The sequence below is a fragment of the Stegostoma tigrinum genome, chromosome 42, assembly GCF_030684315.1.
Source record: "Stegostoma tigrinum isolate sSteTig4 chromosome 42, sSteTig4.hap1, whole genome shotgun sequence".
NCBI classification, from domain to species: domain Eukaryota; kingdom Metazoa; phylum Chordata; class Chondrichthyes; order Orectolobiformes; family Stegostomatidae; genus Stegostoma; species Stegostoma tigrinum.
In genome coordinates this window covers 2,954,997-3,015,944 of record NC_081395.1, presented here as the reverse complement: position 1 = coordinate 3,015,944, position 60,948 = coordinate 2,954,997, and the positions used below count along the sequence as shown (strand labels likewise).

The 60,948-nt window shown below is 51.4% G+C and overlaps 1 protein-coding gene across 1 annotated transcript; it reads left to right on the top strand.

Annotated features, from left to right (window-relative positions):
- The first annotated feature begins 9,351 nt into the window (after window positions 1-9,351).
- On the top strand, window positions 9,352-19,658 carry LOC125449383 (RDS/peripherin-like protein xRDS35). The gene is made up of 3 exons (XM_048525145.1): window positions 9,352-10,129; window positions 14,190-14,436; window positions 18,611-19,658. Exons 1-3 carry the CDS (start codon window positions 9,549-9,551, stop codon window positions 18,821-18,823), a joined length of 1,041 nt encoding a protein of 346 aa, XP_048381102.1. The 5' UTR covers window positions 9,352-9,548; the 3' UTR covers window positions 18,824-19,658.
- The last annotated feature ends 41,290 nt before the right edge of the window (window positions 19,659-60,948 follow it).

Below are 60,948 nucleotides of genomic sequence, written 5' to 3'. Positions count from 1 at the left end.
GGAGGGTCAGTGCTGAGGGAGTGCCGCACTGTCGGAGGGTCAGTGCTGAGGGAGCGCCGCACTGTCAGAGGGTCAGTGCTGAGGGAGCGCCGCACTGTCAGAGGGTCAGTGCTGAGGGAGTGCCGCACTGTCGGAGGGTCAGTGCTGAGGGAGTGCCGCACTGTCAGAGGGTCAGTGCTGAGGGAGCGCCGCACTGTCGGAGGGTCAGTGCTGAGGGAGTGCTGCACTGTCGGAGGGTCAGTCCTGAGGGAGTGCCACACTGTCAGAGGGTCAGTGCTGAGGGAGTGCCGCACTGTCGGAGGGTCAGTGCTGAGGGAGCGCCGCACTGTCACAAGGTCAGTGCTGAGGGAGTGCCACACTGTCAGAGGGTCAGTGCTGAGGGAGCGCCGCACTGTCGGAGGGTCAGTGCTGAGGGAGCACCGCACTGTCGGAGGGTCAGTGGTGAGGGAGTGCCGCACTGTCGGAGGGTCAGTGGTGAGGGAGTGCCGCACTGTCGGAGGGTCAGTGCTGAGGGAGCGCCGCACTGTCAGAGGGTCAGTGCTGAGGGAGCGCCGCACTGTCGGAGGGTCAGTGCTGAGGGAGCGCCGCACTGTCGGAGGGTCAGTCCTGAGGGAGTGCCGCACTGTCGGAGGGTCAGTGCTGAGGGAGTGCCGCACTGTCGGAGGGTCAGTGCTGAGGGAGTGCCGCACTGTCGGACGGTCAGTGCTGAGGGAGCGCCGCACTGTCGGAGGGTCAGTGCTGAGGGTGCGCCGCACTGTCAGAGGGTCAGTGCTGAGGGAGTGCCGCACTGTCGGAGGGTCAGTGCTGAGGGAGTGCTGCACTGTCGGAGGGTCAGTCCTGAGGGAGTGCCACACTGTCAGAGGGTCAGTGCTGAGGGAGTGCCGCACTGTCAGAGGGTCAGTGCTGAGGGAGTGCCGCACTGTCGGAGGGTCAGTGCTGAGGGAGTGCTGCACTGTCGGAGGGTCAGTCCTGAGGGAGTGCCACACTGTCAGAGGGTCAGTGCTGAGGAAGTGCCGCACTGTCAGAGGGTCAGTGCTGAGGGAGCGCCGCACTGTCAGAGGGTCAGTGCTGAGGGAGTGCCGCACTGTCGGAGGGTCAGTGCTGAGGGAGCACCGCACTGTCGGAGGGTCAGTCCTGAGGGAGTGCTGCACTGTCGGAGGGTCAGTCCTGAGGGAGTGCCACACTGTCAGAGGGTCAGTGCTGAGGGAGTGCTACACTGTCGGAGGGTCAGTCCTGAGGGAGTGCCGCACTGTTGGAGGGTCAGTGCTGAGGGAGTGCTGCACTGTCGGAGGGTCAGTCCTGAGGGAGCGCCGCACTGTCAGAGGGTCAGTGCTGAGGGTGCGCCGCACTGTCAGAGGGTCAGTCCTGAGGGAGTGCTGCACTGTCGGAGGGTCAGTCCTGAGGGAGTGCTACACTGTCAGAGGGTCAGTCCTGAGGGAGCGCCACACTGTCAGAGGCTCAGTGCTGAGGGAGTGCCGCACTGTCAGAGGCTCAGTGCTGAGGGAGTGCCGCACTGTCGGAGGGTCAGTGCTGAGGGAGTGGGCACTGTCGGAGGGTCAGTGCTGAGGGAGCAGGTACCGTTGGAGGGTCAGTGCTGAGGGAGCAGGTACTGTTGGAGGGTCAGTGCTGAGGGAGCACCGCACTGTTGGAGGGTCAGTGCTGAGGGAGTTCACACTTCCAGAAGGTCAGTGCTGAGGGAGTGCCGCACTGTCGGAGGGTCAGTGCTGAGGGAGTGCCGCACTGTCAGAGGCTCAGTGCTGAGGGAGTGCCGCACTGTCGGAGGGTCAGTGCTGAGGGAGTGGGCACTGTCGGAGGGTCAGTGCTGAGGGAGCAGGTACCGTTGGAGGGTCAGTGCTGAGGGAGCAGGTACTGTTGGAGGGTCAGTGCTGAGGGAGCACCGCACTGTTGGAGGGTCAGTGCTGAGGGAGTGCACACTGCCAGAGGGTCAGTGCTGAGGGAGTGCTGCACTGTCGGAGGGTCAGTGCTGAGGGAGCACTGCACTGTTGGAGGGTCAGTGCTGAGGGAGCAGGCACTGTTGGAGGGTCAGTGCTGAGGGAGTGCACACTGCCAGAGGGTCAGTGCTGAGGGAGTGCCGCCCTGTCGGAGGGTCAGTGCTGAGGGAGCGCCGCACTGTCGGAGGGTCAGTGCTGAGGGAGCAGGCACTGTTGTAGGGTCAGTGCTGAGGGAGCGCCGCACTGTCGGAGGGTCAGTGCTGTGGGAGTGCCTCACTGTCGGAGGGTCAGTGCTGAGGGAGCAGGTACTGTTGGCGGGTCAGTGCTGAGGGAGTGCCACACTGTCGGAGGGTCAGCACTGAGGGAGCGCCGCACTGTTGGAGGTTCAGTGCTGAGGGAGTGCCACACTGCCAGAGGGTCAGTGCTGAGGGAGTGCCGCACTGTCGGAGGGTCAGTGCTGAGGGAGCAGGCACTGTTGGAGGGTCAGTGCTGAGGGAGTTCACACTTCCAGAAGGTCAGTGCTGAGGGAGTGCCGCACTGTCGGAGGGTCAGTGCTGAGGGAGTGCCGCACTGTTGGAGGGTCAGTGCTGAGGGAGCGCTGCACTGTCGGAGGGTCAGTGCTGAGGATGCGCTGCACTGTAGGAGGGTCAGTGCTGAGGGAGCAGGCACTGTCAGAGGGACAGTGCTGATGAAGTGCTGCACTGTCGGACGGTCAGTGCTGCGGGAGCGCCGCACTGTCGGAGGGTCAGTGCTGAGGGAGCAGGCACTGCCAGAGGGTCAGTGCTGAGGGAGTGCACACTGCCAGAGGGTCAGTGCTGAGGGAGTGCCGCACTGTCGGAGGGTCAGTGCTGAGGGAGCAGGCACTGCCAGAGGGTCAGTGCTGAGGGAGCGCCACACTGTCGGAGGGTCAGTGCTGAGGGAGCAGGCACTGTTGGAGGGTCAGTGCTGAGGGAGCAGGCAATGTTGGAGGGTCAGTGCTGAGGGAGTGCACACTGCCGGAGGGTCAGTGCTGAGGGAGTGCTGCACTGTCGGAAGGCCAGTGCTGAGGGAGTGCCACACTGCCAGAGGGTCAGTGCTGAGTGCCGCACTGTTGGAGGGTCAGTGCTGAGGGAGTGCCCCACTGTCGGAGGGTCAGTGCTGAGGGAGCAGGCACTGTCGGAGATTCAGTGCTGAGGGAGCGGGCACTGTCGGGGGATCAGTGCTGAGGGAGTGCCGCACTGTCGGAGGGTCAATGGTGAAGGAGTGCTGCACTGTCGGAAGGTCAGTGCTGAGGGAGCGCCGCACTCTCAGAGGGTCAGTGCTGAGGGAGCGCCACACTGTCGGAGGGTCAGTCCTGAGGAAGCGCCGCACTGTCAGACGGTCTGTCCTAAGGGAGCGCCGGATTATGGGATGGTCAGTGCTGAGGGAGCGCCGCACTGTCGGAGGGTCAGCACTGAGGGAGCGCCGCACTGTCGGAGGGTCAGTGCTGAGGGAGCGCCGCACTGCCAGAGGGTCAGTGCTGAGGGAGTGCCGCACTGTCGGAGGGTCAGTGCTGAGGGAGCAGGTACTGTTGGAGGGTCAGTGCTGAGGGAGCGCCGCACTGTTGGAGGGTCAGTGCTGAGGGAGTGCCACACTGTCAGAGGGTCAGTGCTGAGGGAATGCCACACTGTCGGAGAGTCAGTGCTGAGGGAGTGCCGCACTGCCGGAGGGTCAGTGCTGAGGGAGTGCCACACTGTCGGAGGGTCAGTGCTGATGGAGTGGACACCGTCAGAGGGTCAGTGCTGAGGGAGTGCCACACTGTCGGAGGGTCAGTGCTGAGGGAGCGCTGCACTGTAGGAGGGTCAGTGCTGAGGGAGCGGGCACTGTCGGAGGGTCAGTGCTGATGGAGTGCCACACTGTCGGAGGGTCAGTGCTGAGGGAGCGCTGCACTGTCGGAGGGTCAGTGCTGAGGGAGTGCCGCACTGTCGGAGAGTCAGTGCTGAGGGAGCGCTGCACTGTAGGAGGGTCAGTGCTGAGGGAGCGGGCACTGTCGGAGGGTCAGTGCTGAGGGAGTGCCGCACTGTCGGAGGGTCAGTGCTGAGGGAGTGCCGCACTGTCGGAGGGTCAGTGCTGAGGGAGTGCCGCACTGTTGGTTGTGTCATCTTTCAGATCTCGGTCTTTGTAACATTGCTTTGCATGGGAGGGTGCAATCTGTAAATTAGCTGTCGTATCTCCTGTCAGCAACTGCCTTTGTTTTAAGGCACTTTGGACTAGACTGAAGTGTGAGCACTTATGTTCCCACGTTGTTGGCAGGTTCTCATTTGCAATCGGAGAAGGAGCTCGGGAGTCTTGCCACTGCCATAAATTCTGTGAGACTCAAAATGTTTGAAAGGAAGTAGGCACGCAGTCTCTCTGAGACTGACACTTTGTAATGTTCTCAGCCTGGCTCTTCTTACTGTCACGCAGCTCAGCTTGGCTCAGACAAACAGGCAAATGATTCTCGACAAAGTGCAGCAGTGACTCCTACAGTTTGTGCAAATACAACAGGAACCAAAGATCAGAGAGAAAAACACAGGAGTTCACTTTCAATATTTGTCCGTCTTTGGATGAGAAAGACTTGCATATCTCTTGAGCTGTTTGCAATCCCAGGACAAATTGTAGGCCTCAACTGCCAAGGAAGTAACTGTTGTTGAAGTGAGGCTACTATTGTGGTGTGGGGAACATGAAAATTCAACTGGCAGCACAGCAAGATCCCAAATGCTGCCATGTGCTAATGACCTAGAGCATATGGCATTCTCTGTGAATGTGTCATGGGATTGAAATCAGCACAAAGTCACTGGATAGGACTCACCCCTGCTGTTCTCTGAAACAGGGGGCATGGGATCATTTGCTGTTACCTTCAGAGGGTCCTCAACCTGGATATGTATTCTCCCGCTGCATGTGGGATCTTGCTGTGCATCATGTTTCTGATTTACATTACAACAGTGATGACATTTCAATGAAAAGCTTATGTTTCTTGATTTGTTGACTGGACATGGGCATCACAGGCTGGGTCAGCAGTTATTGCCTGTCCTGAGCTAGCCTGGGGAAGGTGGTGCCTTCTCAAACCTGGGAGTTCCAGGATTTTGATCCAGTGACAGTGAAGGAACAGTGATATGTTTCCAAGTCAGGGTGGTGAGTTGTTCAGAGGGGCTTGTGTTCTCAATGAATCTATTGCCCTTGACCTTCTGGATGGTAGCTGTAATACCTCAGGAAGCTCCCTGGAAAGTAACATCATTTATTGGTCACCACCAAAACAGAGCTATTACATGTGACATAGTTCCAACTCAGGACTCACCATTCCGCACACCCAGCCTCGCATTTGGGGTTTATAAATATTTTCCTAATCAAACTGCTCAGAGATGTTTTACACACCCCTAGAGGAGGTAGGACTTGAGCCTGGGCCTCCTGGCTGAGGGGTAGGGGCATTACCACTGCACCATTACAACCCTCCTGGGTCTGCTTAATTTTTTTCTGTTTTATATCCTGCCACAAAACTGAGTGACTTCACCACCAACAAAGGCATTGGGACTTCTTTTTAAATTACTTCAACTACCCCCAGTAATCATCTATGTAATCAGTCAAATATTTCCCAGCAAAGGCCTTTGTGGGCAATGCGAACTATCAAAAATGTAGGGACAGAGGGAAGGGAGTAAATCCATCTGGAATTGTAGAGGAAAATAAAACACTGTATTCCCACAGCACCCCCACTGCTTTCTGAAGGCATGAGACTGAAGGATGGACTTGGACCATTGTCCCTCCAGCATTCTGTATGTCTCTGGATTATAACACTATCAACTCCCCTGTAAAAGCAGCTAAAAGCTGGGGTGGCACGGTGGCTCAGTAGTTAGCACTGCAGCCTCACAGTACCCGAGACCTGGGTTCAATTCCAGCCTCGGGCGACTGCTGTGTGGAGTTTGTATATTGTTCCCGTGTCTGTGTGGGTGCTCCGGTTTCCTCCCACAGTCCAAAGATGTGTGGACTAGGTGGATTGGCCAAGCTAAATTGCCCGTAGTGTTCAGGGGTGTGTGGGCTATAGGGGGATGGGTCTGGGTGGGATGCTTCAAGGGGCAGTGTGGACTTGTTGGGCTGAAGGGCCTGTTTCCACACTGTAGGTGATCTAATCCAATCTAATCAAGCTGGAGTTTCAAGAGGACAGGCCAAGCCTGTTACCAAGGGAACTCATACTCAACTCGCTCCCTGAGGAGCTCCATGAGCCTTGCAGGGGCTGTCATGTTCGTGGTTGTGGGTTTGGAAGGTGATTTCTAAGGAAGCCATTGTGAATTTCTGCAGTGTATCTTGTAAATGGTACACAGTGCTGCTGCTGAGTGTTGGTGGTGGAGAGACTAGATGTAGTGCCAGTCAAGTAGGATGCATCATCCTGGATGATGTAAAACTTCTGCAGGGTTGTTGGAGCTGCACTCTGTGAGGAAAGACAGAGGTATTCCATCATACTCCTGACTTGGGACTTGTGCTCCTGACAGGTTCTGGGAAGTCAGGAGATGTGTTACTCACTGCTGGGTTCCTAGTTTCTGACCCACTCTTGTTGAGACTGTCTATGCATAACCAGTGCCATTCAACTTTTTGGCAATAGTAACCTCCAGGATATTGCTCGTGGGGGATTCAGTGGTGGTAATGCCAATGAATTTCAGAGGGTGATGGATAGATTGCCTAGTGCCAGCAGTTGTGTGGCACAAATGTTACTTGCTACTTATTATCCCAAGTCTCAATATTGTCCAAGTCCATTCCCCACTCTGACCCTATGATGGAGGGAAGGCCATCGATGAAGCAGCTGAAGATGGTTGGGCCAAGGACATTACCCTGAGGGACTCCTGCAGAGGTGTCCTGGAGCTGAGATAATTGACCTCCAACAACCACGACCATTTTCTTATGTGTCAGGTGTGACTCCAACCACCAGAGAGTTTGCCCCTTGATACCCATTGACTCCAGTTTTGCCAGGGCTCCTTGATGTGCTGAGTGGCCCTGGTGGAACCCAAACTGGGCATCACTGAGCAGGTTATTCCTGAGTAGGTGCTGCTTGATAGCACTGTTACTGACACCTTCCATCATTTTACTGACGATCGAGAGGAGACTGATGGGCCGGTAATGGGTGGGTTGGATTTTTGTGTACAGGACATACATGAGCAATTTTCCACATTGTCGGGTAGATACCAATGTTGTAACTGTACTGGAACAGCTTGGCTAGGGGAGCAACAAGCTCTGAACCACAAGTCTTAAGTACAATTTCTGGAATGTTGTCAGGGCCCACAGCCTTTGTAGTATCCAGTGTCACCAACCGTTTCTGGATATAACAAGGAATTAACTGAATTGGCTGAAGGCTGGTATCTGTAATGCAGAGGATCACTGGAAGAGGCCGAGATGGAACATCCACTCAGCACTTCTGGCTGAAGATCGCTGTGAATACTTCAGCCTTATCTTTGGCGTTGATGTGCTGGGCTCTTCCATCATTGAGGATGGGGCTATTTGTGGAGCCTCCTCCTCCAGTGAGTTGTTTAATTGCCCCCCACCATTCACCACTGGATGTGGCAGGACTGCGGGTGAAATTAGTGGGGTGTGTTTTAGAGGGGCTGAGCTGATGCAAGGTGTAATTATTTCATTTATTTAATTGTTTTGTTCATTACTGTCTGGATGTGGGCCCTGCTGAAAATGGTGATATTCATTGCCTGTCTTTAATTGGTCATTTTCTTTTCACCAATTATCACCTCCTTGGCTGCTGGAGAGGACATGAGAAATTGTCTCCCTTGGTCTGGTACTGGGGTCACCCAGAAACAGAGACCAGCTCAGAGAGGCAAGCTGTCCTACTTGTATCAGTCTGTAAGTTGGGTTTTCAATTGTCAGAATTTAATAAATGCCAATTCATTGATTTGAGTCTCACACCATGGTGGGAAAGAAATCAAACCCATGTTCTTAGGGTTACATAAGAAGCTGGTTGGAGCATCAGGCCTGGTCCATCATTCAGTAAGATCACTGGCTGAACATAAGAACATAAGAACTAGGAGCAAGAGTACGCCGCCCGGCCCTTTGAGCCTGTTCTACCATTCAGTAAGATCATGGCTGATTTTGTGTGGATTCAGATCCACTTACCCGTGCTCTCACCGTATCTCTTAATTCCTTTATTGTTCAAAAAAAATCTACCTTAGCTTTAAAAACATTTACTGGAGTAGTGTCAACTACTTCACTGCACAAGGAATTCCATAGATTAACAATCTTCTGGGTGAAGAAGTTTCTTCTCAATTCAGTCCCAAATCTGCTCCCTCTAATCTTGAGGCTATGCCCTCTTGTCCTAGCTTCACCTGCCAGTGGGAACATCCTCTCTACTTCTCTCTTATCTTTTCCCTTCATAATTTTATATGTTACTATAAGACCCCCCTTCAATCTTCTGAATTCCAATGAGTATAATCCCAAACAACTCAGTCTCTCCTCATAAGCCAACGCCCTCAACTCCGAAATCTATCTACTGAACCTCTGGCTGATGTGCTGATAGTATTAACTCCACCCACTCCTGCCTGATCTCCCCTCCCTCCTCACCCCAAAACACTCCACCACACTCTTGTCAATCAAAAATCTCTCTATTTCAGCCCTAAACACACTGCTTCCGCTGCTTGGGGTGGAGCAAGAGAAACAAAGACAGAGAAAGAGAGAGACGGAGAGAGAGAATTCCACAGACTCACTACCCTCTGTGAAGAAATTCCTGCTCATTTCCCTTAAATGGGAGACCATTCATTTATAAACCATGGCCCCTAGTTCCAGAACCCTCAAACAGGGGAGTCACCCTCTCTGTATCCACCCTGCTTAGTCCTATCAGGACTCTAAACAAAAAAAAACAACTGTGGATGCTGGAAATCTGAAACAAAAACATGAATAGCTGGAGAAACTCAGCAGGTTTGGCAGCAACTGTGCAGAGAAAGCAGAGTTAATGTTTTAGGCCCGGTGACCCTTCTTTAGAATGGCATTAACTCTGTTTTCTCTTCTGAGATGCTGCCAGACCTGCTGAGTTTCTCCAGGGATTTCTGTTTTTCCTTCAGGATCTCATGTTTCAATAAGATCACCTCTCATGCTTTGAAACTTTGATGAGGAGAGGCTCAATGTGCTAACCTTTTTTCACAAGCTTGCTGGTCTCATCAGTCAAAGCACCACATTCCCGTAGCGTTTAACACAATACTTTCCCATAGGAAACTGAGACAAGGACAGAGATGAGTGGGTTATAGCAGCACATTGCAGAGCTGTAACTGAGGTATTAAAGACTATAAGTACTGATAAAGCTCACAGGTGACATTGAAACTGAACTTGCTGACTTGGACAAATATCTCTCTGTTCTTATTGGTAGGACACTGGTTTTAAGTTAGAGCTTATCACCTGGTGTTTGGGAGATTAGGTCAAAGCTTTTCTCTCGATTTGCCCTCATCTCTGTGCAGTGAGCTATCCAGCTCCACAATGGATGAACAGGTTAGTACTCCCACACTCAAGCCTATCTGATTGGGCTGCATTGTGAATCTCCCCGGTCCCAGCAGCGCTCCCCTCTCTGTGCAGTGAAAGAGAGAGTGTGGCACACGGTTTGTGTGAGAAACCAGCACAGACATGGTCCTGCTCAAAGTGAAATTCACCTTTCAAAAACGCGTACACTTGGCACAAACTCTATGGATGCTCTGCTGGTTTTCGGTCCTGACTGGAATCTTGACTTTCGCTTTGGGAATCTACCTCAAATGTGAGCTGAAGAGACGGAATGAGGTGATGGACAATACTGACATCCACCTTGTCCCCAACACCCTGATTGCTGTGGGCCTCCTGTCGATGCTCCTTAACTTCATCGGGGTGAGGATCTGCAGTGACTCGCTGCACCTGGCCAAGTTTCCTCGGTGGAAGGGTTACATAGAGCCCTACCTCGTCTTCTCTTTCCTCTTCACCTTCCTCATGCTGTTTGCTTCGCTGCTGAGCTACTTCATGAGAGGGAACCTGGACACATCGCTGAAGATTGGCCTGAGAAACGGAATCCGTTTCTACAAGGACACAGACACCCCAGGAAGGTGCTATCAGAAGAGGACCATAGACCACATCCAGACGGAATTCCAGTGCTGTGGGAACAACAACTACAAGGACTGGTTTGAGGTGCAGTGGATCAGTAACCGATTCCTAGACTTTAACAACAAGGACATAAGGGAGTAAGTTCTGACAAAATGTCACAAGCCTGAAATGTTAACTCTGTCTCTCTCTCCCTCCCCTTATAAATGCTTCTGAGAGTGTCCTGTGTTTCCTGTTTCTATGCCAGTATCTCTTTCAGCCTCATCTCCTTGAGAAGTGTTGATCCTTTCTGTGCTCTCTCATCCGCTCCTTGTCCCCTGTAAGCTCTCTGCTTGGACTCCCTCAATAGGGCGGCCTAACTGAGGCAGCCTGAGGTCAGCAGGGAGAGATTCAGCCTGAGTGAGGGGCAGAACCTTCAGAATGGAGCTGGGGTGATTTTCATTACATCAAATCGACAGCTCAGCCAGGCCATTGGAGCCAAGGCACACTGTTACGCAGAGTCTGCCATTCCTTTCTCGTTTGTGTGCTTTAATAACTCCTACATTTCATCCCCAGCTAAGACTGTTCCGAGATGACAGGACAAGGGGGGATGGATTTAAGGCGTGATCTGATTGAATGGTACAGTAGGGCTGAGGAGCTCAATTGCCTGCTGCTGTGCTGGTGTTGAATGTGAATCGAATTTCTGTAACTGAAAGTTCAGGGAGTTACATGCAGGTGTGCAATCTGGAGCAGGAGTTGGCCACTCTGTCCTTTCAACTTGCTCCGCCTTTACAAAAGATCCTGGCGGATCCTGGCCTCACCCCCATAATCCCACCGACGCACCCCCACCCCATCCAGTACTGTTTGGTTAGTCAAGACCCAATCTACCTCCACCTTCAAAACGTACACTGAGGCCACTATCAGAATACTGTGTACAATTCTGGTCTCCCTGCTATAGGAAGGATATTGTGAAACTTGAAGGGGCTCAGAAAAGATTCACTGGGATGTTTCCAGGGTTGGAGGGTTTGAGCTACAGGGAGAGGCTGAATAGGCTGGGGATATGTTCCCTGGGGTGTCAGAGGCTGAGGGGGACCTTATAGAGGTTTATAAAATCATGAGGGGCATGGATAGGGTGAATAGCCAAGGTCTTTTCCGCCAGGGTGGGGGGGGAGTCCGAACCTAGAGGGTCATGGGTTTAAGGTGAGAGGGAAAAGATATAAAAGGGGCAATGTTTTCACGCAGAGGGTGGTGCGTGTCTGGAATGAGCTGCCAGAGGAAGTGGTGGAGGCTGGCACAGTTACAGCATTTAAAAGGCATCTGGATGGGTATATGGATAGGAAGGGTTCTGAGGGATATGGGCCAAATGCTGGCAAATGGGACTGGATTGATCTAGGATATCTGGTCAGCATGGCTGAGTGGGACTGAGGGCTCTGATCCGTGCTGTATATCTCTGTGACTCTACGACTGGCCAGGAGAGTCCCACAGCCTTCTAAGAGAGTCAGACTCCTCCTCAGCTCCATTATATTGGTCAGAGCACACAGAGGGTACTGCATGTGGTTCCAGTCACCTGTTACTGCAGGAGGTGGAGGCACTGGAGAGAGAATGTACATATTTACGCAAGGAAAGGTTGGGGGGCTTCTCTCAGGACCATGCACTGGAGGTAATTTAGTAGAGTTGACTTCTCAAGAATGGCTGAACACATTAGGCCTTTATTCATTAGAGTTTAGAAGAATGAAGGCTGGTCTTATTGAACATATAAGACTCTGAAAGGTCTTGACAGAATAGATTTTGAGATGTTTTCATGAGTAGGAGAATTTCAAACTAGGGAACAAAGTTAAGGGGACAACGCTGATTAAAAACTGGAGTTTATGAATGTGTGGTGTTCTCTAGCCCAGAGACTAGTGCAGGCTACATCACTGATATTATGTAAAGAGGAGATAGATACATTTATGAAATATAAGGGAGTTGAGGGTAATGACGACTGGGCATAGAACAGGACTTGAGTCCTGGGGCAGGACTGATGGATCAAATGGGCTGGACTTGTTCCCATTTCTTACGCTCTGAAGCTGGGCAGTGACCTAATTGAGGTCACTACCATGATGAAAGGTTCGGGTAGAGTGGATACAGAGACAATGTTTCTTCTGTCAGGGAAAAGCACACCTAAGGGACATACCCAGTCACCAAGGGATGTGAGCAGAAATTCAGGAGAAACATTCTCCTTCCCCGCCATTCCCCCAATCAGAGTGGGGAAAATGTGAGACATACTCCTTCAGGGAGGGCAATCGTGTCTACACAGTGAAGAGAAAGCTCAACAAATGGTTGAGGGAGAAGGGAAGTCAGGGCTCTATGGTAAGTGAGGGAGATGGGAGAACGGGGCTCTATGGTAAGTGAGGGAGACGGGAGGACGGGGCTCTATGGTAAGTGAGGGAGAAGGGAGGACGGGGCTGTATGGTAAGTGAGGGAGAAAGGAGGAGGGGGCTCTGTAGTAAGTGAGGGAGAAGGGAGGATGGGCTTTATGGTAAGTGAGGGAGAAGGGAGGAGGGGGCTCTGTAGTAAGTGAGGGAGAAGGGAGGATGGGCTCTATGGAAAGTGAGGGAGAAGGGAGGACGGGGCTCTACGGTAAGTGAGGGAGAAGGGAGAACGGGGTTCTATGGTAAGTGAGGGAGAAGGGAGGACAGGGCTCTCTGGTATGTGAGGGAGAAGGGAGGACAGGGCTCTATGGTAAGTGAGGGAGAAGGGAGGACGGGGCTCTATGGTATGTGAGGGAGAAGGGAGGACAGGGCTGTATGGAAAGTGAAGGAGAAGGGAGGACGGGGCTGTATGGTATGTGAGGGAGAAGGGAGGACGAGGCTCTACGGTAAGTGAGGGAGAAGGGAGGACGGGGTTCTACGGTAAGTGAGGGAGAAGGGAGGACGGGGTTCTATGGTAAGTGAGGGAGAAGGGAGGACAGGGCTCTATGGTAAGTGAGGGAGACGGGAGGACGGGGCTGTACGGTAAGTGAGGGAGAAGGGAGGACAGGGCTCTATGGTATGTGAGGGAGAAGGGAGGATGGGGCTCTATGGTAAGTGAGGGAGACGGGAGGACGGGGCTCTATGGTATGTGAGGGAGAAGGGAGGACAGGGCTCTACGGTAAGTGAGGGAGAAGGGAGGAGGGGGCTCTATGGTAAGTGAGGGAGACGGGAGGACGGGGCTCTACGGTAAGTGAGGGAGAAGGGAGGACGGGGTTCTATGGTAAGTGAGGGAGAAGGGAGGACGGGGCTCTACGGTATGTGAGGGAGAAGGGAGGACGGGGCTCTATGGTATGTGAGGGAGAAGGGAGGACGGGGCTCTACGGTAAGTGAGGGAGAAGGGAGGACGGGGTTCTATGGTAAGTGAGGGAGAAGGGAGGACGGGGCTCTATGGTATGTGAGGGAGAAGGGAGGACGGGGCTCTACGGTAAGTGAGGGAGAAGGGAGGACGGGGTTCTATGGTAAGTGAGGGAGAAGGGAGGACGGGGCTCTATGGTATGTGAGGGAGAAGGGAGGACGGGGCTCTACGGTAAGTGAGGGAGAAGGGAGGACGGGGCTCTATGGTATGTGAGGGAGAAGGGAGGACGGGGCTCTACGGTAAGTGAGGGAGAAGGGAGGACGGGGCTCTATGGTATGTGAGGGAGAAGGGAGGACGGGGCTCTACGGTATGTGAGGGAGAAGGGAGGACGGGGCTCTACGGTAAGTGAGGGAGAAGGGAGGAGGGGGCTCTATGGTATGTGAGGGAGAAGGGAGGACAGGGCTCTATGGTATGTGAGGGAGAAGGGAGGATGGGGCTCTACGGTATGTGAGGGAGAAGGGAGGAGGGGGCTCTATGGTAAGTGAGGGAGAAGGGAGGACGGGGCTCTACGGTAAGTGAGGGAGAAGGGAGGACGGGGCTCTGTGGAAAGTGAGGGAGAAGGGAGGACAGGGCTCTACAGTAAGTGAGGGAGAAGGGAGGACGGGGCTCTGTGGAAAGTGAGGGAGAAGGGAGGACGGGGCTCTGTGGAAAGTGAGGGAGAAGGGAGGACGGGGTTCTATGGTAAGTTTACCCAATGAAAAATGTGAGGAGCACACACACCAGCGAGGGGTGGGTGGAGTGAACAGCCTGCTACGGGGATCAGGGAGTAGGGGAGCGGTGATCTATCCTGTGTAAGTCTGTATAATGAGTAGGCCCTCCCTCCATGTGATCTAACATTTTTGGATATGGTTCCAGTCACATTAAGAGCAACGTGGATGGCAGGTACCTGATCGATGGCGTTCCCTTCAGCTGCTGTAACCCAAACTCTCCCCGGCCCTGTATTCAGCGTCAGATCACCAACAACTCCGCACATTTCAACTACGAGTTTCAGACGGAGGAACTGAACTTGTGGATGACAGGTTGTCGAGAGGCTCTGCTCAGTTACTACACAGGGATGATGGCGACCATTGGGACCAGCGTGCTACTCTGCTATGTCACACAGGTAAGAGCCTCCCTCCCCTGTGTAGCTAGGCCACATCCTTACACACTGTCCATCAGAGTTTTGCTTTCCCCCGGGGACTGAATTGCAGCTCCATCACCTGGAAGGGGAATAGAGGATCAGCCGTGATCTCTTTGCATGTCACATTGGACTTAATGGGCCAAATGGCCTACCTCTGTACCCATGTCTTATCCCCCAGGGGAAGGCTGGCACTGTGAGGATCTATTCCCTGGATGCTTGCACTCTTGTTGTCCACCTCTGGCATGCTGACCTCTCCCCCATCATGCTTTGCCACTGGCCGTATTTACGTCATTAGTGAATACAAATACTAAGAGCTAAGTGATCCCTGCCCCACTTGCTGGGTTATAGAGGGGTCTCTCAGTAATGTGAAGAGCTGTCTGTGTCTCTCCACATGCGTGTAAGGGATTAGTACCGAGGCCCCAGTGATACAGACAAACGAAAACAGAAATAGCAGGAGACCCTCAGCAGGTCAGGCAGCATCTGTGGAGAGAGACACAGGGTTAATGTTTCGGGTCCAGCTCCCCTTATTCAGGCATTGATGCAGGTGATAGTGAAGAGCTTGGCTGTGTAGGGGCCCTGGCTTGTTCTGAACCAGTGCAGAAAGGACCACTTTCACTGTGGTCATTTCAAGCCTGGCAGCTGACAGGTGGGGCTTTGTCACAAGGATCAGAGGGTGGCCCATTTCTAGATCTTGCTTCAGATGGAACCACAGGATAAGACAAGGGAAAGCTTTCCAAATCCTACAACGTAATGTTGAAGTCTCATTGATTGTCTTACTCCCAATGAGAGTACGTTGGGCCAGCAGTTGGGTATGTCTGGTGGGTGGGGGGGAATGGTGGCGGGGTATTGGGGGGCAGGAAGGATAACAGAAGCAGAGTGCTTCCTAAACAGAGAATGACTGCAGAATACTAAGGTGCAGAGGGATCTCCTTGTTCTAATGTTTGAGACACAAAACCTTAATGTGCAGGAGCAACAAATACTTCAGAAGGCAGGGCAGGGTTTTGAGGGAGGGTCTCTGAAGCTAAATGTTAACTCTGATTTCTGTCCACATGTGCTGAGATGCCAGACCTTCTGAGCCTTTCCAGCAATTTCTGTTCTTGTATTTTAGAAGGCAGATTGTGAGGGGAATTGAATGTAAAAGTGAGGATGTTATGTTTCACTTATACAGGGCAGAGGTGAAGCCACATCTTGAATATTGTATGCAGTTTTGGTCTCCTTATTTAAGGAGGGATGTGAATAGACTGAAGGTGGTTTTCTGGAATGATTCCTGGAATGAGTGGGTTGTCTTATGAGGAAAGGTTGGACAGAGTGGGCTTGTTTCCACTGGGGTTTAGAAAAGTGTGGGATGACCACTGGTGTGGGTGAGATCTTGTTTGGCAGGTAATCCAGAGTGATCATGGGTTTCTGGAATTCTTGCTCTTTGAGATAAATAGTCATCACAGGGTGGGGTTTGGTGATGGAGGCGAAGGTCACGGACAAGTCTATCCATTCAGTCACTCAGTCACAATGTCATTTACAGACTTTCTTCCAATTATTACCGTGGCATGACTATTACTGTAAGGGTGGCATTTAATGCATATCCACCTCAGCGTCGTTGACCCAGTGTCAGAGTGCAGTTATGAATTAAGCATGGAATCTGGTGAGCCACATTGGCTTCCTAAAGGGACGTAGCATGGTTGGGTCATTCTGACAATTCCAACAGGCCCATGGGTCATTTTATTCGTCACACTTTCAAACATTGAATTCCACTTCTCAAAGTGAACTGGTGAGATATAAATTCTTGCTCTTTAATGACTGTTTCCATAAGCACCACTATTTGTACTCCCAGATTCGCAAACTGGAGATTTAATCTCTGGCACACTTCTCTGGGGGGCTTGTCAGGCCCTGGCGGGTGATCAAAGATTTTATTTTCTGTATATCTGCAACACCTACACTGAGCTTCAATGCCCTGCCTGAAAGCTTGATTAGATTCCCCACAGTGTGGAAACAGGCCTTTTGGCCCAACAAGTCCACACCGCCCCTTGATATATCCCACCCAGACCCATTCCCCTATAACCCATACACCCCCGAACACTATCGGCAATTTAGCATGGCCGATCCACCTCGCCTGCACATTTTTGGACTGTGGGAGGAAACCGGAGCACCCGGAGAAAAAAGGTGTAGATATTCTCAATATACCGCTGTCTTTGGCAGCTGTTTCTTGCAGGCCATGGTGGGTCAATGGTTCTAGATTCCCACTGCCCTGTGTATATGGCAGTGCTCTCTGACCATCTCCCTCATTTTGGCCCCTACCAGAGGCAATTATTTCTCTCTATTTACTAGTCAAGTCCTACTATTAACCTCTCAGTGCAGATTTTGATTATCTTCCATAGCTGTGCACACATTCTGCACGATTTGTGTCAAACTCTTATACACCTCTTCGGAATTTTATCTTCATAATGTTGCATTCTCCTGACAAAAAATATATCAACTCTACTTCAAATATTACCTGCCACCCTCTGAACCCTTATGGCATGTGAGGGAGAAAGGAGGACAGGGCTCTATAGTAAGTGAGGGAGAAGGGTTCAGAGGGGCATGGGCCAAATCCTGACAAATGGGGACTTGGGGACTAGGTCAGTTTAGGATATCTGGTCGGCGCAGACAAGTTGGACCAAAGGGTGTCTTCCTGCTGTACGACTCTATGGCTTCAGTCAAGTCATCCCTCTCTCTTCTAAACTCCAGGGGAAACACAACCAGTCTGTCTAACCTTTCCTCACAAGACAACAAGAAGATCTGTTCCTGTTAATGTAATACCCAGGTTTGGGATGTTGAGATGCAAATAACATGCAGGCCACACAAGCCCCATGCACCGACCACCTTCTGCAAGTGAGAAGCTAACCATCCCCCTTTGAAATTCATTGGCATTACACCACTGAATCTGCCATTGATCAGAAACTGAGCTGGACCAGCCATATCAACATAGGGGCTTCAAGAGCAGGCCAGAGTCTGGGAATCCTGTAGCAAGTAACTTATTCTTGACTCCCCAAAGCCTGTCCCACCATCTACAATGCACAAGACAGCAGTGGGATGGAATACTCCCCACTTGCCCCTGGATGGGGGCAGCTCCAATAACACTCAAGAAACTTTACACCTATAAGAACAAAGCAGCACTTGATTGGCATCACATCCACAAGCATTTCACTCCCTCCACCACCAATGCATAGTAGCAGCAGTGTGCCGCATCAAATGAGTCACTGTAGATATCCTCCAAGCCCCCTTTAACAGCACTTTCCATACACATGTCCACTTCTATCTAGAAGGATGAGGGCAGCAGCTACATGGGAACACACATCCCATCAAGTTCCCCTCCGAGCCACTCACCACCCTGACTTGGAAATGTATCACCACTCCTTCGAAGGCACAGGGTTAAAATCCTGGAATTCCCTCAGTAATAGCATTCTGGGTGTCATGATAGCACATGGACTATACTGATTCAAGAAGGCAGCTAACCACTACCTCCAGGGCACCTAGGGACAGACACTAAATACTGGCTCAGCCAGCAGTGCCCATATACAAGGAATGGCTGAAAAAAAAATGCTAATTCCAGGAACCAATCTAGGAAGCCTGCTCTGAACTGCCTCCAACACATTCACATCATTCCTTACATAAGGAGACCAAAACTGCATACAGATTTTGAGAAACGGTCTCACCAATGTCCTGTATAACTGAAAAGAACATCCTTATTTGTTCAATTCCTCTCATAATAAATGATAGGATCCCATTTGCCTACTTAATTACTTGCTGAAATAGGATTTCACACTCTGAATCTATCTATGTCCTATTATAATTCTCTCGATTTCTATCCCCATTTCCATAATTCATTATGCACTTTAAGTTACAGTCACCTATAAACAAGCCAGTGGAAGTCTCCATTCCTGCATCAGAGTTGCTGGGAAATTCAGAGAGATGCTCCTGACCTTGCAGAGATCCTATCTGACCATATCACAAACAAATGGTTCTGTTTAATCTGTAATAAACCCCACTTGATTACTGCTGCATACCACCAGATTACCTTAAATTGAAACTGACTAGATCCCAGCCTCTCAAATGACCTTGCTGATTTTCCTACTGTACTGTGGCTGTCTGATTTTTGGGATCTTGTTTATTTTGTGTGCAGCTCGGTGTGTTGACTGGACTGCGTTACCTCAGTATTGCAACAGAGGCTGTTGTTGGCCAGGAGAACCCTGAGTGTGACTCTGAGGGCTACTTGCTGGATAAAGGGCCGATGGAGATTATGCGTACTGCTACCAAAGCACTGAAGGACAAGTTCTGCTTTAACCAAGTGCAGACAGAACCAGCAGCAACAGAGAGCAACAAAACTGAAAAATAGACATTTCCTAACCCGGAGAGCTACACGCTGGGTAATGGCCCTTACCCAGGCAACTACTGGCCACAACAGACCTTTAACACTCAATATCCTTCTGTTTGAATCTCATGCAGTACTGCACTTGTTCTCAGCATCACCCTGCTTTCTGCTTGGGCACAGGAGAGGGGTTGCACTGAGTGACCTTTAACCCTAGCAGCTCTCTCCTCAGTCTCGATCGCACTGCTTCAGGCCAATGCATAAGGTCCCTCACTTGGTAGAAATCCTTACCTAGGCTTTAGCAGCTAGCGCCAGGCCTTTCACCAGGTTCAGTTAACAGCACTGTGATCAGGGACCTGGATGGCTCCCTCATTCTGGTTCACCCGTTCCAGGAGCGTATCTACGCAGGACATCACAAAAAAACCCTACCATTGCCCAACTCTGACATCTTTGTAAATAGTAAACAGAATTGCTCAAAGATGTTGAAGAAAACTCATAATGTTTTTGTTAAACCCTTCCCCTCCACCACCCCACACGCACGACCTTTCTCCTGGATTTCATTCTCAATTTTCTCAGTGTCTAATACCATCCTCCAGCTGATGGGAATCCCTGGATATACCGACAGCAAGGACCTGAAGCCTTTCCAATAATCAAAGCGCCTGCCTGGCTGACCAAATGGTATGACTGAAATGGCTGCCCTCAACCTGAGGAAGAGGTTGAAAGGATAAAGATGGGATGTTCCCGAGATTGGGACACTGTGAAATGTATACTGTAGTAGTGCTGTGACTGCTGTGCTGTCAAATGATAAGATGTAGCCATAAAGTGAATAAGACAATTCTGAAATAAAAGTCTGAAAGCAGGATCTAGGAACCTTAAGAATATTATTTATTCGAAAGTTTTCTGATAAAACATGGATTGCTCTAAGACACTTGCATTTATCTGGTATCATTAAGGGAGTAAAACAGACAAAGACAGGCAGTAGCCAGCAAAATCTCCCATTGGCCCACGTTGAGAGCTATTTCAATGAGAGCTGTCTTGGCCAAAAGGTCAGTTTTAAGGAACGTCCTGAAAGACATAAGAGAAGTGGAGAGGGTTAGCAATGGAATTTAATGCTGAGAAAGTGAAAATCTTGATCAGTTAGAGAATTGAAGGTTATGGGAAAAGGGCAGGAAGGCTTTTTTGCCTTTATTCATTCACAGCATTTATTGCCCATCCCTAATTGCCCAGAGGGCAGTTAAGAGTCAACCACATTGCTGTGGGTCTGGAGTTATATGTAGGCCAGACCAGGTAAGCTTGGCAGTTTCCTTCCCAAAGGACATTAGTGAACCTGAGGACTGTTACATCAGAATTATCTTATTCAGTGAGAGAATGGTCAACGGCAGTTCCTATTCCCTATGGTCTTCTGGAGCTTCCAAACGTAGAGCTGCACGCAGCAAAAGCCACAGCTGCCAACAGTAGACCGATGGGTATCAGGGGATGGTGAAGAGAATGGTGTTGGTGGGGGTTACAGAGATAGGGGGGTGTGTAGGTGTTGGAGGGGGTTACAGAGATAGGGGGGTGTGTAGGTGTTGGATGGGGTTACAGAGATAGGGAGGGTGTGTAGGGGATGGAGGGGGTTACAGAGATAGGGAGGGGGTGTAGGTGTTGGAGGGGGTCACAGAGATAGGGGGGTGTGTAGGGGATGGAGGGGGTTACAGAGATAGGGGGGTGTGTAGGGGATGGAGGGGGTTACAGAGATAGAGATAGGGGGGTGTGTAGGTGTTGGAGGGGGTCACAGAGATAGGGGTGTGTGTAGGGGATGGAGGGGGTTACAGAGATAGGGGGGTGTGTAGGTGTTGGAGGGGGTTACAGAGATAGGGGGTGTGTAGGTGTTGGAGGGGGTTACAGAGATGGGGTGTGTAGGTGTTGGAGGGGGTTACAGAGATGGGGGGGTGTGTAGGTGTTGGAGGGGGTTACAGAGGGTGTGTAGGGGATGGAGGGTGTTACAGAAATTGGAGGGGGTGTAGGTGTTGGAGAAGGTCACAGAGATAGGGGGGTGTGTAGGTGTTGGAGGGGGTTACAGAGATAGGGGGGTGTGTAGGGGCTGGAGGGGGTTACAGAGATAGGGGAGTGTAGGTATTCGAGGGGGTTACAGAGATAGGGGGGTTTGTAGGTGTTGGAGGGGGTTACAGAGATGGGGGGGGTGTAGGTGTTGGAGGGGGTTACAGAGATAGGGGGGTGTGTAGGTGTTGGAGGGGGTCACAGAGATAGGGGGGTGTGTAGGGGCTGGAGGGGGTTACAGAGATAGGGGGGTGTGTAGGTGTTGGAAGGGGTTACAGAGATAGTGGGGTGTGTAGGTGTTGGAGGGGGTTACAGAGATGGGGGGGTGTAGGTATTCGAGGGGGTTACAGAGATAGGGGGGTGTGTAGGGGCTGGAGGGGGTTACAGAGATGGGGGATGTGTAGGTGTTGGAGGGGGTTACAGAGATAGGGGGGTGTGTAGGTGTTGGAGAAGACACAGAGATAGGGAGGTTTGTAGGTGTTGGAGGGGGTTACAGAGATGGGGGGGTGTAGGTATTCGAGGGGCTTACAGAGATAGGGGGGTGTGTAGGTGTTGGAGGGGGTTACAGAGATGGGGGGGTGTGTAGGTGTTGGAGGGGGTTACAGAGGGTGTGTAGGGGATGGAGGGTGTTACAGAAATTGGAGGGGGTGTAGGTGTTGGAGAAGGTCACAGAGATAGGGGGGTGTGTAGGTGTTGGAGGGGGTTACAGAGATAGGGGGGTGTGTAGGGGCTGGAGGGGGTTACAGAGATAGGGGGGTGTAGGCATTCGAAGGGGTTACAGAGAAAGGGGGTGTGTAGGTGTTGGAGGGGGTTACAGAGATGGGGGGGTGTAGGTGTTGGAGGGGGTTACAGAGATAGGGGGGTGTGTAGGTGTTGGAGGGGGTCACAGAGATAGGGGGGTGTGTAGGGGCTGGAGGGGGTTATAGAGATAGGGGTGTGTGTAGGTGTTGGAGGGGGTTACAGAGATAGTGGGGTGTGTAGGTGTTGGAGGGGGTTACAGAGATGGGGGGGTGTAGGTATTCGAGGGGGTTACAGAGATAGGGGTGTGTGGAGGGGCTGGAGGGGGTTACAGAGATGGGGGGTGTGTAGGTGTTGGAGGGGGTTACAGAGATAGGGGGGTGTGTAGGTGTTGGAGAAGACACAGAGATAGGGAGGTTTGTAGGTGTTGGAGGGGGTTACAGAGATAGGGGGGGTGTAGGTATTCGAGGGGGTTACAGAGATGGGGGGGGTGTAGGTGTTGGAGGGGGTTACAGAGATAGGGGGGGTGTAGGTATTCGAGGGGTTACAGAGATAGGGGGGTGTGTAGGTGTTGGAGGGGGTTACAGAGATAGGGGGGTGTGTAGGGGCTGGAGGGGGTCACAGAGATAGGGGGGTGTCTAGGTGTTGGAGGGGGTTACAGAGATAGGGAGGGGGTGTAGGTGTTGGAGGGGGTTACAGAGATAGGGCGGTGTGTAGGTGTTGGAGGGGGTTACAGAGATAGGGGGGTGTGTAGGGGCTGGAGGGGGTTACAGAGATAGGGGGGTGTGTAGGTGTTGGAGGGGGTTACAGAGATAGGGGGGTGTTTAGGTGTTGGAGAAGATCACAGAGATAGGGAGGTTTGTAGGTGTTGGAGGGGGTTACAGAGATAGGGGGGGTGTAGGTATTCGAGGGGGTTACAGAGATAGGGGGGTGTGTAGGGGCTGGAGGGGATTACAGAGATAGGGGGGTGTGTAGGTGTTGGAGGGGGTTACAGAGATAGGGGGGTGTATAGGTGTTGGAGAAGATCACAGAGATAGGGAGGTTTGTAGGTGTTGGAGGGGGTTACAGAGATAGGGGGGTGTGTAGGAGCTGGAGGGGGTTACAGAGATAGGGTGGTGTAGGTATTCGAGGGGGTTACAGAGATAGGGGAGTGTGTAGGTGTTGGAGGGGGTTACAGAGATGGGGGGGTGTAGGTGTTGGAGGGGGTTACAGAGATAGGGGGGTGTGTAGGTGTTGTAGGGGGTTACAGAGATAGGGGGCTGTGTAGGTGTTGGAGGGGGTTACAGAGATAGGGGGGTGTGTAGGTGTTGGAGGGGTTTACAGAGATAGGGGGGTGTGTAGGTGTTGGAGGGGCTTACAGAGATAGGGGGGTGTATAGGTGTTGGAGGGGGTTATGGAGATAGGGGGGTGTGTAGGTGTTGGAGGGGGTTACAGAGATAGGGGGGTGTGTAGGGGCTGGAGGTGGTTACAGAGATAGGGGGGTGTGTAGGTGTTGGAGGGGGTTACAGAGATAGGGAGGGGGTGTAGGTGTTGGAGGGGGTTACAGAGATAGGGGGGTGTGTAGGTGGTGGAGGGGGTTACAGAGATAGGGGGGTGTGTAGGTGTTGGAGGGGGTTACAGAGATAGGGGGGGTGTGTAGGTGTTGGAGGGGGTCACAGAGATAGGGGGGTGTGTAGGTGTTGGAGGGGGTTACAGAGATAGGGGGGTGTGTAGGGGCTGAAGGGGGTCACAGAGATAGGGGGTGTGTAGGTGTTGGAGGGGTTTACAGAGATAGCGGGGTGTGTAGGGCCTGGAGGGGGTTACAGAGATAGGGGGGTGTGTAGGTATTGGAGAAGATCATAGAGATAGGGGGGTGTGTAGGTGATGGAGGGGGTTACAGAGATAGGGGGGTGTGTAGGTGTTGGAGGGGGTTACAGTGATAGGTGGGTGTGTAGGGGCTGGAGGGGGTTACAGAGATAGGGGGGTGTGTAGGGGCTGGAGGGGGTCACAGAGATAGGGGGGTGTAGGTGTTGGAGGGGGTTACAGAGATAGGGGGGTGTGTAGGGGCTGGAGGGGGTCACAGAGATAGGGGGGTGTGTAGGTGTTGGAGGGGGTTACAGAGATGGGGGGTGTGTAGGGGCTGGAGGGGGTTACAGAGATAGGGGGGTGTGTAGGTGTTGGAGGGGGTTACAGAGATAGTGGGGTGTGTAGGTGTTGGAGGGGGTGACAGAGATAGGGGGGTGTGTACGTGTTGGAGGGGGTGACAGAGATAGGGGGGTGTGCAGGTGTTGGAGGGGATGACAGAGATAGGGGGGTATGTAGGTGTTGGAGGGGGTTACAGAGATAGGGGGTTGTGTAGGTGTTGGAGGGGGTCACAGAGATAGGGGGGTGTGTAGGTGTTGGAGGGGGTTACAGAGATAGTGGGGTGTGTACATGTTGGAGGGGGTTACAGAGATAGCGGGGTGTGTAGGGGATGGAGGGAGTTACAGAGCTAGGGGGGTGTATAGGTGTTGGAGGGGGTTACAGAGATAGGGGGGTGTGTAGGTGTTGGAGGGGGTTACAGAGATAGGGGGGTGTGTACGTGTTGGAGGGGGTTACAGAGATAGCGGGGTGTGTAGGGGATGGAGGGAGTTACACCGATAGGGGGGTGTGTAGGTGTTGGAGGGGGTTACAGAGATAGGGGGGTGTGTACGTGTTGGAGGGGGTTACAGAGATAGCGGGGTGTGTAGGGGATGGAGGGAGTTACACCGATAGGGGGGCGTGTACGTGTTGGAGGGGGTTACAGAGATAGCGGGGTGTGTAGGGGATGGAGGGGGTTACACCGATAGGGGGGTGTGTAGGTGTTGGAGGGGGTTACAGAGATAGGGGCGTGTGTAGGTGTTAGAGGGGGTTACAGAGATAGGGAGGGGGTGTCAGAGCTGGAGGAGGTGACAGAGATAGAGAGGGGGTATAGGAGATGGAAGAGGTGACAGAGTTAAGGAGGGGCAAAGAGGTTGGAGGAGGTGACAGAGATAGGGAGGGTGTAGGGGCAGGAGGAGGTGAGACCATAGAGACCATGTATATGAGCAGTTTGAAATTGAGGCCCAGTTGGATGAGCGGCCAATGTGAGCACAGAGGGAAAGTGGTGAATACAACTCGGTCCATGTTAGTATGTAGAGTCTTTAAAAATTATTCATCAAACATTGAGGGATTAATCTGGTGTAAATGCAGATTGATGAGTTACTGAGCACCGCAGAGTAAAGACATTAAGAATAAAGAATGGGTTAAATTATTTGTCATCATTATCCACCTCAAGTTATAGCAACGTCACCACCATCGGCATGTGGGTAATCCTGAGAACTAACCATCTGGAATGTATTCTGTTTGCATGACAAAGCTTCCTGCAATCCAGGCCCAGATTTACTGTTCTAATAGTGCAATGGTCAAACCCATCGGGGGGAACTTGGGGGTGAAACAGAAATGAGATTTGGAGATTTGGACAGTGTGCAGGACGTAGTGGGAGGCATTTCACTGTTTACAGACTTTCTAGGACTGTACTCAGCCTCTAGTTTTCCCAGGTGGACTGATTCTTTCAATTTCCTGTCATTATTTCACAAAACACAGCTTGGTCCACGTGTTCTTCCAAGTGACCTCACCAACAACCACATCATCAGTCAGCCAGCCCTCACTGGTCACCTCCAATCGAGGTAGAACAAAATAAAACACACTGGTCACATCAATCCTCCTCTGAAATGGAGACTAGTAAGACCGACTTCCGCGCAATAGCCCTTGCTGGGCAGATACCAGTGTTGGAACTGTACTGAAACAGTTTGGCTGGGGAGCAGCAAATTCTCGAGCAATATTGCCAGAATGCTATCAGGGCCCATAGGCTTTGTAGTGTACATTTGAAATGAATCGAATTGGCTCAAACCCATTGATGTGCTGGGCTCTTCCAGCATTGAGGATGGAGATATTTATGGAGCATCCTCCTGCAGTGAGTTGTTTAATTGACCACCACTATTCATGGCTGGATGCGACAGGACTGTAGAGCTCAGATCTGACCGTTGGTTGTGGGATCGCTCAGCTCTGTCTATCATTTGCTGCTTTTGCTGTTTGACACACAAATAGTCCTGTTTGGTGGCTTCACCAGATTGTCACCTCATTTTCAGGCATACTTGGTACTGCTCCTGGCATACTCTCGACTCTGCCGGATTTGATCCCCTGCCTTGATGAGAATGGTACAATAGGGGATAAGCCAGGCTATGAGGTTATAGATTATGTGAGTGATAATGGGAACTGCAGATGCTGGAGAATCCAAGATAATAAAATGTGAGGCTGGATGAACACAGCAGGCCCAGCAGCATCTCAGGAGCATAAAAACTGACGTTTCGGGCCTAGAACCTTCATCAGAGGTGAAGGGTTTAGGCCCAAAACGTCAGCTTTTGTGCTCCTGAGATGCTGCTGGGCCTGCTGTGTTCATCCAGCCTCACATTTTATTATCTAGGTTATAGATTATGTTGTGAGTGTGCTCCTACTTCATGGCCCACAGCGCCTCAGGAATCCCTAGATCTGTTCAAGATCTGTCACAGGTTACCAAGAATGATCCCAAGGGTGAAGGATTTGTCACATGAGGAGTTGTTGAAGACTCTGGGTCTGTACTAGATGGAGTCTAGCAGGATGAGGTGGGGGGGGGGGGGGTGCTGGGGGGTGCAGGATCTGACTGAAACATAAAGAATAGATAGAGAGGCCTTGGAGATATTGCTTCCACTAGCAGGAGAGACTGGGCCCCAAGGGCACAGCCTCCCAGTGAAAGGATGACCCTTTAAAACTGAGATGTGGATGAATTTCTTCAGACAGAAGGTGGTTAATTTGTGGAACTCATTGCTATAGAGGGCTGTGGAAGCCAAGTCTTTGAGTGTATTTAAAACAGAGATAGATATGTTCTTGATTGCTAAGGGAATTGAGTGTGATGGGGAGAAAGCAGAAAAATGGGATTAAGAAACATACCAGCCATGATCAAGTGGCAGAGCAGACTTGATGGGCATAATGGCCTAATTCTGTTCCTATGTCTTATGGTCTCATTTAGCACAGTTATGGTGCCACACAACACCATAGTCAGCATGGATTCGTCAAGGGCAGGTCGTGTCTCACAAACCTCATTGACTTTTTTGAGAAGGTGACCAAGCATGTGGATGAGGGTAGGGCAGTTGACGTGGTGTACGTGGACTTCAGTAAAGCCTTTGATAAGGTTCCACATGGTGGGCTGCTGGAGAAAATACAGAGGCATGGGATTGAGGGAGATTTAGCAGTTTGGATTAGAAACTGGCTTTCTGTAAGAAGGCAACGAGTGGTGGTTGATGGAAAATATTCAGCCTGGAGTCTGGTTACTAGTGGTGTGCCTCAAGGATCTGTTTTGGGATCACTGCTGTTTGTCATTTTTATAACTGACTTGGACGCAGGTGTAGGTGGATGGGTTAGTAAGTTTGCAGATGACACTAAAGTCGGTGGAGTGGTGGACAATGTGGAAGAATGTTGCAGGTTGCAGGGAGACTTGGATAAACTGCAGAATTGGGCTGAAAGGTGGCAAATAGAGTTTAATCCAAATAAATGTGAGGTGATTCACTTCGGGAGGAATAATAGGAAGGCACAATACCGGGTCATTGGAAAAATTCTTGGTAGTGTGGATGTGCAGAGGGATCTTGGTGTAAATGTACATCGATCCCTGAAAGTTGCCACCCAGGTTGTTAGTGCTGTAAGGAACGCTTATAGTGTGTTAGGTTTTACTGGTAGAGGGATTGAGTTCCAGAGCCGTGATGTCATGCTGCAACTGTACAAAACGCTAGTGCGGCCTCAGTTGGAATATTGTGTGCAGTTCTGGTCGCCCCATTACAGGAAGGATGTGGAAGCAATGGAGAAGGTGCAGAGGAGATTTACCAGGATGTTGCCTGGTCTGGAGCACAGGCCCTATGAAGAAAGGCTGAGGGACTTGCGTCTGTTCTCATTGGAGAGAAGGAGGCTAAGAGGGGATTTAATAGAGACGTACAAGATGATCAGAGGATTAGATAGGGTGGACAGTGAGAGTCTTTTTCCGAGGATGATGACTTCAGCTTGTACAAGGGGGCATAGCTACAAAGTGAGGGGAGAAAGATTTAAGACAGATGTCAGAGGCAGGTTCTTTACTCAGAGAGTGGTAAGGGCGTGGATCGCCCTGCCTGCCAATGTAGTTAACTCAGCCACATTAGGGGCATTTAAACAGTCCTTGGATAAGCATATGGATAATGATGGGATAGTGTAGGGGGAGGGGCTTAGATTAGTTCACAGTCGGTGCAACATCGAGGGCCGAAGGGCCTGTTCTGTGCTGTATTGTTCTATGTTCTATGATGGATGTGAAGACGAGATTTCTCTCCACAAGGACTGTGTGATGGTCACTCTTACTGATACTGTCATGGACAGATGCATCTGCAGCCAGCAGATTGGTAAGGATGAGTTTACGTATGTTTTTCCCTCTTGTTAGTTCCCTCACCACCTGCTGCAGACCCACTCTAGCAGCTACGTCCCGTAGGACCTGACCAGCTTGGACAGTATTACTGCTGCTGAGCCACTCTTGGTGGTGGATATTGAAATCCCCCACCCAGAACACACTTTGTGCCCTTGCCATCCTCAGTGCTCCCTCCAAGTGTTGCTCAACATCGAGGAGTACGGATTGATCAGCTGAGGCAAGGCATTTCCTTGTACATGTTTGACCTGATGCTGGGGACTGGAGTCAATGTTGAGGCCTCCCATGGCAACTCCCTGCTGACTACATACCCTCTGCTCAGGCTGTCAGGACATACTCATGTGACAGATATGACTCTGGGAGTATGAGAAGCTGCTGCCTGGCAAGTCCCAAATGCTGGGTCTGACAGTAGTTGATGTAACTGAATGGCTTGTCAGGCTATTTCAGAAGGCAGTGCACCACACTGAGCTCACATGTAGCTCAGACCCAGTAAGACGATAGTAATGAGAGAGATGAGCGAACCAGTTGGGTTTTTGACCAACAATGATGGTCATTCATTCCAGATTCTTACTGAAATTTGAATTCCACCCTCTTCCATGGTGTGATTTGAACTCCAGAACATTACCTGTGCCCTGTTTATCAACAACACCACTTGACTTTCACCTCCTTTCCAATGGGTTACACACACTACAGAGTATAAGGGACTGTACGTATTATAGAGTACAGCGGACTGTATATATTGCAGAATACAGAAAGTTACTGACTATGGCATAAACTATAGGAGAATGTACATGTCAGAGTGTTAGAGATTGCAGATCTTACGTAGTGTAGGTGTCTCTGTACATAACATGGGGCCAAGGTGACTGTAAAGTAAGGAATGTGGAAGCGCCTGTGAACATGTTGTGGGAAGTTCCAGCTCCTGTTTGAACTTTGTGTTGAGCAGTGAGATGGGGGATACTGGCATTTCCAGTGCTTGCTGCGTGACTGCCTGGGAGCAGCCTTGGTTTACAAGTGAAACTGAAGATGGAGCCAACGTGTAGCTCTGCTCGAACACAACCAGCTCTGGTTTGGAACTGAGTCACTGCGGAGTGTACAGATGGTCAGGGGCCCAGGATTCAAGGCCAGCTTGCAGCCACTATGGCCGTGCCAGTAGGTGTGACTTCCTGTGCTGTGGGCAGGCCGCATCCTGAATGATTCGATAATTTGTCTCATTCTGAAACAGGTGAGCAGCAGCACGGTAACACGTGTGAGAGGCCTGTAAGAGCAGGAAGTGATTGAAACTGAAAACAGCCTGTTGGGTGGGAACACTGCTGATTGTACAGATAGCTTGCACACTTTCAAGTAACACTTCCCACATTACATGAACCCAAATCGAGCTCAATGTTTCACAATGAACTGAAAAGTCCCCATGACATGTTCAGTACTTTCACATTCCTACTGCAGGTTTATCAGTGTTTAACCTCCTCTCTATCCAGCATGACCTCTTCTCATGTCCCTGTACCCCTCCCTATCTCTGTAACCTCCTCTAGCCCTCCCTATCGCTGTAACCTCCTCCAGCCCTCCCTGTCTCTGTAACCTCCTCCAGCCCTCCCTGTCTCTGTAACCTCCTCCAGCCCTCCCTGTCTCTGTAACTCCTCCAGCCCTCCCTATCTCTGTAACCTCCAGCCCGCCCTGTCTCTGTAACCTCCTCCAGCCCTCCCTATCTCTGTAACTCCTCCAGCCCTCCCTGTCTCTGTAACCTCCTCCAGCCCTCCCTATCTCTGTAACCTCCTCCAGCCCTCCCTGTCTCTGTAACCTCCTCCAGCCCTCTCTGTCTCTGTAAACTCCTCTAGTCCTCCCTATCTCTGTAACCTCCTCCAGCCCTCTCTGTCTCTGTAACCTCCTCCAGCCCTCCCTATCGCTGTAACCTTCTCCAGCCCTCCCTGTCTCTGTAACCTCCTCCAGCCCTCTCTGTCTCTGTAACCTCCTCTAGCCCTCCCTATCTCTGTAACCTCCTCCAGCCCTCCCTGTCTCTGTAACATCCTCCAGCCCTCCCTGTCTCTGTAACCTCCTCTAGCCCTCCCTATCGCTGTAACCTCCTCCAGCCCTCCCTATCGCTGTAACCTCCTCCAGCCCTCCCTGTCTCTGTAACCTCCTCTTGCCCTCCCTATCTCTGTAACCTCCTCCAGCCCTCCCTATCGCTGTAACCTCCTCCAGCCCTCCCTATCTCTGTCACCTCCTCTGGCCTCTACACCCCCTCCTTATCTCTGTAACCCTCTCCAGACCCTACACCCCCTCCCCACCTCTGTCACCTCCTCTGGCCCCTACACCCCCTCCCTATCTCTGTCACCCCCTCCAGCACCTACACCCCCTCCCTATCTCTGTCACCCCCTCCAGCCCCCACAGCCCCCCATCTCTGTAACCCCCTCCAGCACTATACCCCCTCCCCATCTCTGTAAACCCCTCCAGCCCCCACACCCCCTCCCTATCTCTGTCACCCCCTCCAGCCCCCACACACCCCCCATCTCTGTAACCCCCTCCAGCACTATACCCCCTCCCTATCTCTGTAACTTTCACCAGCCTCTCCTTCATCCCTTCTCTGGACTGCCTCCAATAGCAGTATATCTTTCTTTGGATCAGGGAGCCAAAACATGAATAGTTTTGGCAAGACGTCCCTATTTTTATCTTCCATTTGAGATCAGGGAGACAATGTTTTTGACACAGTTACATTGTTGCTGGAATTTTAGCAGGAACAGACTTTGCACTTTTAATTTTAAAACGCCAGATAGCTGTGCGATTTATGACAGGGTAATGCTGCTTTTCTAAGAACTTTATTCTTCATAACAGGCAATCAAAAGGAAGGTGAATACTGCTCTAATATCATGTGCTACAACTATCTTCTTCAAAATCTATGTAGGCTAGCACCGAGTTCAATCAGGTGCAGGGTTCAGTTCAATTTTGGAGTAACTTCGAAAGATATAGTCAGAAATATATCGTACATTTGCTAAGACACTTTGTAAAGAGTAGTGTTGAACATTATTAGATTAGATTAGATTCCCTACAGTGTGGAAACAGGCCTTTTGGCCCCACAAGTCCACACTGACCCTTGAAGCATCCCACCCAGGCCCATCCCCCTATAACCCACACACCCGTGAACACTACGGACAATTTAGCACGGCCAATCCACCTAACCTGCACATCTGTGGACTGTGGGAGGAAACCGGAGCACCCGGAGGAAACCCATGCAGACACGGGGAGAATATGCAAACTCCACACAGACAGTTACCCGAGGCTGGAATTGAACCCAGGTCCCTGGCGCTGTGAGGCTGCAGTGCTAACCATCGAGCCACCGTGCTGCCCCTATTATAATGTGGATGGATGCCTGAAATGAGCTAACAATCCTGAACTAACTCTGGTGCCTTATAATCATTACAGGAATCAGCGTGGAGATAGGTTGAAGTGAGTGTTACACACATAGACACATGCACACATGCACAGGCACATATGGACATACATGTGTTTCCTCCTATAAACCCCCATTCTCTATAACCCTGCGACACATCCCTCACACCCCGCCCCCGCCACAACCGCCCCAAGAGGATCCCCCTCGTTCTCACACACCACCCTACCAACCTCCGGATACAACGCATTATCCTCCGACACTTCCGCCATTTACAATCCGACCCCACCACCCAAGACATTTTTCCATCCCCACCCCTGTCTGCTTTCCGGAGAGACCACTCTCTCCGTGACTCCCTTGTTCGCTCCACACTGCCCTCCAACCCCACCACACCCGGCACCTTCCCCTGCAACCGCAGGAAATGCTACACTTGTCCCCACACCTCCTCCATCACCCCTATCCCAGGCCCCAAGATGACATTCCACATTAAGCAGAGGTTCACCTGCACATCTGCCAATGTGGTATACTGCATCCACTGTACCCGGTGCGGCTTTCTCTACATTGGGGAAACCAAGCGGAGGCTTGGGGACCGCTTTGCAGAACACCTCCGCTCAGTTCGCAACAAACAACTGCACCTCCCAGTCGCAAACCATTTCCACTCCCCCTCCCATTCTCTTGATGACATGTCCATCATGGGCCTCCTGCACTGCCACCATGATGCCACCCGAAGGTTGCAGGAACAGCAACTCATATTCCGCCTGGGAACCCTGCAGCCATATGGTATCAATGTGGACTTCACCAGTTTCAAAATCTCCCCTTCCCCCACTGCATCCCTCAACCAGCCCAGTTCATCCCCTCCCCCCACTGCACCACACAACCAGCCCAGCTCTTCCCCCCCACCCACTGCATCCCAAAACCAGTCCAACCTGTCTCTGCCTCCCTAACCGGTTCTTCCTCTCACCCATCCCTTCCTCCCACCCCAAGCCGCACCCCCAGCTACCTACTAACCCCATCCCACCTCCTTGACCTGTCCGTCTTCCCTGGACTGACCTATCCCCTCCCTACCTCCCCACCTACACCCTCTCCACCTATCTTCTTTACTCTCCATCTTCGGTCCGCCTCCCCCTCTCTCCCTATTTATTCCAGTTCCCTCCCCCCATCCCCCTCTCTGATGAAGGGTCTAGGCCTGAAACGTCAGCTTTTGTGCTCCTGAGATGCTGCTTGGCCTGCTGTGTTCATCCAGCCTCACATTTTATTCTCTATAACCCTGCTCTGTTTATAACTGCTCTCCATAAACTACAACCTGAACCATCTAGAAACCCCCATTCTCTATAACCCTGCTCTGTTTATAACTGCTCTGCATAAACTACAACCCGAACCATCTAGAAACCCCCATTCTCTATAACCGCGCACAGATTCTCACATATATACATGCACATAGACTCATTCACACACATAGAGAAGTACACTCACTCACTTGCACATGCACTCCTGTACGTAACACTCACATACACACATACAGATGAAGACACAGACAAAGGGGCACTTAAGCCCCCAACCTCTTTAAAAACCCCCTCTATAAACTCACCCTCTATAAACCCCCATTCTCTATAACCCTGCTCTGTTTATAGCTGCTCTCCATAAACTACAACCCGAACCCTCTATAAACCCCAGATAATAAAGTGTGAAGCTGGATGAACACAGCAGGCCAAGCAGCATGTCAGGAGCACAAAAGCTGACATTTTGGGCCGAGACACTTCATCAGCAGGGGGGATGGGGTGAGGGTTCTGGAATAAATAGGGAGAGAGGGGGAGGCAGACCAAAGATGGAGAGAAAAGAAGATAGGTGGAGAGATTATAGGTGGGGAGGTAGGGAGGGGATAGGTCAGTCCAGGGAAGACGGACAGGTCAAGGAGGCGGGATGAGGTCAGTAGGTAGGAAATGGAGGTGCGGCTTGGGGTGGGAGGAAGGGATGGGTGAGAAGAAGAACAGGTCAGGGAGTCGGAGACAGGCTGGGCTGGTTTTGGGATGCAGTGGGGGGAGGGGAGATTTTGAAGCTGGTGAAGTCCACATTGATACCATTGGGCTGCAGGGTTCCCAAGCGGAATATGAGTTGCTGTTCCTGCAACCTTCGGGTGGCATCCTTTTGGCACTGCAGGAGGCCCATGACGGACATATCATCTAAAGACTGGGAGGGGGAGTTGAAATGGTTCGCGACTGGGAGGTGCAGTTGTTTCTTGCGAACCAAGCGAATTGTCCTGCAAAGCGGTCCCCAAGCCTCCGCTTGGTTTCCCCAATGTAGAGGAAGCCACACCGGGTACAATGGATACAGTATACCACATTGGCAGATGTGCAGGTGAACCTCTGCTTAATGTGGAATGTCATCTTGGGGCCTGGGATAGGGGTGAGGGAGGAGGTGTGGGGGCAAGTGTAGCATTTCCTGCGGTTGCAGGGGAAGGTGCCAGGTGTGGTGGGGTTGGATGGGAGTGTGGAGTGGACAAGGGAGTCACGGAGAGAGTAGTCTCTCTGGAAAGCAGACAAGGGTGGGGATGGAAAAATGTCTTGGGTGGTGGGGTCGGATTGTAGATGGCGGAAGTGTCGGAGGATGATGCGTTGTATCCGGAGGTTGGTAGGGTGGTGTGTGAGAACGAGGGGGATCCTCTTAGGGCGGTTGTGGCGGGGGCGGGGTGTGAGGGATGTGTTGCGGGAAATGCGGGAGACACGGTCAAGGGCGTTCTCGGCCACTGTGGGGGGAAAGTTGCGGTCCTTGAAGAACTTGGACATCTGGGATGTGCGGGAGTGGAATGTCTTATCGTGGGAGCAGATGCGGCGGAGGCGGAGGAATTGGGAATAGGGGATGGAATTTTTGCAGGAGGGTGGGTGGGAGGAGGTGTATTCTAGGTAGCTGTGGGAGTCGGTGGGCTTGAAATGGACATCAGTTACAAGCTGGTTGCCTGAGATGGAGACTGAGAGGTCCAGGAAGGTGAGGGATGTGCTGGAGATGGCCCAGATGAACTTGAGGTTGGAGTGGAAGGTGTTGGTGAAGTGGATGAACTGTTCGAGCTCCTCTGGGGAGCAAGAGGTGGCGCCGATACAGTCATCAATGTAACGGAGGAAGAGGTGGGGTTTGGGGCCTGTGTAGGTGCAGAAGAGGGATTGTTCCACGTAACCAACAAAGAGGCAGGCATAGCTGGGGCCCATGCAGGTGCCCATGGCCACCCCCTTTGTCTGTAGGAAGTAGGAGGAATCGAAAGAGAATCTGTTGAGGGTGAAGACGAGTTCAGCTAGGCGGATGAGGGTGTCAGTGGAGGGGGACTGTTTGGGCCTGCGGGACAGGAAGAAGTGGAGGGCCTTGAGGCCATCTGCATGCGGAATACAGGTGTATAGGGACTGGACGTCCATGGTGAAAATGAGGTGTTGGGGGCCAGGGAATTGGAAGTTCTGGAGGAGGTGGAGGGCGTGGGTGGTGTCACGGATGTAGGTAGGGATTTCCTGAACCAAAGGGGAGAAGATGGAGTCCACATAGGTGGAGATGAGTTCGGTGGGGCAGGAGCAGGCTGAGACAATGGGTCGACCAGGGCAGGCAGGTTTGTGGATTTTGGGAAGGAGATAGAAACGGGCCGTGTGGGGTTGGGGAACAATGAGGTTGGAGGCTGTGGGTGGGAGGTCCCCTGAGGTGATGAGGTCATGAATGGTGTTGGAGATGATGGTTGGTGCTTGGGGGTGGGGTCTCATCTCAGGCAACTAGCCGAACTCGTCTTCACCCTCAACAACTTCTCTTTCGATTCCTCCCACTTCCTACAGACAAAGGCGGTGGCCATGGGCACCCGCATGGGCCCCAGCTATGCCTGCCTCTTTGTAGGTTACATGGAACAGTCCCTCTTCTGCACCTACACTGGCCCTAAACCCCACCTCTTTCTCCGTTACATTGATGACTGTATCGGCGCCACCTCTTGCTCCCCAGAGGAGCTCGAACAGTTCATCCACTTCACCAAAACCTTCCACCCCAACCTTCAGTTCACCTGGGCCATCTCCAGCACATCCCTCCCCTTCCTGGATCTCTCAGTCTCCATCTCAGGCAACGAGCTTGTACCTGATGTCCATTTCAAGCCCACCGACTCCCACAGCTACCTAGAATACACCTCCTCCCACCCACCCTCCTGCAAAAATTCCATCCCCTATTCCCAATTCCTCCGCCTCCGCCGCATCTGCTCCCACGATGAGGCATTCCACACCTGCACATCCCAGATGTCGAAGTTCTTCAAGGACCGCAACTTTCCCCCCACAGTGATCGAGAACGCCCTTGACCGCGTCTCCCGCAACACATCCCTCACACCCGCCTAAAGAGGATCCCCCTCATTCTCACACACCACCCCACCAACCTCCGGATACAACGCATCATCCTCTGACACTTTCGCCATCTACAATCCGACCCCACCACCCAAGACATTTTTCCATCCCCACCCTTGTCTGCTTTCCAGAGAGACCACTCTCTCTGTGACTCCCTTGTTCGCTCCACACTGCCCTCCAACCCCACCACACCTGGCACCTTCCCCTGCAACCGCAGGAAATGCTGCACTTGCCCCCACACCTTCTCCCTCACCCCTATCCCAGGACCCAAGATGACTTTCCATATTAAGTAGAGGTTCACCTGCACATCTGCCAATGTGGTATACTGTATCCATTGTACCCGGTGTGGCTTCCTCTACATTGGGGAAACCAAGCGGAGGCTTGGAGACCGCTTTGCAGAACACCTCCGCTTGGTTCGCAAGAAACAACTGCACCTCCCAGTCACGAACCATTTCCACTCCCCCTCCCATTCTTTAGATGACATGTCCATCATGGGCCTCCTGCAGTGCCACAATGATGCCACCCGAAGGTTGCAGGAACAGCAACTCATATTCTGCTTGGGAACCCTGCAGCCCAATGGTATCAATGTGGACTTCACCAGCTTCAAAATCTCCCCTTCCCCCGCTGCATCCCAAAACCAGCCCAGTTCGCCCCCTCCCCCCACTGCACCACACAACCAGCCCAGCTCTTTCCCTCCCCCCACTGCATCCCAAAACCAGTCCAACCTGTCTCTGCTTCCCTAACCTGTTCTTCCTCTCACCCATCCCTTCCTCCCACCCCATGCCGCACCTCCATTTCCTACCTACTGACCTCGTCCTGCCTCCTTGACCTGTCCGTCTTCCCAGGACTAACCTATCCTCTCCCTACCTCCCCACCTATACTCTCCTCTCCACCTATCTTCTTTTCTCTCCATCTTCGGTCCGCCTCCCCCTCTCTCCCTATTTATTCCAGTTCCCTCACCCCATCCCCGTCTCTGATGAAGGGTCTAGGCCCGAAATGTCAGCTTTTGTGCTCCTGAGACGCTGCTTGGCCTGCTGTGTTCATCCAGCTCCACACTTTGTTATCTTGGATTCTCCAGCATCTGCAGTTCCCATTATCTCTATAAACCCCCACTCTCAACAGCCCCCATCCTCAATAAACAGAACTGTGAACTGTTGGCAAAACAAAGAAAAGGGTCTATGGAGAGACATAGAAAACTTTGAAAGGTGTGTGCTGAGGCTGATATCTGAAGAAGCAAAAGGACTCTTACAAAGAGACATCCAAAAATCCCTGGATCAGCGCTGGAAAAGCTGCAGGGTGAAGAGGCGAGAAGCAGGAAGGGGGCAATGGAAGCTACAGATTGGCTGCAGATGAGATATGATTTCCCTGTGATGACTAGGCAGATGAGGGAGGCACCATGACAGCAGATCGTGCTGGCAGGAAAATTCTCCAGGCAGGGCAGGAGGATAGAGAGCAGGGTAATACAGCAGGCTTACTAACGGTACGTAATTGAGAGTGGGGTTTTGTAGACGAGTTGTATTGTGTCAGTGTTAGAAATGCAGGACCCTTTATGGGCCAACCAGAACAGACAGCGTTCACTGGGAGCAGGCAATGCTTTTTGGGTTTGTATTTAAGAGCTGGGAACCTGGTGGAAGTGGTTTTGGTGATGGTGGGGTTTGGTGTAATTCCTGTGGCACAGTTCTATTGCCCTTATGTCTGGGCCAGGAAGCTTGGGTTCATTCCTTCCTGCTCCAGGTGTGTCATTATGCATGTGATTAGGATGATTAAAAATATCTACAATTATTATTGGTGTGTCTGTAAACTACTTCCATCAGCATCAGAAAAGGCCCAAGTTCTAGTCCCACCTGGGTGGGAGAGGTGTGCAATAACATCTCTGAATAAGTTGGAATAGAAAATATTAAAAGGTGCTGGAAAAATTTGGGATGGGTGGGCACAGCAGGGGTTGGGGTCATTATTTCCATTTTGAATTTACTAACCCCAACCTGAATCAATGATTTCCCTTTTAGTACCTGGTGGCTCAGTGGTTAGCACTGCAGCCTCACAGTGCCAGGGACGTGGGTTCGATTCCACCCTCGGGTGTCTGTTTGCGTGGAGTTTGCACATTCTCCCTGCGTCTGCGTGAGTTTCCTCCCGCAGTCCAAAAATGTGCAAGTTAGGATGGATTGGCCATGCTAAATTGTCCCATAGTGTCCAGGGATGATTAGATTCCCTACAGTGTGGAAACAGGCCCTTCAGCCCAACAAGTCCACACTTCCCCGTGAAGCATCCCACCCAGGCCCATCCCCCTATAACCCACACACCCCTGAACACTCTGGGCAATTTAGCATGGACAATCCACCTAGCCTGCACATCTTTGGACTGTGGGAGGAAACCGGAGCACCCGGAGGAAACCTGCACAGACACGGGGAGAATGTACAAACTCCACACAGACAGTTGCCTGAGGCCAGAATCGAACCCAGGTCCCTGGTGCTGTGACGATACAGTGCTAACCACTGAGCCACTGTGCCACCCTGTGGACGTGTAGGTTAGGGTGGGTTGGCCGTGCTAAATTGTCCCGTAGTGCCCAGGGATGTGCGGGTTAGGGTGGATGGGCTGCGCTAAATTGTCCCGTAGTGCCCAGGGATGTGCGGGTTAGGGTGGATGGGCTGCGCTAAATTGTCCCGTAGTGCCCAGGGATGTGGGGGTTAGGGTGGATGGGCCGTGCTAAATTGTCCCATAGTGCCCAGGGATGTGCAGGTTAGGGTGGATTGGCCGTGCTAAATTGTCCCATAGTGCCCAGGGATGTGCGGGTTAGGGTGGATGGGCTGTGCTAAATTGTCCCGTAGTGCCCAGGGATGTGCAGGTTAGGGTGGATTGGCCGTGCTAAATTGTCCCATAGTGTCCAGGGATGTGCGGGTTAGGGTGGATTGGCCATGCTAAATTGTCCCATAGTGCCCAGGGATGTGGGGGTTAGGGTGGATCGGCCGTGCTAAATTGTCCCATAGTGTCCAGGGATGTGCGGGTTAGGGTGGATTGGCCGTGCTAAATTGTCCCATAGTGCCCAGGGATGTGCAGGTTAGGGTGGATTGGCCGTGCTAAATTGTCCCATAGTGTCCAGGGATGTGCGGGTTAGGGTGGATTGGCCGTGCTAAATTGTCCCATAGTGCCCAGGGATGTGCGGGTTAGGGTGGATGGGCTGTGCTAAATTGTCCCGTAGTGCCCAGGGATGTGCAGGTTAGGGTGGGTTGGCCATGCTAAATTGTCTCGTAGTGCCCAGGGATGTGAGGGTTAGGGTGGATTGGCCGTGCTAAATTGTCCCGAAGTGCCCAGGGATGTGGGGGTTAGGGTGGATTGGCCGTGCTAAATTGTCCCGTAGTGCCCAGGGATGTGCAGGTTAGGGTGGATTGGCCGTGCTAAATTGTCCCATAGTGCCCAGGGATGTGGGGGTTAGGGTGGGTTGGCCGTGCTAAATTGCCCCGTAGTATCCATGAGTTGCAGGCTAGGTGGGTTAGCCATGGGAAATGCATGATTACCGGGATAGGATAGTGGGGTGGGGTCTGAATGGGATGCTCTTCAGAGGGTTGGTTTGGACATGACGGGCCGAAAGGTGTGCTCCTGAACTGGAGCAATTCTGTGATTGTGCTTATGGTTACGGTTCCCCTAGTGGGCAGTTTTAGTGCTTAGCAATTTGGTTTATTTAGAAAAAAAAGTGTGGGTTGGTTTCTGAACAGGGAAAGGTGGTAACTTTAATTTACAGCAAATTTCTCAAAGTCTTTTGCTGCTTCATTCAACATCCGAATATGGATCTGCTAAACAATCTGAGGGAATGCGATAGAGAGCAGCAGTTTATAGAGGGGGATTATTCGGGATATTTTAACTGAGGAATATTATTCAGAGCGTAGGTTTATTAACAGTGTTCCTGATATTGTCACGATGTGATTTGTTCCAGGAAAGGACTCACCAAGCTGAATTATAAGAAAGATGTGGAAGCTTTGGAAAGGGTGCAGAGGAGATTTACTAGGATGTTGCCTGGTATGAAGGGAAGGTCTTACGAGGAAAGGCTGAGGGACTTGAGGTTGTTTTCATTAGAGAGAAGAAGGTTGAGAGGTGACTTAATTGAGACATATGAAATAACCAGAGGGTTAGATAGGGTGGATAGGGAGACCCTTTTTCCTAGGATGGTGACGGCGAGCACGAGGGGCCATAGCTTTAAATTGAGGGGTGAAAGATATAGGACAGATGTCAGAGGTAGTTTCTTTACTCAGAGAGTAGTAAGGGAATGGAACGCTTTGCCTGCAACGGTAGTAGATTCGCCAACTTTAGGTACATTTAAGTCGTCATTGGATAAGCATATGGACGTGCATGGAATAGTGTAGGTTAGATGGGCTTCAGATCGGTAAGACAGGTCGGCACAACATCGAGTGCCGAAGGGCCTGTACTGTGCTGTAATGTTCTATGTTCTATGTTAGTCAGAGAGCGGATGCAGTACCATGTTCCTCCAGTTGGGGATGCTCTTGTCTTTCTGGTTGAAGCTCCATCACTGGAGGTGGGGCCATGAGTTTGAAACCTGATGAAGGAGAATCTTCAAATGATAGAAGAGGGAGCAGAAGGCCATCTTTCTCCTGCAGCATTTACTCAAGTGCCTGCTTCTAAGTACACAAAATCTTTTATTGAATGATGAAGGGGTAGCAGGGCCCACTATTTTGTGAGGTAACAGTAAAAGGGCTTGTTTCCAATAGTTGTAAATACATGATTAGGGATTCTTAAGGATATGGAAATTCCTCTGTTGGCATTGGGCAAAACCCCACACACCAATACAACACCCCAGGAAACCACCCACCCTCATGCCCCCACCCATTGTTTTCCCATCAATAAAGTGGTAACATTGCTCCGTGTTGGTGAATAGTGTAAAATCCCAATGACTTCGTGTAACTCAGACCGGGTCAGAGGTCCTGGGCTGGGGCGGTGGGGGGGGAACTGTTTCAGTGACCTTCTTTCTCCCAAAGCCAGAATGAAGAGTGAAACCAGAACCAGGTTTAGCCAGCCACAATCCCCCTGTGGACAGACTCCTCTGCAGAGTGTTAGATTTTCACGGTTCGAGCCACTACCCCTGGGAACAGAGTCACAGTTTGCCCCAGATAATAAAATGTGAGGCTGGATGAACACAGCAGGCCAAGCAGCAGGAGCACAAAAGCTGACGTTTCGGGCCTAGACCCTTCATCAGAGAGGGGGATGGGGAGAGGGAACTGGAATAAATAGGGAGAGAGGGGGAGGCAGACCGAAGATGGACAGAAAAGAAGATAGGTGGAGAGAGTGTAGGTGGGGAGGTAGGGAGGGGATAGGTCAGTCCAGGGAAGACGGACAGGTCAAGGAGGTGGGATGAGGTTAGTAGGTAGATGGGGATGCGGCTTGGGGTGGGAGGAAGGGATGGGTGAGAGGAAGAACCGGTTAGGGAGGCAGAGACAGGTTGGACTGGTTTTGGGATGCAGTGGGTGGGGGGTAGGGCTGGGCTGGTTGTGTGGTGCAGTGGGGGGAGGGGACGAACTGGGCTGGTTTAGGGATGCAGTAGGGGAAGGGGAGATTTTGAAACTGGTGAAGTCCACATTGATACCATTGGGCTGCAGGGTTCCCAGGCGGAATATGAGTTGCTGTTCCTGCAACCTTCGGGTGGCATCATTGTGGCAGTGCAGGAGGCCCATGATGGACATGTCATCTAGAGAATGGGAGGGGGAGTGGAAATGGTTTGCGACTGGGAGGTGCAGTTGTTTGTTGCGAACTGAGCGGAGGTGTTCTGCAAAGCGGTCTCCAAGCCTCCGCTTGGTTTCCCCAACGTAGAGGAAACCGCACCGGGTAGAGTGGATGCAGTATACCACATTGGCAGATGTGCAGGTGAACCTCTGCTTAATGTGGAATGTCATCTTGGGGCCTGGGATAGGGGTGAGGGAGGAGGTGTGGGGGCAAGTGTAGCATTTCCTGCGGTTGCAGGGGAAGGTGCCGGGTGTGGTGGGGTTGGAGGGCAGTGTGGAGCGAACAAGGGAGTCACGGAGAGAGTGGTCTCTCCGGAAAGCAGACAGGGGTGGGGATGGAAAAATGTCTTGGGTGGTGGGGTCGGATTGTAAATGGCAGAAGTGGCGGAGGATGATGCGTTGTATCTGGAGGTTGGTGGGGTGGTGTGTGAGAACGAGGGGGATCCTCTTTGGGTGGTTGTCGGGGGGAGGGGTGGGGTGTGAGGGATGTGTTGCGGGAAATACGGGAGACGCGGTCAAGGGCGTTCTCGATCACTGTGGGGGGAAAGTTGCGGTCCTTGAAGAACTTGAACATCTGGGATGTGCGGGAGTGGAATGTCTTATCGTGGGAGCAGATGCGGCGGAGGCGGAGGAATTGGGAATAGGGGATGGAATGTTGCTCAGTTCGCAACAAACAACTGCACCTCCCAGTCGCAAACCATTTCCTCTCCCCCTCCCATTCTTTAGATGACATGTCCATCATGGGCCTCCTGCACTGCCACAATGATGCCACCCGAAGGTTGCAGGAACAGCAACTCATATTCCGCCTGGGAACCCTGCAGCCTAATGGTATCAATGTGGACTTCACCAGTTTCAAAATCTCCCCTTCCCCCACCGCATCCCTAAAGCAGCCCAGTTCGTCCCCTCCCCCCACTGCACCACACAACCAGCCCAGCTCTTCCCTCCCACCCACTGCATCCCAAAACCAGTCCAACCTGTCTCTGCCTCCCTAACCTGTTCTTCCTCTCACCCATCCCTTCCTCCCACCCCAAGCCTCACCCCCATCTACCTACTAACCCCATCCCACCTCCTTGACCTGTCCGTCTTCCCTGGACTGACCTAACCCCTCCCTACCTCCCCACCTATACTCTCTCCACCTATCTTCTTTTCTCTTCATCTTCGGTCCGCCTCCCCCTCTCTCCCTATTTATTCCAGTTCCCTCCCCCCATTCCCCTCTCTGATGAAGGGTCTAGGCCCGAAACGTCAGCTTTTGTGCTCCTGAGATGCTGCTGGGCCTGCTGTGTTCATCCAGCCTCACATTTCATTATCTTGGATTCTCCAGCATCTGCAGTTCCCATTACCACGGACACACACATGGCCGACAAGGTGTGGAAGACTGCAGGGTCGTTCCTCACTCTGCACCAGCTTTACTAACAACTCTCAATCTCTTCAATGCTGCCTTCGGGAGTCTCGGGATTATTCCCGATAACGGGACTCCTATCAACCCACCCCTGGTCAGTCATATACTCCACCTGCGACATCTGTTAAAGGAGAGCCTCTGGGCTATGTCCCAGTGTTTCCCATTCCTCCGCAGCCTCCTCTCTCCAAAGGACACCATTGACCAGGAGATCCCGCATCGGATCAACTGAGTCAGCTCCACCTTCTACAGATCAGAATTCGATCACAAAGACCATAAGAAGCCAACAGAACTCCGGCAGCCTCCTGCCTGATGGGTATCAGTAACACATAAAGAAAGGGTGAGAGAAACCCCCTTCCAGACCCCAGCAATGGCCCCATCACGACTTCCTGATTCAACACGAGGACCATCAAACAAACACTTCTCAAAGTCAGTGCGGCAAGTATCCACGGAAATCTCCTTCAACAGCAACCAAACCGGACTGCCCACTCTGTGTGGGAGCTGGGAAGCATTTCCCCTGCCAGGTCCCGTTCTCTCAAACAGCCGGCGTTCCAGGGGAGGACACTGCTCCACTTGCTCCGCAAAGCTCGGCAGCATCGTCGTTAATAACTGGGAGGTCCAAATGGTGATGGCCTCACCATGCAATGGCATCATGCTGAGATTGAAAACGCCTCAACAGTGGGGAAGAGCGGGGAATGAAGGAATTAAATCCCAAACTCCCCACCCTCCTGCTTTGTGGGACCTCCTGCCCCCATGCAGAAAGCTCTGAGGGGTGAGCACCAGCCTGTGCAGTCATGTGAAGAGCTATAGCTGGAGCCTGTGACCCTCACAATGACGGCGGTGCGACTCTCTGTCAAATATCTCGCTGCCACGAGCTCTCTCACACACAGGCATCAGGAGAAGACAGAGAAACCAGGAGGAGGGAATAGGCCAGAGAAAGCAGGAACTGCCGATGCTGGAGAATCTGAGATAACAAGGTGTGGAGCTGGATGAACACAGCAGACCAAGCAGCATCAGAGGAGCAGGAAAGCTGACGTTTCGGGCCTAGACCCTTCTTCAGAAATGGAACAGAATGGAATGGGATAGGCCATTCATAGGGTGACTGGAGGATGGAATGACCTAATCAAAAAACTGGCAGGAAGAACTGCGTGCAGCTTTACTGCAGAAATTATTTGTTTGCGGCGTGGAGCTGGAAGTGATGGGGTTAAATTACGTATAGTTTTGAAGTATTGAAGTGTGTTTGAGAATGTTAACAGCTGCTTCTCACAATCCCTCACACAGCTCCAGTTTGAGCCAACATTGTCAAACCCAATTCCCAGGGCCTCCAGCCCCTTCACCAGACCTGGACATCAAAAGACAGAGAGAGAGAGAGAGAGAGAGAGAGAGAAATCTCACTCCCTTTTGGTCTCACTGCCTCTCCCACTTTACACATCACCCAACCTGGAGTGACTACAAGAATGAGACAGCGAGGTAACTTGTCCTTTGTAAGAAAATAGATGAGGGATGTGAACCGCACGGGTGCGGTTGTGGAGTTTCACAACCCAGCCAATGCCCTCCAATTCTAACCGTGGTACAGAGTGGAGCAATCACAGATGTAAAAGCAAGCTGAAAGGTGACAAAATATCCACAGCTGAAGCAGTAAAAACCCATCTGGATCACTCATATCCTTTTGGGAAGGAAATCTGCCACTCTGGCTCAGTCAAGCCTTCATAGAACACCAGACCCATTTGGAGGTGATTAAATCATAGCTGCCCTCCGAAATGGCTGAGCAAGTCCCCCTGCTCAAAGGAGCAGTTAGGGATGAGCAATAAGTGTAGGTCTAAGCCAGTGAAATCCAAATCAGATGTTCTCCCACTGATTGCACACATTCTCATCCTGTTTTAAAATCCTTCCATGACCGGTACATCTCCCTGGCTCTGTAGCCCCTCCCTATTCTCTGTAACCCCCACCCTGCCTCTGTCAGCCCCTCCTTATCTCTGTTACCACCTCCTTATCTCTGTCACCCCCTCCAGCCCCTACAGCCCTCCCCTATCTCTGTCACCTCCTCACTGTCTCTGTAATCCCCTCCCTGTATCTGTCACCCCCTCCCTATCTCAGTCACCACCTCCATCCTCTACACCCCCTCCCTATCTCTGTCACCCCCTCCCTATCTCTGTCACTCCCTCTACCTTCTCCCTATCTATGTCACCCCCTCCATCCCCTCCCTATCTCTGTCAACCCCTCCCTATCTATGTCACCCCCTCCATCCCCTCCCTATCTCTGTCAACCCCTCCCTATCTATGTCACCCCCTCCATCCCCTCCCTATCTCTGTCAACCCCTCCCTATCTATGTCACCCCCTCCATCCCCTCCCTATCTCTGTAACCTCCTCCAGCCCCTACACCCTCTCCCTATCTCTGTCGCCCCCTCCCTATCTCTGTCACCCCCTCCATCCCCTACACCCCCCCCGTCTGTTAAACCCTCCAGCCCCTAAATCTATCCCTATCTCTGTAACCTTATCCATCTTACATCTCTCCCTATTTTTGTTGACTCCTCCAATTCCAGTCTCTCAAGCACCATATCACTCCGCAAGTGGAGGCCAGCCTTCAGCTGCCTGGGGCCCTGAGCTCTGAAATTCCCTCCTGAAATCTCCGTTCCTCCCTTTCCCTGTCTGACTCTGTCTCCTTCTCTTTCTCTTTCCTTCATTAAGACTTTACTTAAAACCTGGTTCTCTGTCCAAGCTGCTGGTCAGCACTTTGTTATTGATCAAGTTTAACTTTTTAATTCTGAACCTGCTGGGGAGCTTTCACTCTGTTGAATGTGTCATATAAATATAATGTTTAGTCAGTCTGGTGACAGACTGAGTCCAGGGAGACACTGCCTCAGGGTTTGTAACCGAGGGACACTGAGTCCAGAGGGACACTGCCTCAGGGTTTATAACTGAGGGACACTGAGTCCAGGGGGACACTGCCTCAGGGTTTGTAACCGAGGGGCACTGAGCCCAGGGGGGCACTGCCTCAGGGTTTATAACCGAGGGACACTGAGTCCAGGGGGACACTGCCTCAGGGTTTATAACCGAGGGACACTGAGTCCAGGGGGACACTGCCTCAGGGTTTATAACCGAGGGACACTGAGTCCAGGGGGACACTGCCTCAGGGTTTATAACCGAGGGACACTGAGTCCAGGGGGACACTGCCTCAGGGTTTGTAACCGAGGGACACTGAGCCCAGGGGGACACTGCCTCAGGGTTTATAACCGAGGGACACTGAGCCCAGGGAGACACAGCCTCAGGGTTTATAACTGAGGGACACTGAGTCCAGGGGGACACTGCCTCAGGGTTTGTAACCGAGGGACACTGAGCCCAGGGGGACACTGCCTCAGGGTTTATAACCGAGGGACACTGAGCCCAGGGAGACACTACCTCAGGGTTTATAACTGAGGGACACTGAGCCCAGGGGGACACTGCCTCAGGGTTTATAACCGAGGGACACTGAGTCCAGGGGGACACTGCCTCAGGGTTTGTAACCAAGGGACACTGAGTCCAGGGGGACACTGCCTCAGGGTTTATAACTGAGGGACACTGAGTCCAGGTGGACACTGCCTCAGGGTTTGTAACCGAGGGACACTGAGCCCAGGGGGACACTGCCTCAGGGTTTATAACTGAGGGACACTGAGTCCAGGTGGACACTGCCTCAGGGTTTGTAACCGAGGGACACTGAGCCCAGGGGGACACTGCCTCAGGGTTTATAACCGAGGGACACTGAGCCCAGGGAGACACTACCTCAGGGTTTATAACTGAGGGACACTGAGCCCAGGGGGACACTGCCTCAGGGTTTGTAACCGAGGGACACTGAGTCCAGGGGGACACTGCCTCAGGGTTTATAACTGAGGGACACTGAGTCCAGGTGGACACTGCCTCAGGGTTTGTAACCGAGGGACACTGAGCCCAGGGGGACACTGCCTCAGGGTTTATAACTGAGGGACACTGAGTCCAGGTGGACACTGCCTCAGGGTTTGTAACCGAGGGACACTGAGCCCAGGGGGACACTGCCTCAGGGTTTATAACCGAGGGACACTGAGCCCAGGGAGACACTACATCAGGGTTTATAACTGAGGGACACTGAGTCCAGGGGGACACTGCCTCAGGGTTTATAACCGAGGGGCACTGAGTCCAGGTGGACACTGCCTCAGGGTTTGTAACCGAGGGACACTGAGCCCAGGGGGACACTGCCTCAGGGTTTATAACCGAGGGACACTGAGCCCAGGGAGACACTACATCAGGGTTTATAACTGAGGGACACTGAGTCCAGGGGGACACTGCCTCAGGGTTTATAACCGAGGGGCACTGAGCCCAGGGGGGCACTGCCTCAGGGTTTATAACCGAGGGACACTGAGCCCAGGGTGACACTGCCTCAGGGTTTTCCTGAAACTACATATTTGGGTAGTTTATCTTTAACTGAAGCTCCATGACTTGGTGGATTTGATACAGTTGTAATAACGAGAAAAAGAATATTGAAGTGAAAATATTGAGATGAGGTAGATGTACCTGTCTTTAGAAAGTATTTCACTTATTTTCTAAGAAATCTTTTTGCTTCCGCATTGAGGTTGGGTGTTTCAGTCAGTGCTGTCTCATTAGATGATAGTCTTTCTGGATGTGAAGGGGATACATTTAACCTGTTCTGATAGGCACCCTTTTGCTCTGTTTTTCTCATCATGTCCCTTGTGGGGGTGTTTTGATCTGAAATTACTTTTCAAGAGTGTTACTGAACTTTACATCAGAGACTTTGCTGAAATACCTGCCCTTTCCAATAAGCACAGTTACAGAGAGGTGTTTTCAAAATAGGCAAAAAATTCACTTCAACTGCTAGGGTTGAGGTTACTATGCAATAGGTGAGCAACAGAATCCACGATAAAACAGTCTATGCTACTGAACTGATTCAAATCTCATCCTGGTTCACTCAAGAGATGGTGGCATACTGGTAATCTGACTGAGCTGGGAATGTCACTGACCTGGGAATCACAATGGGCTGGGAATATCATTGAGCTGGCAGTGTCATTGACTGGGAATAGAACATAGAACATAAAACAGTACAGGCCCTTTGGCCCACGACGTTGTGTCGAACTTTTACCCTGAACCTAAGGTCTATCTAACCTCCACCCCTACCTTATATATCATCCATATGCCTGTCTAATAGCTGCTTAAATGCCCTTAATGAGGCCGACTCCACTACCGTCTCCGGCAATGCACTCCACGCCCCGACCACTCTCTGAGTAAAGAACCTACCTCTGACATCTCCCCTATATCTATCTCCACTCACTTTAAGACTATGGCCGCTCATAAAAGCTATCTCCACCCCAGGAAAAGGTCTCTGGCTGTCCTCTCTATCTATACCTCTGATCATTTTGAACACCTCTATCAAGTTACCTCTCATCCTTCGTCATTCTAAAGAGAAAAGCCCTAGCTCTCTCAACCTTTCCTCCATTCCAGGCAACATCCTGGTAAATCTCCTCTGCACCTTTTTCAACGCTTCCACATCTTTCTTGTAATGAGGCAACCAGAACTGGACCGAATACTCCAGATGTGGCCAAACCAGGGTTTTGTGTAGCTGAAGCATAACTTCACAACTCTTGAACTCAATCCCTCTATTAATGAAAGCTAACACACCATACCTCCCACCCACAGCCTCCAACCTCATTGTTCCCCAACCCCACACGGCCCGTTTCTATCTCCTTCCCAAAATCAACAAACCTGCCTGCCCTGGTCGACCCATCGTCTCAGCCTGCTCCTGCCCCACCGAACTCATCTCCACCTATCTGGACTCCATTTTCTCCCCTTTGGTCCAGGAACTCCCCACCTACATCCGTGACACCACCCACGCCCTCCACCTCCTCCAGGACTTCCAATTCCCTGGCCCCCAACACCTCATATTCACCATGGACGTCCAGTCCCTATACACCTGCATTCCGCATGCAGATGGCCTCAAGGCCCTCCGCTTCTTCCTGTCCCGCAGGCCCGACCAGTCCCCCTCCACCGACACTCTCATCTGCCTAGCTGAACTCGTCCTCACCCTCAATAACTTCTCTTTTGACTCCTCCCACTTCCTACAGACTAAGGGGGTGGCCATGGGCACCCGCATGGGCCCCAGCTATGCCTGCCTCTTTGTAGGTCACGTGGAACAGTCCCTCTTCCGCACCTACACAGGCCCCAAACCCCACCTCTTCCTCCGGTACATTGATGACTGTATCGGCGCCGCCTCTTGCTCCCCAGAGGAGCTCGAACAGTTCATCCACTTCACCAACACCTTCCACCCCAACCTTCAGTTCACCTGGGCCATCGCCAGCACATCCCTCACCTTCCTGGACCTCTCAGTCTCCATCTCAGGCAACCAGCTTGTAACTGATGTCCATTTCAAGCCCACCGACTCCCACAGCTACCTAGAATACACCTCCTCCCACCCACCCTCCTGCAATAATTCCATCCCCTATTCCCAATTCCTCCGCCTCCGCCGCATCTGTTCCCACGATAAGACATTCCACTCCCGCACATCCCAGATGTCCAAGTTCTTCAAGGACCGCAACTTTCCCCCCACAGTGATCAAGAACGCCCTTGACCGCGTCTCCCGTATTTCCCGCAACACATCCCTCACACCCCGCCCCCGCCACAACCGCCCAAAGAGGATCCCCCTCGTTCTCACACACCACCCTACCAACCTCCGGATACAACGCATCATCCTCCGACACTTCCGCCATTTACAATCCGACCCCACCACCCAAGACATTTTTCCATCCCCACCCCTGTCTGCTTTCCGGAGAGACCACTCTCTCCGTGACTCCCTTGTTCGCTCCACACTGCCCTCCAACCCCACCACACCCGGCACCTTCCCCTGCAACCGCAGGAAATGCTACACTTGCCCCCACACCTCCTCCCTCACCCCTATCCCAGGTCCCAAGATGACATTCCACATTAAGCAGAGGTTCACCTGCACATCTGCCAATGTGGTATACTGCATCCACTATACCCGGTGCGGCTTCCTCTACATTGGGGAAACCAAGCGGAGGCTTGGAGACCGCTTTGCAGAACATCTCCGCTCAGTTCGCAACAAACAACTGCACCTCCCAGTCGCAAACCATTTCCACTCCCCCTCCTATTCTTTAGATGACATGTCCATCATGGGCCTCCTGCACTGCCACAATGATGCCACCCGAAGGTTGCAGGAACAGCAACTCATATTCCGCCTGGGAACCCTGCAGCCTAATAGTATCAATGTGGACTTCACCAGTTTCAAAATCTCCCCTTCCCCCACTGCATCCCTAAACCAGCCCAGTTCGTCCCCTCCCCCCACTGCACCACACAACCAGCCCAGCCCTTCCCCCCCACCCACTGCATCCCAAAACCAGTCCAACCTGTCTCTGCCTCCCTAACCGGTTCTTCCTCTCACCCATCCCTTCCTCCCACCCCAAGCCGCACCCCCATCCACCTACTAACCTCATCCCACCTCCTTGACCTGTCCGTCTTCCCTGGACTGACCTATCCCCTCCCTACCTCCCCACCTATACTCTCTCTACCTATCTTCTTTTCTCTCCATCTTCGGTCCGCCTCCCCCTCTCTCCCTATTTATTCCAGCTCCCTCTCCCCATCCCCCTCTCTGATGAAGGGTCTAGGCCCGAAACGTCAGCTTTTGTGCTCCTGAGATGCTGCTGGGCCTGCTGTGTTCATCCAGCCTCACATTTTATTATCTAATACACCATACGCCTTCTTAACAACTCTATCCACCTGGGTGGCAGCTTTCAGGGAACTGTAGACATGAACCCCAAGATCCCTCTTCTCCTCCACGAATGTCACTGAGCTGGGATCTCAATGGGCTGGGAATTTCACTAGGCTGGCAGTGTCACTAACTGGGAATGTCACTGAGCCAGAAATCTCAATCAGCTGGGAATGTTGATGATTGGGAGTGTCACTGCCTAGGAATGTCACAGACCTGGGAATCTCAATGGGCTGGGCATGTTGCTCTTCTGGGAATCTCAGTGGCCTGGGAATCTCAAGGAGCTGGGAATGTCACTGAGCTTGGAATGTTACTGATTGGGAATGTCACACAGCTGGGAATCTCACTGAGCTGGCAATGTCACTAATTGGGAATCTCACTCAGCTGGGACTCTCTCTGGCCTGGGAATCCTGAACCCCGGGCTAATGATCTGAGGACATGGGTATGAATCCTACCATAGCAGATAAGTTCAATTTGAATTCAATAGAAAATCCAGAATTCAAGGTTAGCCTCACAGCAACCATGTAAAGATTGGTTTCAGAGCTTATCTGGGTCACTAGTTGATGTATTCTGTGAGACAGTCATTAGTTCCTGAGGTAAGGAGCTCGGCTCTGGGGATTTCCTGACTTTAGATATCAGTGTCCCATGTAAAGCCCACTTTAGAGCCAGTTATGGGAGGGGTGCGTGGTGCTGGCTGTGGGATTGGGTTTGTTTCCTGAGCCTGGAATCGAGTCAGGGTTGGAGGGATGTCTCCCACCCCCCCCATCTCTCCTCATGGGTTTACGGGAATGCCCTGTCTAGATTAAAGAGGTGCCAACTTGTTCAGCCTGTCTTGTGAGTTACAAACTGTGTTATCAAACTGCTTCTAATATCCTCTCCTTCATCTGAACTCCAACAAATACAAGCCCAAACTGCTCAACCTCTCCTCAGGAGAGAAACCCTCCTTACCTGGGGTCAACTGAGTGAACCTTCTCTGGACTGCCTCCAATACCACTGTATTTTTTCTTAGATAAGGGACCCAAAACTGTTCACAGTAATCCAGTTGTGGTCTGACTAGTGTCATGCACAGTTTTAACAAAATTTCCTTATTTTTATGCTCCATTTCCTTTTAAATAAAGGCCAACATTCTATTTGCCTTCCCTACAACCTGACAAACTTGGGATGTTTGCTTTTTGTGATTCTTGCATAAGGGCCCCCAATTTCTCTGTGCTGCAGCTTTCTGCAGTCTTTCTTCATTTGAATAATATTCAGCTCCTCTGTTCTTTCTGCCAAAGTGGATAACGTCACATTTCTCCACATCAGGCTCCATCTGCCAGGGTTTTGCTCACTCGTTTAATCACACATCCCTCTGCAGACCACCTGTGTCACCTGCAACACTTGCCCTCCCACCTACTTTTGTGTGATCCATAAATTCGGTGCAATTACATCAAAGTGATTCATAGATATTGCAAATAATTGTGGTCCCAACACTGATCCCTGTGGCACTCTGCTAGTTCTAGGTTGCCATCAAGAAAAGCCTTTACCCCAACTCTCTGTTTTCCTTTTGCTAATCAGTCTTGAATGCATGCGAATACACTCACTCCAACACAACGGGCTCTTACTGAGTAGCCTAATGTGTGGTACCTTATCAAATTGGGAGTAAAGTTTAATTAACTGTAAATGAGATAAGCTGTAAGTGTTGAGATACCTGCTTTTCCCTATCTGGGAATGGGAGGGAGGGGTCTTTATAATTGTCAGTCACTTGTAGTGCTGCATATGATTTCTCATAGCAGTATAGGCTGTTTCTATGGAGACAGGGTCTCTCCTCCTCAGGTGCAGTAATGGTTTTCTTTGGCCCAGCTGTCTTTCAGCTGCAGCTAGCTCTCGGAATGGGGAGACGAGCCCTTTGAGGTTTCTGAGGTTGGTGGGTTGACAATAGTCATTATGACAGGCAGCTGCAGACGACCTCTGTCTCGTCCCCATCCCCACCACAAGCTCCCCCCATCCCCTAGCACAGTGCAGCCGGTGACTGTCAACAATCTTCCAACTGGAAGGAACCACAGGAAGGTCCTGGCCAGAGCCCTGCTCAGTCTGCAACACACTGACACTGAACTCCGGATTTCTGTCCTCGAAAACACCCCAACGTTCAATCAGTTCCCAACTGGAAACACATCTGAAAAGGTCAACACTGATTTGCCTGGTACATGAGAAAAGCAAGGTGAGGCAGTTAAGCCCCTCCAAGCCTGTCAGGTTGCCTCATGTTCTGATTTGTGAATCAGCTTCAACAATTTGTCCTCACACCTTATCAAATAATCCCCTTTCACTGAACAACAATCAATCCATCTCAGCACTACCCCCACCTCGTGCCCCAGTCTGAACTGTTTCCTGGCAAAGTTAGACACTAGTATCATGATTTCATCTTTGACTTTCTAAACTAGAGGATATCCTGAAGAAGCAGGGGTGAGTTACAGACTAGAATCTGATCGAGGGGCTCACAGTGGTTCATACGTAGAATAACATACACCAGGAGTGAGTTACAGACTGGAATCTGATCAAGGGGGTTTGGGGTGGTTTACATACAGAATAACAGATACCCGGGAGGGAGTTACAGACTGGAATCTTATTGAGGGAGTCGGGGTGGTTCATATATAGAATAACAGATACCCGGGAGGGAGTCACAGACTGGAATCTGATCAAGGGGGTTTGGGGTGGTTTACATACAGAATAACAGATACCCGGGAGGGAGTCACAGACTGGAATCTGATCAAGGGGGTTTGGGGTGGTTTACATACAGGATAACAGATACCCGGGAGGGAGTTACAGACTGGAATCTGATCAAGGGGGTTTGGGGTGGTTTATATACAGAATAACAGATACCCGGGAGGGAGTTACAGACTGGAATCTTATTGAGGGAGTCGGGGTGGTTCATATATAGAATAACAGATACCCGGGAGGGAGTCACAGACTGGAATCTGATCAAGGGGGTTTGGGGTGGTTTACATACAGGATAACAGATACCCGGGAGGGAGTTACAGACTGGAATCTGATCAAGGGGGTTTGGGGTGGTTTATATACAGAATAACAGATACCCGGGAGGGAGTTACAGACTGGAATCTGATCAAGGGGGTTTGGGGTGGTTTATATACAGGATAACAGATACCCGGGAGGGAGTTACAGACTGGAATCTTATTGAGGGAGTCGGGGTGGTTCATATATAGAATAACAGATACCCGGGACTGAGTTACACAGTGGAATAGATCTGAGTTTGCTCGCTGAGCTGGAAGGTTAGTTTTCAGACGTTTCGTCACCATTCTAGGTAACATCATCAGTGAGCCTCCAATGAAGCGCTGGTGTTATGTCCCGCTTTCTATTTGTCTGTTTAGGTTTCCTTGGGTTGGTGATGTCATTTCCTGCGCTGGTGATGTCATTTCCTGGTCTTTTTCTCAGGGGATGGTAGATTGGCTCCAAATCAATGTGTTTGTTGATGGAGTTCCGGTTGGAATGCCATGCTTCTAGGAATTCTCGTGCGTGTCTCTGTTTGGCTTGTCCTAGGATGGATGTGTTGTCCCAATCAAAGTGGTGTCCTTCCTCATCTGTATGTAAGGATACGAGTGATAGTGGGTCATGTTGTTTTGTGGCTAGTTGATGTTCACGTATCCTGGTGGCTAGCCTTCTGCCAGTTTGTCCAATGTAGTGTTTGTCACAGTTCTGCAAGGTATTTTGTAGATGACGTTCGTTTTATTTGTTGTCTGTATGGGGTCTTTTAAGTTCATTAGCTGCTGTTTTAGTGTGTTGGTGGGTTTGTGGGCTACCCTGATGCCAAGAGGTCCGAGTAGTCTGGCAGTCATTTTGGAAATGTCTTTGATGTAGGGGAGAGTGGTTACGGTTTCTGAGCCTGTTTTGTCTGTTTGTTTGGGTTTGTTGCTGAGGAATCGGCAGACTGTGTTCACTGGGTCTCAGCAACAATGGGGTTGGGGCGGTTGATATGTAGAATAACAGATCCCCGCGAGTGTGTTACAGACTGGAATCTAATCGAGGGGATCGGGGCGGTTGATATGTAGAATAACAGATCCCTGTGAGTGAGTTACAGGCTTCGAATGGATCGGGGCAGTTTATATGTAGAATAACAGATCCCTGGGAGTGAATTACAGACTGGAATCTAATCGAGGGGATCGGGGCGGTTGATATGTAAAATAACAGATCCCCGCGAGTGTGTTACAGACTGGAATCTAATCGAGGGGATCGGGGCGGTTGATATGTAGAATAACAGATCCCTGTGAGTGAGTTACAGGCTTCGAATGGATCGGGGCAGTTTATATGTAGAATAACAGATCCCTGGGAGTGAATTACAGACTGGAATCTAATCGAGGGGATCGGGGCGGTTGATATGTAAAATAACAGATCCCCAGGAGTGAGTTACAAACTGGAATCTAATCAAGCGATTCGGTGTGGTTTGTATACAGAGTAACAGATCCCCGGGAGTAAATTACAAACTGGAATCTAATCGAGGGGATTGGGGCGGTTGATATGTGGAATAACAGATCCCCGCAAGTGAGTTACAGACTGGAATCTAATCAACGGGGTTAGGGCGGTTGATATGTAGAATAACAGATCCCCGGGAGTGAGTTACAGACTGGAATCTAATCGAGGGGATCGGGGCGGTTGGTATGTAGAATAACAGATCCCCGGGAGTGAGTTACAGACTGGAATCTAATCAAGCGATTCGGTGTGGTTTATATACAGAGTAACAGATCCCCGGGAGTGAATTACAAACTGGAATCTAATCGAGGGAGTTGGGGCGGTTGATATGTGGAATAACAGATCCCCGGGAGTGAGTTACAGACTGGAATCTAATTGAGTGGATCGGGGCAGTTGATATGTGGAATAACAGATCCCCGGGAGTGAGTTACAGACTGGAATCTAATCGAGGGGATGGGGGCGGTTGATATGTGGAATAACAGATCCCCGCGAGTGAGTTACAGACTGGAATCTAATCGAGGGGATCGGGGCGGTTGATATGTGGAATAACAGATCCCCGCGAGTGAGTTACAGACTGGAATCTAATCGAGGGGATCGGGGCGGTTGATATGTAGAATAACAGATCCCCGCGAATGAGTTACAGACTGGAATCTAATCGAGGGGTTTGATGTTAAATGACACAGTACTTTCAATGAGATCTTACGAGGAGTTTTGTGTCCATGATGATGAAGAGCCAGTTGAAATTGTGTTTGCATTGGGACAGTATGTGTACTGGGTTTGATGGTTTCACATTGGCTGCCAATGCAACTATTGCCCATTGTTGAAAGTGGCCCGGAATTTGAGGCCCATGTACAACAGAGATTAGAGACCAGAGATGATGGAAACTGCATCGACCCATTGGCTCCACCTGCTTCTGCCCCAATGAACTCATCTCCACCTATCTGTACTCCATTTTCTCCCCCTTGGTCCAGAACTCCCCATCTATGTCTGTGACATCACCCACACCCTCCACCTCCTCCAGAACTTCCAATTTCCCAGTCCCCAACACCTCATTTTCACAATGGACGTCCAGTCCCCAAAGACCTGCATTCCTCATTCAGATGGCCCTCCGCTTCTTCCTGTCCCGCAGGCCCGACCAGTTCCCCCCCCCACCGACACCCTCAACCGCCCAGCCGAACTTGTCCTCACCCTCAACAACTTCTCTTTTGATTCCTCCCACTTCCTACAGACAAAGGAGGTGGCCATGGGTGCCCACATGGGCCCAAGCTATGCCTGCCTCTTTGTAGGTTACATGGAACAGTCCCTCTTCTGCTACACTGGCCCCAGACCCCATTTCTTCCTCCGTTACATCGATGACTGTATCAGTGCCACCTCTTGCTCCCAAGAGGAGCTCGAACAGTTCATCCACTTCACCAACACTTTCCTTCCCAACCTCAAGTTCACCTGGACCATTTCCAACACATCCCTCCCCTTCCTGGACCTCTCTGACTCCATCTCAGGCAACCAGCTAGAAACTGATGTCCATTTCAAGCCCACCGGCTCCCACAGCTACCTAGAATACACCTCCTCCCACCCACCCTCCTGCAAAAATTCTATTCACTATTCCCAATTCCTTCACCTCCGCCACATCTGCTCCCAGGATGAGGCATTCCACTCACGCACATCCCAGATGTCCGCGTTCTTCAAGGACCGCAACTTCCCCCCGCAGTGGTCGAAAACGCCCTCAACTGTGTCTCCCGCATTTCCCGCAACACATCCCTCACACCCCGCCCCCGCAATAACCGCCCAGAGAGTCCCCCTAGTCCTCACATACCACCCCACCAACCTCCGGATACAACACATCATCCTCCGACATTTCCGCCATCTACAATCCGACCCCACCACCCAAGACATTTTTCCATCCCCACCCTTGTCTGCTTTCCGGAGAGACCATTCTCTCCGTGACTCCCTTGTCCACTCCACACTCCCATCCAACCCCACCACACCCGGGTCGACCTTCTTCAGAACAAGCAGAAGTTCTTAACAGAGTTGCTCACTGATGCGCTTGTGTGAACATGAGCTGGTCAAGGGCTCTGCTCATAGACGGAAGGCCCAGAATAGCAATGTAGGGGAAGTAACACCAAGCCTTAAATAGCTCCCACATGGCAGCAGGGTTTGTTAAAATTTTTTATTATTGTTCATCAAGATTAGGGAAAGGAGACTGTGTGACATTGCCCCAGCTGAGTTTTATCTTGTTATTCAGTTGGATCCTGTTGATTGAAAGGTTTAAATATTGTTGGAGTCATGAAGTGGGTGGTGAGGAGCAGGCACCTAATCCTGCTGTGTGTGTGTACAGCTCTATTGTAATGGGGAGGTGTCTGTAACTTCTTCCCCACGCTCATAGGCACCTCTCACAAATCCATCGTTGGCTGACAGCTCATTTTGTCACCTCAACTCTCTCACAAGATGGAGGCAGAGTTGGGCACCTCACCAGAACTCGTCCACTTCAATCACTTTTCCTTCTTTTCTCGCTTTTAGTTCTTTGGTTTCCTTTCTTTCTCCACTTACCTCCTGGAGGGAGTGGCAGTGACAGCAGCAGCTGGGGGGGTCTTTGACAGCGAGCCCACCAGGCCGCTGGTCGCAGTTGGTGACTCTGTCGATGTCCAGAGCAGAACACTGAGGGAGGTGGCCAACACGACAAAACAGAGCGTGGCAGCAGCTGGGGCCCAGCGCAAGCCCACATGGCGGTCAGTGACGAGGCAACAGCGGTCAGTGATGAAGCGGTGGTCAGAGTTGAAGCCTTGTCAGCAGCGGTGAAGCCTGACATCCCCAGCAGAGGTCAGCAGCGAGTGAGCACAGGTGGGTCTTGGCCTCGCGCCCAGCTCAATGGGAGAATGAGCCCTTTCCCAGCCCACTGCATGAGACAGGGCTGTAATGGTTGATTTCTCAACTTCATTTCTTTATTTTTATATTTGTTTATTAAGAAGACTGTAGTGCTGAACTTTTAAACCTACTTCTTTATTTTTCTACTTCCGCAACTAAGATTTTGTACCTAAGATGGTGCCTTGTGCCACGTACTTGAGCACACATAGACAGTAAAATCGAAACCTTCTGCGAGCTAACATGTGCCTTTTGATGACATTGCTACGCTTTGTGAATCTTGCTGCCTTTCCCTTCCTGAGGACATGTCACCCTGCACATGTGGGCCTGTACAATGTACAAGGAACCCTGGAGCTGGTCAAATTACCCTTCTGTGTTCCACAATTCATCTCATTGAACGGTGAAACAAAAGCGTCCCATTCTCTACCTTACGGGTCACTCACAGCACACCTGCCCTGACTCTTCCGCTGTTCCAGGAACGAAATGTCAGGATGTACATGGCAGCTGGGAAGCACTTTGAGTTAAGTCCAGAACAGCAGAAATCCAAGATCAGCCTTTTGTACTCTCTGTCTTCCTTCTATTCACGCCCGTTTAAACATTTTACTCAGCAAGTTCTTGCCATCAGGACCATGCTGCCTGTAAGGGTGGTGGAAGGAGATTCAACAGGAACTTTCAAAAGGAGGGACTTGGGGAAACATGGGTGAAGCAGAAACCTGCAGATAGCTGCAGGGGCAACTGCACGGAGGGAGGGCACTGGGAATGGGTCAGTGTGAGGTGCTGCAGCTGCCACAAAGAGCTGGCACAAGAACAATCCTCCAGCTGGACACCGGACTAATAAGCCCCTGCTGACAAAACATGATGGTGGGAGATCAAGGCACATTCTGGGGGCAGGGTAGAGGAATGTGTCTCCATGACAATTAGAGGCCCCTGGTTCAGGCCACACTCACTTCAATATACATTCAGGCTGACACACACACACACACACACACACACACTGTACAAGATGGAGCGCCGCACTGTCGGAGGGTCAGCGCTGAGGGAGCGTCACACTGTAGGAGGGTCAGTGCTGAGGGATAGGGCACTAGAGGAGGGTCAGTGCTGAGGGAGTGGGCACTGTAGGAGGGTCAGCGCTGGGGGAGCGTTACGCTGTCGGACGGTCAATGCTGAGGGAGTGCCACACTGTCTGAGGGTGAGCACTGAGGGAGCGCTGAAGTGTTGGAAGGCCAGTGCCGAAGGAGTGGGCACTGTTGGAGCGTCAGTGCTGAAGGAGCGCCGTGCTGTCAGACGGTCAGCGCTGAGGGAGCCCGCACCATCAGAGGTGCCGTCTTTTAAATGAGATATTAAGCCAAAACTGTGCATGTGTACGTGAGAGAGAGAGAAAGATCCCATGTCTACAACAGGGAGAAGAACTAGGGGATGTTCTCCCTGTGGTCCCTCATTCACCATCCCTAAAAACAGATAATCTGGGTCATTCTCATGTGACTCTGTATGGGAGCTTGTTGTACAATAATTGGCTGCTAAGATTCCTCTTTTACAAACTCTAATTCTTGTTTTGCAATGTATTTGACATGGTGGTGTAGTGGCAGTCAGTGACCCTGCAGGCTCATCACTGAAACATCAGCTCAGTATCCCAGGGCGGCAGATATTGAAATCAAAAGAAACCTGGACTTAAAATTAGACCTAATGGAGAGCGCGGTCATAGTACAAAAACATCTGGGTCAGTCATATCGTTCGGGGAAAGCAGACTGCAGCCCTTACCTTGTCTGGTCTACATGTGACTCCCGACCCAGAGCAATGTGGTTGATTCTTATCTGCCCTCCCAGTAGGAATGGGCAATAAATGCTGGGCCTGGCAGGTGTTGTCCACATCCTGTGAATGAATAAAAATAAATCCATGTACAGACCATCTGCGAGCAGACAAGTCACCATGGGAGATAAGCCTGTAAGGGGACTCTGTAGGAATTTCCATTTGAGTACACAGTTTAGAGAGAACATTGACTGTGACACTGAGTATGTTTCACAATGTAAGGTGTTGACTGTAAGTTACTTTGGGCTGTCCTGAGATGGTGACTAGGAACTGGAGCTCTTTCTTCAAAGGCCTTAGGTCTTTGTTTGTCACATTGTTATTAACTCTTTCGGTCCCAGCTTCTCTCATTCTGTGGGTGGAATGAATGCACACACATACCAAGAATGCACACACACATCCACGGCTAGCACAATGAGTCATCACCCAGGCCAGGCTCACAGGCTGTGGTGTTTCATAATGCATTGCTCAAAGATGGAGGGTGTAGATTGTTCCGGAAGAACAGAGGGAGGGGGATCAGAGTCGCCGAATGTTGTGAGGTGAGGAAAATGCCACTGTCGGAAAAATAACGCATATAACCTTTGAATGATAATGTTTGGGAACGCAAGTTTTGTTTTCAAACTTGACGGTAGAAGCGTTCCTGCCTGATGGGTTTTACATTGTGTCACTCACAAACAAGGAGGACATTTTAGTTTACAGATGTTCACCTCCCATTTACAGCCCCTGAGCCTGTGAGGTGAAGAATAAGCTGATGAAATGCTCTGCTACATGGCCGCGTGGTGATGGAGTAGAGTTCTATGCAGGAAGACTGATGTCCCTGCTTTCACTTGCAGCCCCTCAGATTTGAGGGCTCTGATTGGGCCCATTGCACAAAACCTTGTACATACGGGGCAGGGAGTTACCTACAGCCTTGCACCATTAGATGTGCTCACTGCCTTCCTGGTTTCTCCATTTGAATTGATCACAGTCCCACAAAACTTGGGATGCTGCTCAATCTCTCCAGGAAGACTGAAGCAGACCGTAAGATCCATCGCTACCCTCCTGGGGTCTCCTGCTGCACGCAGGTTCCCAGTCGTACAATTGCTTCAGGATTCGTGGGCAAAAGGTGCCGCCAGCAGAGCTCAGGGTCTCGATGCTGAACATGATGCTGCTGGGCTGTCATTCCTGCCGGTGGATTTGAAGGGTCATGTGAAGAACACACTTCTCCAG

Coding starts and splice junctions, on each gene's coding strand:
- LOC125449383 (XM_048525145.1), top strand. CDS start 9,549: ATGGTCCTGCTCAAAGTGAAATTCACCTTTCAAAAACGCGTACACTTG. Junction 10,130..14,189: donor AACAACAAGGACATAAGGGA/GTAAGTTCTGAC, acceptor ATATGGTTCCAG/TCACATTAAGAGCAACGTGG. Junction 14,437..18,610: donor TACTCTGCTATGTCACACAG/GTAAGAGCCTCC, acceptor TTTTGTGTGCAG/CTCGGTGTGTTGACTGGACT.